General features: G+C 36.9%; 1 protein-coding gene and 1 long non-coding RNA gene across 4 annotated transcripts; both read right to left on the bottom strand.

Annotated features, from left to right (window-relative positions):
- Nucleotides 1-13,649: 13,649 nt before the first annotated feature.
- Nucleotides 13,650-67,699, bottom strand: CHIC1 (cysteine rich hydrophobic domain 1). Of its 3 annotated transcripts, XM_003135187.6 has the most exons (6): nt 67,211-67,699; nt 55,852-55,906; nt 47,170-47,325; nt 21,652-21,708; nt 21,332-21,391; nt 13,650-19,797 (listed from the first exon to the last, which is right to left on the bottom strand). In XM_003135187.6, exons 1-6 carry the CDS (start codon nt 67,501-67,503, stop codon nt 19,747-19,749), a joined length of 672 nt encoding a protein of 223 aa, XP_003135235.2. In that variant the 5' UTR covers nt 67,504-67,699; the 3' UTR covers nt 13,650-19,746. The 3 variants fall into 3 exon arrangements, 2 of the variants coding, with proteins under 2 accessions (XP_003135235.2, XP_084864587.1); XR_014835644.1 differs by lacking the exons at nt 13,650-19,797; nt 21,332-21,391; nt 21,652-21,708 and adding an exon at nt 43,998-45,428 and having other exon boundaries at nt 46,238-47,325; XM_085008461.1 differs by lacking the exons at nt 13,650-19,797; nt 21,332-21,391; nt 21,652-21,708; nt 47,170-47,325 and adding an exon at nt 50,757-50,892.
- LOC146394654 (uncharacterized) lies at nt 25,631-30,386 on the bottom strand. The gene is made up of 2 exons (XR_014835660.1): nt 30,357-30,386; nt 25,631-26,980 (listed from the first exon to the last, which is right to left on the bottom strand). It is a non-coding gene; the product is annotated as an uncharacterized LOC146394654 (long non-coding RNA).
- Nucleotides 67,700-72,089: the final 4,390 nt, after the last annotated feature.

Here is a 72,089-nt window from a genome sequence, read left to right as displayed (position 1 = left end):
GAATCATTTTATGAACATGTACACCTGTGAAAATGCACAGAAATTTCCCAGTATCCTTTTTTAAATTTTTAATTAATTAATTTTTTTTTTTGCTTTTTATGGCCGCTCCTGTGGCATATGGAAGTTCCCAGGCTAGAGGTCGAATCATAGCTACAGCTGCTGGCCTACACCACAGTCATAGGAACGCTAGTTGGGTTCGTTAACTGCTGAGCCACGAAGGGAACTCCCCAGTCTCCTTTTTTTCCCTTAAGTGTTCCTTGTTTCTACTATGTATTAGCCCAGGCTGGAAAAAATGGTAAATCAACACTGACATGAGCCTATCTGATCTGAATTTCTGTTGCGTCAGTATTAGAGCCTTAAGAGACTGAAACAAGTCTGATATTTGCTTGCAATGATGTTAGGTAAGTAGAGATAGGTAAGGTAGAGCAAAGCAGCTGACAGGCCAGTTCAAAGCCTGTTTGAAGATTAGGAGTTGCCTAACTTTTTGACCCTGGAAAAGTTGCTTTATGACTCTAAGCTTCAGTTTCCCTGTTTATAGAATGGGAGAGAGGGACTAGAGGATCTCTAAGGTCCCTTCTAGTTCAACTATTCTATTGTAAAGAGAAACCAGGATATTTGTGCCTTGTAAAAGCCAGAACTTTGGAATAGGAAAGATGACAAGGATGGACAATTCAGAACAGGTGCACCAAAGTGACATCAACATTAGTAGGAAGATTATAGTTCTGGTGTGTAATCTTGGGTAAACCACTTTCCCTTCCAGGACTGATTTCCTTATTTTTAAAGTGGAGTGCATGATTTACCTAGCAATTTTGTGTGCCTGTGTGGTGTGCATGTGCACTAACAAGAGAGAGAGAAAGAAACAGAGAAGGAGAGAGAGAGAAAAAAGAAGAAAAGCTGTGAAAGTGTTAAAAAGCCCTTTAGATATGTAAAGGGGTGCTTAGATATGTAAAATCTTGGTTAAACCAGTTTCATAACAGGAAAGGAGTGACAGTAAATGGGATTACAAAACATTTTCGAAGTGCATTATATATCCATTATTTATAAATTATATAAATAATTTATAGAGTTGCCTTCATGGACTAACACACTCCATAGCTGAGAGTCCTTCTCATTTCCAGGAAATATGTATGTTTTGATTGGTCCATGCTGACTCAATTGCTTATAAACCTGCCTTAATGCTTAGTTAATATTCCCAGTCCTGTACTAGGGAACCCTTCAGGGAGATAGAAGAATCTAAAACTTTTTTTCCCTCTCGATGACATCATGTTGAAACTGTGGGAGCAAGACTACAATATTTCTATTTTCCATATCAAAAATTGGGATTTGTGGTCTGACAAGTACACATGTATCTATGGAGACATCTGAACAACATTTAAAATCTGTAGCGTAATTAAAAAATCAAGATACTTGGGGGAGAAGTGAGATAGGGATGGGGATTAAGAGACAAATAACTATGTATAAAATAAATAAGTGACAAGGATATATTGTACAGCACAGGGAAATATAGCCATTATTTTTTAATAACTACAAATGTAATATAATATTTAATCACTATGTTTTATAACTGAAATGAATATAATAGTGTAAATCAACTCTGCTTCAATAAAAAAATCTGTGTACCATTATCGGATATACATTTACCAATACTTACTTCTTTTTTCATTTTACTTTTTAATTTACCTGAATTTTTCTTTGTGATAGAAGACATATAGGAATCATATATAATTTCCCCCAAATGTTTAATTTTCTCATTATCCTTATTATGTCTTTCTCATGTACTATTGGTTAAAATGTTATCTATATTCTATAAAAAATACAGAAAAAAGATGTTTTGTTTGGTTATAATAGGGAATACAGACACATGCAAAAACAGCAAATATTATACACAATTGCTAAGTAAGTGTCAAAGGAGTAAGACAGAGTGCTGCAGGGAAGATTTCTTTGATATGGGTGGTCAAGAAAATGTTCATAGAAGAGGCAAGATGTATAAATTTGTGTAAAGATTGCATTCTAAATATGAATACAGTGATTGTCAGAATTGCAAATTGTTCCATATTGGAGGGAATCCACAATTGAGTAGCTGTTAATGTCACAACTTAAAAGGTTTCTTGTGTAGCCTAAGTAATGAACCCAAGTCTATATAGCTCAAAGTTCTAATCTGACTCCTGTTACCCTAAGCAGCAAATTAACCTTCTTTGGGCCTTTTTACCCACCTTAGGATGAATACATCAGTTGTGGCTATTAGATGGAATGAAAGCAAACCCCCAGATAATGAAGAAGATATGGAAATGCCAGAAATATATCAAATTACAGATATTGACACCATATATAGATGTATCCAAATACTAGATTCTATAGTATCAGACTGTAGTCTGCTAAGGTCAGGTAAGGTTCATCATTCAATTTGGTTTCTGGCTGAGTCTCCAAGGAGTTATCTCTGTGTTCACAGAGATGTGTTTTCTTCTAAGGAATTGACATCTGCTCAGAGGATGGCTTAAGATGCCAGGTTCAATCAGGAGAGAGCCAGGATATTTTTCCACTTCATACAATAGTGAATTTATTCATGATAAATAACAAACAGTTTTCATATAAACAACTCATAAAGATATATAGGGTGGTCTTACAATGTATACATGATAAAATAATATTGGGATAAATTTTAGAACTCCAAAAACCATTACAGAACCTTGAACCTCTTATTTGACAGCAGAAAAACTGAAATCCAGATTGCCTAAAATCTCACAGTTAGTAAATGGAAAAGGCAGGACTAGAATCCTGGCCTTAAAAAATATACCTTGTCCAGGAGTTCCCTTGTGGTGCAGTGGGTTAAGAATCTGGCATTGTTGGGAGTTCCCATCGTGGCTCAGTGGTTAATGAATCCGATTAGGAACCATGAGGTTGCAGGTTCGATCCTTGGCCTTGCTCAGTGGGTTGCCAGGAGCTGTGGCGTAGGTCGCAGACGCGGCTTGGATCCTGTGTTGCTGTGGTTCTGGCTTAGGCCAGCGGCTACAGCTCCAATTCGACCCCTATGCCACGGGAGCGGCCCAAGAAAAGGCAAAAAGACCTGGCATTGTTACTGCAGAGGCTTGGGTCACTGCTGTGGTGCAGATTCAATCCCTGGCCCAGGAACTTCCACAGGCTGTGGGCATGGCCACAAAAACAAAACAAAAACTAACAAAAAACCCCCAAGCTTGTCCAATATTCCCTCCATCATACTGTGCTGTTACCCACAAATCACATAAGAATGTCTAACATTTATTGAGTTTTTGCTTTATGTCAAACTCTGGGTTAAGTATTTTATATGTATTGTCTTACTAAATCCTCACATAAACACTAAGAATCTGGTACTATTAATATAGTGATATTAATAAGGAAACTGAGGCTTTTAATTCAAGTCTATCTAGCACTGAAAACCATTATCTTCATAATTAAGCTACACTGTCTACAAGTAGTAAACTGTACTTAGAAGAATATTCGGCATCACTAGAAATAAATGCAAGCTGAATCAATCATTAGATAAATTTCACTTCTCTTAAGTTTGAAATAATAATAAAGCAGCTCAATGCTGGATAGACTGCTAAGAATCAGGAATATTTATGCATTACTGATAGTTATATAATTAATTTGTCAGTGTACATCTTTATAGAGAGCAATTTGGCATTATGCATCAAGAGTTATACAAATGTCAACCTGCCCTTTAACCTAGCAATCCCACTTCTGGGACATATCTCAAGGAAATACTCAAGAATAAGTTTAAAGATATTTGAACAATACCATTGATATTTCTATTAGTGGAAAACTGGGAATTGCCCAAAACCCCCAATAGGGAAATATTTAAATCCTACAATCATAGAATGCTGATACTAGAAGCTTTGAGGTCATTTTATTCAAACACCATTTCTTTGCTATTCAATCTTACTTTTTTCTTTTCTTTTTAGGGCCACACCCGCGGCATATGGAGGTTCCCAGGCTAGGGGTTGAATTGTAGCTACAGCTGCCAGCTTACACCACAGCCATAGCAACTCAGGATCCAAGATGCGCCTTCGACCTATAACATAGCTCATGGCAGCCAGATCCTTAACCCACTGAGCAAGGCCAGGGGTCAAACCCGCATCCTCATGGATACTAGTTGGGTTTGTTAACCACTGAGCCATGACGGGAACTCCCCCAATCTTATTTTTCGGATGAAGCAACTGAACTGAAATTCTGATATCAACTGGAATGAGTATTCTGCAGGCATCAAACAAGATAAAGACCATGAAATATGGGAAAAGATACAGAAAAAAACACTGTACTCATAGCTGCCTATGAAAATGTAATGAAAAGGGTAAGACAAAGCTAAATTTTTAGGCCCACTCCTTGTCAGCTATCTGATAACACTAAATTATTGAAGTTTGCACCATGCTGCCTGATTCAGAGATCTTTATCTAGAGATGGAGGGAGAGAAAGGAGGTGGTCTTGTTCTTGATAATGCAAAGATAATCCAAAGAAAATAGAATAAGTAACACTGCAGTGGGAGTCGGGTAATCTTAGTTTCAGTTCTGACTCTGCCATTAAAAGCAAGTCTCTGCCCCCACCCTGGGACTCTGCCATCTCATTTGTATTGGAGTACATGTCCTCAAAATCTTTCCCCACATCTAAAACTTTGTCATTCTATAATATATTTCCCAGAAGCTTAATATTTTAATGTAAATTTGTGTTGTTTAGAACATGATGTCATGAGGGCAAACCAATTACGTTTAGATCCTACACACCCCCTCGTTCTTTTATCGCATACTACCCCCTAAACCCTGGCCAGCAGTCCCACAGATATGTGTTACTAGTCAGAAGGAGGCCTGAACAAAAGAATGTTTAGTCTACGTTCTCAACTAGTATAAAAAAATACCAAGGTAATGCTACCCGAATATGGGGAAAATAATGCTTGATCTACTTAAAGCTAGTATGTCAGTTTGTTGAAACTCAGTTGAAAGGATTTAAAAGGAAGAAAGGAAGCAGGGCCCCTTTGAGAGCCTTTGTTTGGAGGGAAAGCAAATGGAAAGATAAATTAATTAGTAATTTTTAATACAATGGGCCATTAAGGTGTCATACAAATTTTAAACATCCCAAGGGGAGAAGCAAGAGGCTGATACCTTCAGGCTTCACTAGTTATGGCTATCCTAAGGGGGGAGGATCCTTTCTTTTTTAGCTGTGCCTTGGTAGCCAGCATGTGTGGATATGTCCTGGACAACATTAATACTCTCCTTTACCTACAGTTTTGAAAGCTCTTCCACATCCATGATCTCATTTGATCCTCACAATAGTCCTGTGAGGCAAGAATTATTACATTTTCCCCATTTCATAAGCACATCAATGACTTCGACTGCTCTCAAAGCTAGTAAAATGTAGAGCTGTAATTTGAATCCAAATAATCTGGTCCCAAATTTAGTGCTCTTTCCACAATACCACTTTTACTCTACCTCAAGTACAAAATGTCACAGCAGTCTCAAGGGCCACCTATTATTTCTTTCTCTTTTTCTACTCACTGTTTCATGATCTCCTTTAATCCTTATATTTAGGACTGCTTTCTGTTCTCAACAGACTAACAAGTGGAAAAGATCCATTGCATAACTACAAAACAAATTTCTAAAGTAGATTGTGTGTGTGTTTTAGGCTTAATTGCTGGCATTTCTGGAGTAATTATTCATTTTTACAAATTATAAATCATTTCTCCAAGAGAGAACATTGCCCAAGTCATGAAATCTCTTTATAAGCCATGTCCCATTGCCAATCTTTTCTATTAAACAACTAGACAATATGAACATAAATAGTCTCTGTTAGTGATTACTTATCTGAGGAGGAAATGGAGGATAGTCTTTGGGTGACAATGTCACTGATTTATTCAGACCCATCAGCACACATCCTTCTAGTTGCTCTATTCTTTATGGTAAGACTAGACACCCATTTCTCTCTTTATTATGACTTCTAAAGCCAGCGTGGTCCTGTTATGAGTGATTAAACTATTTTCCTTAATCTTTGCTATGGCATTCTGGTATCTTTTAACCATTCCTCCCAATTGAGACTTAATTTTGCCTTGGTGCCTGGAATATGTCAGCACTCATTAGTCTTAGAGGCCAAGGCAATACTAACTTGATTCTGATGAACTCAGTGGGGTGGCCAGTAGAATTCCCATTCTCCTTTACCAGCAGAGATTTATTTGTTGACTGTTTTCATCATTTTGAGCAAAACAAAAGTTGAGACTGAGATGAATAAAAGCCAAAGCTGGAACTATCTTGTGGCACACGGGGTTAAGGATCCAGTGTTGTCACTGCAGAGGCTTGGGTCACAGCTGTGGCATGGGTTAGATCCCTGGCCCAGGAACTTCTGCATGCTGCAGGCATGGCCAGAAAAAAAAAAAGCCAGAGTTTAGACAGAAATAAAAGCAAAGCACAAAAACAAATAAAATTAAAGATTTTTATAAAACAATGTTACAATTTATTACTCAGTAAGCTCTTATAGATTATCATAGTGATATTAAAAATATCATGGAAAATGGGGCTCAGAGTATAGGTGGGTTTCCCTTCAAATATGGATGTTAAGAGCATCCAGTTGAAAGATTCATTTATTTTAATTTTCCCCTCCAGCTGGAGTAAAAAGCATCCCTGAAAATTTCTCCAACACCCAAAAGTACCAAGCCCTTGTTTGTAATTCACCACTCTTTCTATTTGGCCCCTACTGTGTACATCCTGTCTTAGTTCACCGAAAATGCACTAACAATGAGAGATTTCTTTTTCAAAAGCATTTGGAGGTTTCCTTTGATTTACCTCTGCCTATCATTCTGATCATCATATGTGCTACTCTGAACATCTGCATTGCTGCCCACTTTTCATTTGCGAAACCCCTTGTCAAACAGTATTTCAAGATGCTTTCTCAGACAAGAGAAATAAAAGCCGGATTTCCAGCTATCTCAGAGTTCTGCTTGTTGATTGGCTTCACTATTGCCCTCTACTTCCCACCAAATAATTCATTTCCAGTCCAAACTGCTTAAAATATTAAAATCATACACCAAAAGTAGAATGCAAAGCTGATCTCAGGAATAATACGTTTGCTGTTTCCTCTAATCTACTGTATTGTGTGTATAAATAAAATGTAGGAGTGTGTATACTCATAAGCAGTGTATGGTGTCAGAATAACACAGTGGTTAAGAACATAGGCTTTGGAGAAGCAAAACAGTGTAGGAATAATGTAATAATGTTTAATGCTGTACTTAGCACATAGTAAGTGCTTACTAAATACTGATTGAATAAGTGAAAGAATGAATTAATGAACCTTTGAATGTAGCTCCCAGAATGTAGAGATCACATACTGGTGTAGACATGGCATAGGCCATGACCACAACAGGTGTACAAGGAATGCCAAAAGAACCTGAGGAATGCTCCTAAGTATAAAGAACAAAGACCCAGTACTGAATTGTCAACATGCTTAATATAAGCAGTATAGACAATCCTGATGAAAGAATTGGATTAACTTACGTATCAGAAGGCATAGACTGTGAAGTTACTCTTCACTAGAAACAGAAATATTGTGACTTGGTATCTTCTCAGTCCTTTCACGTTACTTCACATAATCCTAACAATGCTATTAGGTGTAATTATTCCTGTTACACCAAGAGTTAAACTACTTTCTAAAGACTATCTAGATACAATGGCAGGCAGGGAGTATGATGAAAGGTCTACAATAAATATAATGTAAATCCAATGCTTCTTTCTCTGGCTCATAGCTGCCTTCCTATAATTGGCAAAGATGTAAGAGGCAGCCATTTTAGGGGAATGAGAACCCTATAGGAACACAGAATATGGCAAATAACATGAGGAAGGGTGTCTTTCAAAAAGCCAAATTTAAAAAGCTAATAAGGGAAGCAATAGGCAAACATGGCCACTGAATTGTGTGGTTGATGTTTGAGAGGGAATTAGGCATCTTGCTTTCCCATCTGACTCCTGAAAAAAGGGAGTGGGGATAATTCCAGACTGACACAAATCGAGCTATCAGAGCTCTGAAGATCATAGAATTTGAGGGCTTGTGGCTTCCTTCAAGGGCTCAGGCCACTGACTTTTAGGGACAGGTCTGCAAGGCTGAGGATGGTGTTCCACATACCCTCAATTGGAGGATCAAGGATCCTCTGTTCTATTCTTAGCTGCTGGGGACACCAGTTTGATCCTTCCAATTTTTGACTTAGTTCTGGTTGCATTATCTAAATATTCTGAATTTAAACCATTTTTGAAATGTCTTTCTAAATTTTCTTTTAAAATTAATGTCATTTTGGTTCAACATAGTGTGAGAAAAAACAATCTGTAGTCCTATCTAAATAACAAAACATAGGACAGATTTTATAGATTCCTACCTAGAGTTCTTATCATGGTGGTGTCACCTTGGGCAATTTTACTCTTGAGAGATAACAGGGCAGGTACTGCTTTGGGTGGATGACCAAACCTTTGTTGAAAGTTAAGTAAAGATCAGTTGTAAGATTGATCCTCCCTGCTTGTGGCTGTGCTTCACTAGATGGGGTCTTTTTTTTTTTTTTTTTGCTTTTTAGGGCCGCACCTGAGCATATGGAGGTTCCCAGGTTAGGGGTCTATTTGGAGCTGTAGCCACAGGCCTATGCCACAGCCACAGCAAGGTGGGATCTGAGCTGTGTCTGTGACCTACACCAGAGCTCATGGCAACGTCAGATCCTTAGCCCACTGAGCAAGGCCAGGGATTGAAATTGAACCCGCAACCTCATGGTTCCTAGTCGGATTCATTTCCGCTGCACCACGATGGAACTCCTAGTTGGGGTCTTTGATGCCATTATTCTTTTTGGAAGCCTGACCAGTTTTATTAACACCATCAACTCATTATCATACACAGGCCTTCAAAGGCAAAATAATTCGAAATATACTTATGTTGTAAAATCATCTCATGGACACTCAAACGTCAGAGTTGAATGAGGCTTTAGAGATCCTCTAGTTCAGAGAATCTTTAAATCTTGTGCCCATTATCACCAGATAACATCAGTGAATGAAGTATGTGTCAACTCGTAATTGAGTAGGGCCCTGCGGGGCTCCTGGGCACAAAAGCCTTTCTGTGTCCAATTTCTTGATTTTAGGAAATGGACTCCATGGACTTCCTTGAGTTATAAGGGGCAGGTCAGACAGTTGCTGATCAGGGAAGGGAGGGGATGCAGAGACCAGGGAGGAACAGTCAAGAAACAACAGCACAGGAATTCCTGTCCTGGCACAGTGGTTAATGAGTCCGACTAGGAACCATGAGGTTGTGGGTTCGATCCCTGGCCTTGCTCAGTGGATTAAGGATCCGGCGTTGCTGTGAGCTGTGGTGTAGGTCGCAGAGGCAGCTCGGATCCCGTGTTGCTGTGGCTCTGGCGTAGGCTGGAGGCTACAGCTCCGATTCAACCCCTAGCCTGGGAACCTCCATATGCCATGAGAGCGGCCCAAGAAATGGCAAAAAGACAAAAAAACAAACAAACAACAAAACAAAACACAAAAACAAAAAAACAGCAGCACGGCCTTGGGGTTCCCCCTCCTGGTTCCCCCTCAAGGGATACACATAATGATGTGGGTATCTTATACACCTAAGAGAAAAGTTATATCCCTTATGCTTCTTTTAGAAACAAATACCTTAAAATTGAACAGCTTAGAGTTCTTTCTTGTGCTTCTCCCTTGTTTGATTGCACCCTAAACACAATCAATTGTAAGCTAAAGATTAGTCATCTCGAGCACAATTGCCTGTGGGTTAAATATCATTTGCACATGATGTTTTTCAGGAACTTTCCTAGTTTGTTCTAATCTCTGATCAATATGCCCTTTTCCCAAGTACTGTTATTCTAGACAATAATCCAGGAGACCACCGCCAGGATCACTCTGAGATCTCCTGACATCAGCTTCAATGACTAAGATTCCCCCAAAGAAAGAAGAATGCATGTTTGCCCCAATCGTGATTCTCATCTGAATCCCTGTTTTTCTCCTTTTAGGTGATAAACTCCCTGGAATTCTTCCCCAGAAGAGGGCACAGTCTTTAAAAGGCATTAGCCTGCTGTGGCCTCCTTTGCCTGGCAAAGCAATACAAGCTATTTTTTTCTCCTTCACCCAAAACTCTGTCTCCGTGTTTCTATTCAGCATTGATGGACAGAGGCTGAGTTTCGGCAACAGGCTGAAAAAATGCACAACCTAAAAGTTGAGTAATTATATTTTATTTGGTGGACAAAACCAAAGACTTAAGCCTGGAAGACAGCCTCCCAGATAGATCTGAGGTGCTGCTCTGAAGAGGTAAGGGGAGAGCAAGGATATACCTGAGTTTTGTAACAAAAACCAGGTAGTTGGAACACCAAAGGATTATAGTTAAAGAAAACTAGACAATTCAAGTTAATGAATTTAGCACTTTATGTATGGGTAGATGCAACAGTCAAGGCTCATTGAAATTACTCCTTTGATATGCATCTTAACTATCTGCAGCAACTATCTAGCTTTTCTTCATCCTGAATCCCCTCAGGGTGCACAGTTGGGGGTGTCTGCTGGCTTAATGGCTACAACATCTTTTGTTTACTGATATGACAGGCAATATTTTTCATTCACACAGGTCATTTGTAAGAACACTTCCATCCACAAAAAAAGGCACTTTCTCCATTCTCTCACCTGACCAAATCTAAAAAAAAATACATGTAGCTATCATGATCTGTATTTTTCCCTCAATTTTGAAAGAGATACGGCTTGAAGAAATATTTTGCTTTCTTTTAAACTGTATCATGACAAAAAAACCCGAGTTTCAGGTAGACAAGAGGGAATAGTAATGACCATGGAGAAAACAGAAAATAAATGCTCCAATATCACACCAGTCAGAATGGCCATCATCAAAAGGCCTACAAATAATAAATGCTGGAGAGGGTGTGGAGAAAAGTAAACCCTCCTACACTATTGGTGGGAATGTAAATTGGTACAGCTACTATGAAGAGTATGGAGTTTCCTTAAAAAACTAAATATAGAACTACCATATGATTCAGCAATCCCACTCCTGGGCATCTATCCAGAAAAAAACATAATTTGAAAAGATACATGCACCCCAAAGTTCATAGTAGCACTATTTACAATAGTCAAGACTTGTAAGCAACCTATGTGTTCATGCACAGAGGAATGGATAAAGAAGATGTGGCACATATGTACAACAGAATATTATCATAAAAAATAATGAAATAATGCAGAAACATGGATGGACCTAGGGATAATCACACTAAGTGAAGTCAGAGAAAAACAGATATCATTATATCACTCATTTGTGGAATCTTAAAAACTTATATAAATGATCTTATTTACAAAACACAGACTCATAGAAATAGAAAACAAACTTATGGTTACCAGAGTGGAAAGGGGGAGGGAAATATAAATTGGGAATTTGAGATTAACAGATATATACTATTATATATAAAATAAACAACAAGGTCCTACAGTATAGCACAGGAAACTATATTCCATATCTTGTAATAACCTATAATGAGAAATAATCTGAAAAATAATATATAACTGAATCACCTTGCTGTACAATAGAAACACAGCATGGTGAATCAACTATACTTCAATAAAAAAAAAGAAAAATGGGAGTTGCCATTGTGGCTCAGTGGTAATGAACCCAACTAGCAACTATGAGGATGGAAGTTTGAACCCTGGCCTCACTCAGCGGGTTAAGTATCATTGTGGTGAGCTGTAGTGTAGGTTGCAGACATGGCTCAGATCCCGTGTTGCTGTTACTATGGCTGTGGCTGTGACGTAGACCCCTAGCCTGGGAACTTTCATATGCCACAGGTATGGCATTGAAAAGCCAAAAAAATAAAAATAAAAACAAAACCAAAATTGTTAGTATTACATTGTGTGAATGTACTGAAATTTAGTTATCTGGTTCCTCTTAATAGCAATATTTTCCATTTTCTGTTATTATAATGAGTAATGCTGATGTCGGCATTCTTATTACACATTTGCACAAATGTTCCTCACACACATTTGTTGTCATTTGTCTTGGCTTGAGGTATGTGTAAATATCTATTTTGCTTCAATTTAATGTGGTCAAGTTTATCACTCATTCCCCCCCCCCAAAAAAAAACTCTGTCAGAAGGGAACAGATTGCTACTCAGCTCTTGCTGATTGTTCATATGTGGAATTTCTCATGAGAAGCTAGAAATCTGGATTTCTATATGAAATCTCTTAAGTGCTGGCAACTAATTCAAAATGTGTGAAAAAAAATTCTGCAGATCAAAAAGACATGTGTGCTTGAGGACTGCTTATAGCTGAGTTTGTAACCTTGATCTAACTCAACCTCCTACTTTGGGGATGATGGATGAAACCAGCCTTAGGGTGTCCTGATTTTTGCTAGAAGTCACTCAGGTGAGTGAACAGGGATTAGATGTATGGTAATTAAAACTGGAGAATTCTCGGTCCCGCAGAGAATTCCTACATTCAGATAAGCAAAGCATCCCATAGAGTGTTAAATATTATTTAATGGCAGATTTAAAGGCATGTGGCTTCTGCCCTCAATAATATAAAATGCAATGTAAAATATTCCCTATATAGCACATCCTACTTCACATCCAAGAAGTCATCAATGAGAAGTATAGACTTTTATTCATGCATAGTAAAGTTTCAAAAAAGAATTTAAAAAACAAAACATTAAACATCTCTATAGGTTTAAGTGTCATCTCTGCTTTAACATTTTGAAATCTGGTCTTTTTGAAGTATTCAGTACAATTACCAAAGGTACTGGGAAACATTAAGCAGGTTCTTGTTTTGTTGCTAAATTTGCAGAAGTTTGAGATAATTAAAAAAAAAAAAATCTAGTACTGGAGTTTCCCTCAGGGCACAGCGGAAACAAATCTGACTAGGAACCATGAGGTTTCAGGTTCAATCCCTGGCCTCGCTCAGTGGGTTAAGGATCCGGTGTTGCCATGAGCTATGGTGTAGGTCGGCAGCAACAGCTCCAGTTAGATCCCTAGGCTGGGAACCTCCATATGCTGTGGGTGTGGCCCTAAAAAGCAAAAAAAATTTTTTAAAAATTAAAAAAAATCTAATAATATTGCATGTTAATTCCCTTGAGTAATAACACAAGTAAAATGTTAACACACTTGAGTGTCTTATATAATCTGCTAATAAAAGTCAAAACTTTTGCCAAGTATCTTAACATTTCTTTTTTATTTTATTTTTTTTTTATTTTCCCACTGTACAGCAAGGGGGTCAAGTTATCCTTACATGTATACATTACATTTTTTTCCCCACCCTTTGTTCTATTGCAACATGAGTATCTAGACATAGTTCTCAGTGATCTTAACATTTCTTGCACTAAAACATTATGCTTAGTAAGCTGGAACTCCACTTGCACTTTAATTTTTATAGTTCACAAGTAGGCATTCAGGGTGACTGCAGAGCTGTTTAGAATCAAATTCCTACCTAGCCAAATGCCAAACAGAGCACAACAAAGGCCACCAACTCCAACATATAGCATGAATTACTTATAGGGTTGGATGTAACACTAGCAAATATGGGAAAGGACAATAAGCAAAATAAAAATTTTAATAGGAATCCTTTATAATTACGAAAGCAGGGAAGGGAAGAAAGGAAGATCCACCAAAGAACACACAATTCATTAACACAGATTTGCACTTTATTGTAATTTTGCATCCTGAGATAATAAAATTTAATATCTGACAAGTGAACAACGACAGAAGCAGCAGTGAAGGTTTCAGAGAGGCAGGTATCCTTCATTTTGGCACAGCTGTATATAGGTTGAGTTCTTCCAGGGAGTCGCTCCCAAAATCAAGGGAGAAAAATGAATTCATTCCACAGGCTATACAATACAAGATGCATTGAAAGTTCTTGGCTTAAATGGACATATTCACTTTTATCCTTCTGGTAAAAGTGTCCCAGCAGGAATCCTCTGTCAAAAGGGCAGAGATCCTAGGCTTTTCAAATAGCTGTTTTGATCAATGCCCACCTTCTCACTAGCAGGATTTTCTATTTTTGCAGCTGAGACTCATATATTTGTACGTGGTTAGTCTAAGGATGGCAAACTAACTTGTAGATTATATAATTTCAAACATTTGGTAACGTGCTTAAAAGTCCAAGCATTAAAAGAATTTTATACTTTTTGCTTACTATAAAAATGAAAAATTTAAAAAATTAAGCAAAGAGAAGCAAACAAAACAAGGAGTAAAAGGAATATTTGAGAAATTATTGCCTTGACTTATCATTTTGACTTTATACACAGAACTACTTTGAGACTCAGACATTGATATTTACTCCAATCCTACAACATGACATTATAACACTTTCCATATTTACAGTCCTGTGTTTGTGTGTATGTATGATTTACACACACACACCCAGATAAATTAGCTCAGTTATATCATCCGGAAAGAGAATAAAAACAAATTGTAACCTGAAGTTATATAGCCCAATCTAGCCAAAATACATACACATAATCTAGCATTTCATTATTTAGGGACTAGTGTAAGCAACCCGTGGGAGTCAAATAATCTTGGTTCCTTTGTAAAAGTGGCTCCCAACATTTTTATCATAAGGATTCCTTTACCATTCTTTCCCTATATTTTCAAGTATTAAATTGCATGTAACAATAGGCTTTATTAAAAAAAATTAATCAAAAGCATTACTGCCATTCACAGTTTCTGATTACTGTGTGATAACCAGTGTTAGAATTGAAGAAATATAAGCATAATGTGAAAATTCAATGTCTTAAGTTGGCTTGTGAAGTAGGAATATTATGGGTAAATGTATAATTTCTAGTATACTTTCTAAAATGCTGAAAAAGGTTCAAGGATGACCCTACTGCTATTTTCATCTGCCCCAAGTTGAGAACCATTGGTTTATATCCACCTGCTTTTCCTCTCTAAATCAAGTATTAACATAACAGTTACTCATGTTAACACATAGGGGATCAATAACAAAAATTACTACCAAAAAACAGATTAACTGCAATACTCATTCTGTAGGGTTTGACTAAGAAAACATAATAACATAGATCTAAAGGACTCTATTTAAAATTATGAAATTATGATATACAATATATCCTTCAGTGTATATACCTTCAAAAGCACATTAATATATGAAAAAAAAATCCTCAATTCCCCTGTGAGGTAGGTCCATATTATTGTCCCCACTTCCACAATGAGGACATGAGGTACAGAGGAATTAAGCAGCAGAGCTAAGAATTAAACCAGAAGCGACTTGGGTTTGAATTCTATTAACACTTTCTTTTCCATATAGTATCAATCAATTTGTTCCAATAGATCTTTTTGAGGATATGGAACCAAATAAGACATTGAAGCAGATTTTGGATAGGAAATGAAACTTTTTCACATCAATGTCAAAGTGAGTCCTAATATATCTCCATTGTTGTCACACCTATAATTCTTGCCCAGGTACCAACTGCATATAGTCAGATTCCACACAGGTGAAGCACACAGACCTCACTCAGTCCTCAGTTCCTAGGGGAAACTACAATCATTCTTAACACCACGGAGGGGCTGAGGTCAAGTAGGCATCAGATTCTTTGAGTCTGTGTGATACCAACACACATGGGCTAAAAGCCAGTTGGTAAATCAAACATCTACTGTGTGCAAGGCACTGTGAGAGTTTCCACCAAGGGTAGTAGATTTGAGAAAAATCAACTCTGACCATCTGTAAAAATTTCCTAAGGATTCCTAGAATCACAGAATATCAGGTGACCTCTAATTTTCTGTCCAGCTCTAGTTTCAACCCCGTGATTTTACAGATGAAGAGAATGGCATGTAATGTAAGTGACTTGCCTGGAGCATATTATATCATTTCCTCATTAGAAAATGGAACATAGTCTCAGGTTGCCATCATAGAAATGAAAAGTTTGGCTCAGAATCAGGAAAGAAAAACTGGGGGCAATATATATACACATATATTTATATTTAGTCCACATATTGTATCAAGTATTATTAAAATCTATTCATTTTCTGTGGAAAATTGCCCAATAGTTCACCCTTTAAAGAAACTGAAACAATTTGACAACTGTTTCAAAATGGATTTTTTAAAGCAGAATTTTATAGTTATAGGAGGACTAAACTTTGAGCATCTTGTTATCGAATTAGCAAAAAGTATTTGCACTATGTGAAACTGCTCCAATTAAATGGGCATTTATAATTTCTATATCCTCTCAGGTCAATACAGTCAATTCTAATGAAATATTGTTAGGAGACTTTATGTTCAAGTAGTGAAGTTTGATTTTTTTTAAGTGGCAATTTCTTTGTAAACAAAATTAAAATGCTAATGAATTTTTAAAGCTCTCATACACCTAAAAAAAATCCTATTTGTTTGAAGCCTTACAAATGTTATGGAACTTCGCTCAAATTATGAAAAAATAAGAATAAAGTTCATTAAAAAATGGTAGCATGCTAAATATTAACATAGTTTAATGAACTGATCAAACATTAGTGTTTATAGGTCATAATAATATGAATATGTGCATTAAATACTTGAGTAGGTTTTAGTAGAGCTTCAATCAAAGAGCATTGTTCTTCCAGAACCATGTTAAATTACATATTTGCTAGCATTAGAATTATACTAGTTTTATAAGGGACTGATAGTCCAGTTCTGTAATACTTTGTCACTACTATATCTCATGATTGAGGGAAACCAAAGAAACAGACTCTAAATAATAAATAGAAGAAATATAGTACACTAGTGAGATATTCTCATACTTAGCTGAAGACGATGGTTTAAAATGTAATGATTTACCAATTCATTTGTTCTGCTTCCTTCAACATAAAATGTTATTTTTATTTAAAGAAGACAAGGCACTTCATCTACTTCTAACATCGGACTACAATGGTCTCTTTCCTAAATTAACATAGGGGGTAGAAGAGAACAAAGAATAGCTGAAAAAGATTAGAGCCTATTTAATTTTATAGACAATTTATGAGGGTGGAGATGCATAAAGGAAAGTCAGAGAAGGAACGGTTTTAACTTGTAACCTCAAAGCTTTGTAAAATTTATATACTTTGGCAGAAATGTTATTTTTCTCTGGAAATGTCCACAGCAGGTTTCATAAAGGAGTATTATGTAACAAATAAATTCAAAATTAGTTTCTTCAATCTAAAAACAACTATCACCAAAATAATTTATTAACTTGACAGAAATGTCCAAGTTTGTTCTATCCTGAGGATGTGAGAAAAAAAGGTCAATAAGGGAGGAGTTAATGTCCACAGTGTACTCTGTCATTTCAGCATTCACTGCTGCCAATACCATTGAAAAGAAAGCCCCCTAAAGCACTCCAAAATACCAAACTGCTAATCAGCCCTCTCCAAAGGAAGAGCTTGAAAAAGCAATCATAAAGAAAAAAAGAAAACTGGGTATTTTCTGAGTAGTTCAAGAAAATAAGATAAACCAATCAGCATAATGAACAATAAAATAATAACTTTAAGAGCTATTAGAGTGGGTTTTAAATTAATTTACACAGGCTGGTAAGTGATTTTTATGATAAATACTACTGTAACTTGAGTCATATGCTCCATCACCTCCAGATGCACTCAATTCCTGTCTCAATATCTGTTTTAAGGAAACAATTCACCACTTCCTGTTCTTTGAGCCAAACAAATGTGATTTTACATGGCAAAAAAAAAAAAAAAAGTTACTATGACTATCATATGGCCAAATTCTGTTTTCAAAAAAAAAAAAAAGATTTTAAGAGTTGACACTTTAATGGTGATAATTAGAAATTTTGTATTATGCTGGAAATCAATTTTGGTATTAAACTGTCACAGTTTCAAGTATAGACCTGAAGATACTAGCTGGAACATAAACCACAGATACACTTTTTCCCTGACCTTAGCTATAAAACAAGACATTTGGTATGCATTTTCAGAGTTTTCCACTTTGTCTATAAAAATACACCTTCAATTTTGATGGCGAGAGACAAATGTTATTTGCAGGCACACACAACATACTAAAAGTTAGAGATTCTGAGTGGCATGGGGCTAGTGGGATTCTACAGAGGGAGATGGAAAAGTATTTGCACAAACAATTATAGTCACATGTCAAACAGTGTCTCTATTTTTCCCTCTTCTTTTACTGGTCCAGGACTGTGGGTTTCAAATTAGGCATAAATTTTAAAAGTGGTTTTAAAAGGCTTGACCTTGTATGAAGAAATGATTGTTCTCTTCATTGTAATGAATGTTTGCCTAAAAAAGTTTACTAAAAACAATGAGTAGGATGATAAATAAAATACTATACAGTCCCAGATACTTTTATTTTTAGCACTAGGAATTACAAAATAATGCCTATATACAGGCATAAATTTGCAGCTGAATTGACACAATGTAAAGCTTTTCATTATGTTAAAAATTCAAATTCTAGAAGAATTAGAGTGTGGTGCTGCCACACATAATGTGAAGAAAAATAGAGAAATATTCACATAACAACAAAAAGGCTACTTGTGAAGCTAATTTATAAACTAAAATACTTTTGTCTAAATACTTCTCTTTCCTCACGTATCCACGTTTACAAAAGATCCTCAAAAAGAGGATTAGGAGTATTTTATCAATTATGAATCAGCCACTATATATTCTTTAGGTACAGCTTTTCAATTAGCGCTCTTTCTCAAAGAAGATTATCATAACTCCAGAAAGGAGTTAGCAGTGGCTTTCAAGGGGGTCTAGACACATCCTGAGACATCTGAAATCTTGAAAAACTCCTTAAAGGTCATAATTCTGTGTATTTGCAAATGAGGGAAAGGATACAAAAAAGGAAATAAATGAGGAGAGTGAAGCTGTGAAATGTGTCAGATATCAAATGAATTCTTTGGGGCATGAGAAGGGAGGAAAAATGGGATTTATTGAATTAAATGGAGAAAAAATAAGGTTCTTGGTTTCAGGTGCAATGTAGACTATAATCTCAGGCAATGATTTCATTTTGATCCACTTATTACAAAGGGCAACCCTGCCCACACCTGAAATTTTTAACATACTTGTTATGGCTTTGCCATAAAATAGCATGTTAATAGTCTATACATTCAAACGGATGCTTGCAAACTTCATTCATATTAAAATCTATGCAAAATTGTTGGCAATACATTGAGTAACATTACATTCTGTAAACCATGGCATATCACATTTTACATTATGCAGAGACAATATTTACAAGTCTTTAGGAGTCTAAATATTTTATCCACTAACATAAGTGATAATTTAGCAAAGTGCAGGACAAAACCAGTGCTATTAATTACATGTCCTTTAAAAGCAGGTAAGAGTAAAACCATTTCTAAAAGCTACCAAAAGCTTATTTACGTATGTCCAGTAAGAGATTATAGAGCATTAAGTAGCTTAGAAAAATGATGCATATTTAGAAACAGTGAGTATGAAAATTATAAGGCAGCATGCTCAGAACATGTTTTTCTTTTTTAAACACCAGCACTGATGTTTTATTTTTAGTGGCAACTATATATATATACACATATATGTATGTGTGTGTATTTATTTAAAAATCGACAGTGCAAAACACAAGCCTCATTTAACAACAACAAAAAGATGTGCAAAATTTCTTCTTAAAACAACACAAATGAAAATGTGAGGAGAATATTCTACCATTATAAAGAATAAATTTAACACAGCAAAGGAGACCATCTTCATTCCAAAATCATCTACAAGGCACTAAGGGTAGGAAATGACAGAATACAGAAGTGACTGAATAAAATTCCTCAGTCAGGTCGGAATATGGGATATTTTGGTAAGAATTCTATTAGTATCACCTGTAAAATAAAAACAAGAATATATTGACAAAATAATTTTCATTTAAGTTATATATAACCCACAGTCTATAATCATTTTTCATAGGGCTATATTTTGGCCTTGTACTATAAAGCAACTGAGATACGTAAAAGTTATAAAAAGAATTTACAAGTTATCATTAGATTGGAAATTAAACTGGAAAACATAATTACTTAACATAGCTAACAGTTTTTATCACTTGATTTATAATAACTATTTGTGTAGGTGCAGAAAAGCAAACCCTATTACATTTTAATGTCCTTTCCCACCTTCCCTCCACTCTCCCCCTTTTTTTAGCAGTGGAAGGGATTAAATTTGTGTTATACAGATTAGAAAAAATACCTTTATGTATATTACATTCATATATTTTTCAATTGAAGGAGAGATGATATCGGTTGAGTGTTACTATTTTTTAGAAGTTTTTAGTAAAAAATACTAGTGTCCAAATAGATTGATTAAAGCATTTTCATTTAAAGAAGGTTTAGAAATATAATAATAAAAACTGAAGATATTTATAAATTTATAATAGTTTATATAAGGTTTTATCTATAGGCAATTTTAGATTTGTGGTCATTTGTACATTTCCCCCCCCCCAAACTATTCAAAGTGGAGAAAGATATATAATAATTCTTATTTATAAAATGAAAATGAAATGTTTATTATTAAATATATACTACATGTCAGCATCTTTAAGCCTGGATAAATTTCAAATTCTTTTAAATGTTGGAGTTCCCATCATGGCTCAGTGGTTAACGAATCCGACTAGGAACCATGAGGTTGCGAGTTCAATCCCTGGTCTCACTCAGTGGGTTAAAGATCCAGCATTGCCATGAGCTGTGGTGTAGGTCGCAGACATGGCTTGGATCCTGCATTGCTGTGACTCTGGCGTAGGCTGGCAACTACAGCTCCTATTACACCCCTAGCTTAGGAACCTCCATATGCCATGGGAGCAGCCCTAGAAAAGGCAAAAAGACAAAAAAAAAAAATCTTTTAAATGTTAATGATATTGAATTTGTCACACTGGCTCTATGTTAATTTATACTTTATGATTAAGACTATATAGCTTTCAGTAAAAAAAAATTAGAATCTATAGTTTCCTTACTGAAAGTTAAATATTAGCTAAGAAAAAGCTAAGAATATGAATCCAGAATTCAGAAGCCAATTCCTAGTTTATGCAAGTTTTTGACAAGATTACATTTAGATATATTTTGTTCAGCAGTAGCTGTTGCCCATCACCATATGGAATGGTAAGAAGAAGATTAAGGTTATGCAATGTTTTCATCTTATCATGCTAGTTAAGCTTTTTCTAAGTTCTAAACAATTGTTAGCTTTTAAGATATTTTATATTGGCTTCTTTATATTTTAAATCTAAAGATGGTGGATCTATGTTTCAAATGACAAAAGTTCAAGATGATGAGAAAAAAGATAGAAAAAAGAGCTAACAGTAAATATAGGAAAATGTAACATTTAGGATGGAATCCCCACCCAAAAAAGAATTAGGAACTGCATACTTACATACTCCATCATATTGCTAGTTTCACATTTCCTTTTAGTCAACTTCCAGTGCAAAGCAAGCTAAGAAAATAAAGTTTGTTAAGAATTTTGATATCAATTACTACTAATACTAATTATTACCTACATATTTTAATAAATCATTGAACAACAATCCAGGAATAAGATACAAAACATAGCATTTAAAAATATTTTGTAGAGTATATATTAAAAGTTGAGTATTAGTTCTTTAATTCATTCTTTGTGGCCTGAAAAATTCCCATTTTCTCAATTCAATAATGCAAATATATGGATGGGACACTTATTTGCTTAAACTTTCTTACCTTGTGATATAATCTATTATTTTCCCATTCTAACAGCTTCTGAATTGATCTTCTGGTCTAAGAGAAAGAACCAAGACTTTGTTACAAGATGAATTGAAGAGCTTTGTAACCTATGTATATCTATATTCTTCTGCTTACTTGTAAGTTACCATTATTTTCTTCTCATGTTTTTCTTTTCAAAATGAAATATGTACAAATTACTCTGTGTTGTAAGTCCATTCACTGGGTCAAATTATAAAAACATTACCAGTACAGATAGTAGTTCATTTATGAACCTAATTCTAGATTTTCATATACCTTTTCAAGGGTTACTTTTTAAATATACATGTAATATGCCAAACTAATCTGATTACTCATTGAAAATTTTCCTATCATAGCTCTTACACAACACCTAGCAAACAGCAGTCAGTCAAAGTCTACAGGTTGAATAAAGCAAGCCAACATATACCAGAATTTCCACTAAAAAGAACATGTTAAAAACAGCCAGTTGGAAAATTTGTATTCAGAAAAAAAAAATAAAATTAGAGAAGCAGCCCTGTAGTAATCAGGGGGAGAGGTGAGTTTCTCCATTCGGAGTGCATATATTTTGCCAGGAAGAAAAGTTTGCAAATTCTTTGAAAACATTGAAATTAAAGATTGTTAGGCATTTTTGATTTTTTAATGTAATTTTTATTTTATATTGGAATATAGTTGATTTCCAATGTCATGTTACTTTCAGGTGTACAGTAAAGTGATTCAGTTATATATATATATATATATATATATATATATATATATAAATTCTTTTTCAGATTCCTTTCTCATATAGCTTATCTGTCTTTGTCTGATTTACTTCACTTAGGATGATAATCACCAGTTCCATCCATGTTGCTGCAAATAGCATTATTTTATTCCTTTTTATAGGATATTGAATAGAGTTCCCTGTACTATACAGTAGGCCCTTGTTGGCTATCTACTTTATATATGTTGATGCTAAATGCCCCTGCCCACCTTTCTCTGTTGGTAAAAATACGTTTGATTTTGAAGGCTATAAGTCTGTTTCTTTTTTTTAAGTTCATTTGTATCATTTTTTAAGATTTTACATATAAGTGATATTATATGATATCTGTCTTTGTCTGATTTACTTCACTTAGGATGATAATCACCAGTTCCATCCATGTTGCTGCAAATAGCATTATTTTATTCCTTTTTATGGCTCTGTAATATTCCACTGTATATATGTACCATTTCTTCTTTATCTGCTCTTGTCAATGGACATCGGGGTTGTTTCTATGCCTTGGCTATGGAATGAACATTGGGATGCATGTATCTTTTCAAAATTATGGCTTTCTCTGGATAGAAGCCCAGAAATGGGATTGCTGGATCATATGGTAGTTCTGTTTTTAGTTTCTTGAGGAACTCTCATACTGTTCTCCATAGTAGGTGCACCAATTTACATTCCCATCAACAGTTATTCAGTGACACATAACAGTGTAGGAGTGTTCCCTTTTCTCCACACCTCTCCAGCATTTATTGTTTGTAAACTTGTGTGAGCTGATACCTTACTATAGTTTTGATTTGCATTTCTCTAATAATTAGCAATGTTGAGCATCTTTTCCTAAGTTTTTGGTCATCTGTATGTCTTCTTTGGAGAAATGTCTATTTAGATTTTCTGCCCATTTTTTCCCTTATGTTGTTTGTTTTTTGAATATTGAGCTGTGAGCTTCTTTTATATTTTGGAGATTAATCCCTTGTTGGTTGCTTCAGTTGCAAATATTTTCTCCCATCTTATGGGTTGTCTTCTCATTCAGTTTATGGTTTCCTTTGCTGTGCAAAAGCTTCTAATTATAATTAGGTGCCCTTTACTTTTTATTTTTTTTATTTTTTTTTATTTTCCCACTGTACTTTTTATTTTATTTTCATAACCCTAGGAGGTAGATCCAAAGAGATATTGCTGCGATTTATGCCAAAAAGTGTTCTGCCTATTTTCCTCTAAGAGTTTTATAGTATCTGGTCTTATATTTAGGTCTTTAATCCATGTTGAGTTTATTTTTGTGTATGGTGCTACAGAATATTCTAATGTCATTCTTTTATATGCAACTATTCAGTTTTCCCAGAACTACTTATTGAAGAGACTGTCTTTTCTCTATTGTATATTCTTGCCTCCTTGGTCATAGATTAATTGACCATAGTTGCATGGGTTAATTTCTGGGCTTTCTATCCTGTTCCATTGATCTATGGTTCTGTTTTTGTGTATCATACTGTTTTGATGGCTGTAGCTTTGTAGTATAGTCTGAAGTCATGGAACCTGATTCCTCTAGCTCTGTTTTTCTTTCTCAGGATTACTTTGACTACTTGTGGTCTTTTGTGTTTCCATACAAATTAAAAATTTTTTTGTTCTAGTTCTATGAAGAATGCTATTGGTAATTTGATAGGGGTTGTATTGAATCTGTAGATTGCCTTGAGTAGTATGGTTATTTTGACAATATTGATTCTTCCAATCCAAGAACATGTGTATCTTTCCATCTGTTTTTTCATCTTCAGTTTCTTTCAACAGTGTCTTACTGTTTTCAGAGTATAGTTCTTTTGCCTCCTTAGGTATGTTTATTCCTAGGTATTTTATTCTTTCTTTTTTTCTTTTTTGGTTGCCCTGGGCATATGGAATTCCCAGGCCAGGGATCAGATCTGAGCCACAGTTGCAACCTACACTGAAGCTGCAGCTATGCTGGATCCTTTAATCTACTGTGCTGGGCTGGGGATCAAACATGCATCCTGGCACTGCATAGATGCTGCCGAACCCATTGTGCCACAGCAGGAACTCTGGATTTCATTCTTTTTGATGCAACAGTAAATGGAATTGTTTTCTTAATTTCTACTTCTGATCTTTCATTGTTAGTATATAGAAATGCAACCTCCATGGAGTTCTGCCATGGTGCAGTGTGTTGAGAATCTGACTGCAGCTGCTCAGGGTGCTGTGGAGATGTGGGTTCGATCCCTGACCTCGGTGTGGCCGTAAAATTTTTAGAAAAAAGTAGAAATTCAAGAGACTTCTGTGTATTAATTTTGTATCCTATAACTTTACCAAAGTCATTGATAAGGTCCAGTAGTTTTCTAGTAGCATCTTTAGGATTTTTTATGTGTAGTATAATGTCATCTGGAAACAGTGACAATTTTACTGAATTGTTCATCTCTGTTCTTCAAATCTTCTAGCTCTTTGTTAAACAGTTCTTGTATCTTCTTGGTCTATGCCTCCATTCTTTTTCTGAGATCTTGGATCACCTTTACTATCATTACTCTGAATTCTTTTTCAGGTAGACTATTTCTACTTCACTTAGTTGCTCTTCTGGGGTTTTATCTTGTTCCTTCATCTGAAACATATTTCTCTGCCATCTCATTTTGTCTAACTTTTTGTGTTTATGGTCTCTGTTCCATAGACTGCAGGATCACAGTTCTTCTTGCTTCTGATGTCTACCCCCTGGTGGTTGAGGTTGGTCCAGGCTTCCTGGTGGGAGGGACTGCTATCTGCCCACTGGTGAAGAGTGCTGGATCTTGTCCCTTTGAGGGGCAGGACCATGTCAAGGGGTGTGTTTAAAGGTGGCTGTGCGTTTAGGGAGATTTTAGGTAGCCTTTCTGCTGATGAGTGAAGCCAGATCTTGGTGCTAAAATGGCAGTGTCCTTGCCCCAGAGTGAGCCATAACCAACCCCCGCCTTCCCAGGGGGCCCTCCAAGACTCACAGGTAGTTCTGGTCCAGGATCCTATGGAGTCACTGCTTTGTCCTGGGTCCCAGTGCATGTGAAATCTTATGTGTGCTCTCCAAGAGTGGAATCTCTGTTTTCCCCAGTTCTGTGGTGCTCCTGTACTGGAGCTCTGCTGGCTTTCAAAGCCAAATGCTCTGGGGGCTCCTCCTCCTGATGCCAGACCCCCAGACTGGGGAACCTTACATGGGGCTCATAACTCTCACTCCTGTGAGAGAACTTCTGTGATATAATTATTTTCCTGTTTGTAGGTCACCCATCTGGCAGGTAAGGGATTTGATTATATCATAAAAGCACCCTTTTCCTATCTCATTGTGGCTTCTTTGTCTTTGGATGTAGAATATTTTTTTTTTGTAGGTTTCAGTCTTTTTTGTCAATGGTTGTTCAGTAGCTAGGTGTGACTTTGGTGTTTTTCTGAGAGGGGGTGAGCGTCAAGTGCTTCTACTCCACCATCTTGTCTCCTCTCCTTGCATTTTTGATTCTCAATGGAACAGTTTTGCAAAGTTTCTGATAAAAAGACTATTGTGTATTATTAAATTTTAAAACTACTCATTAAAATTACCAAAAAGTACCAACATAAGAAACTATTCTACCTGTTCAACCACTTAAGTTAAAAATCAATGACAACTGTATTCAGTTCATCTACAGTGAGCCAGATCAGCAACAATGCCAGCTAGAATATACTGTTGGGCTGCTGTACTTGATAGAATCTCTCTAAACAAAATCAGATGGGTAACAAATGAAGAAATTGAATTAGTAATTCCACAAAGAAAACCCCAGGCCCAGATTGCTTCAATGATGAATTCTACCAAACAGTTAAAGAAGAAATATAAACACAAAACTATCCACAAAATACTAGCAACCTGAATCTAGCAACTCATAAAAATGATTAGATCATGATCAAGTGGAATTTATCCCAGGAATACAAAATGATGTAATACATAAAATTAATAGAATAAAGGACAAAATCCATGTGATTATCTTCATAGATCTAGATTAAGCACTGGAGAAAATACAATTCTCATTCATGATGAAAATTCAAAACAAAACAAAATAAAACAAAAAAAACCACCTAGGAATAAAAGGGAACTTCTTCAACCTAATAAAGAGCACCTTGAAAAACCAACAGCTAACATCACAATAAATAGAGAGACATATAATGCTTTCCTCCTAAGATTAGGAACAAGATAAGGATGTCTCCTCTTACTACTTTTATTTACCACTGTACTATATGTTACAGCCAGGGAAATTAGACAAAAATAATAAATAAAAGGCAACTAGATTGGAAGAGGAAGAGTAAAACCATCTTTATTTGCACACAACCCTGCAAATCTCCTATATGGATAAAACCCTAAGGAATCCACTAAAAGACTGCTAGAAATAATAAATCAGTTCAGCAAATTTGCAGGAAACAAGATTGTGACAGGTAGAATTCTAGCCCCCATGATTTTCAACTCCTGGAGTTACAGCTGTGAATATGTTACATTATGTTGGAAAAGGGACACTGCAGATATAATTAAAGTTACTAATCATCTGGCTTTAAAATAGTGAGATTATGGAGTTCCCGTTGTGGCTCAGTGGTTAACAAATCCGACTAGGAACCATGAGGTTGCGGGTTTGATCCCTGGCCTTGCTCAGTGGGTTAAGGATCCGGCATTGCCATGAGCTGTGGTGTAGGCTGCAGATGCAGCTTGGATCCCGCATTGCTGTGGCTCTGGCGTAGGCCGGCAGCTATAGCTCCTATTAGACCCCTAGCCTGGGAACCTCCACATGCTGCAGGAGCGGCCCCAGAAAAGGCAAAAAGACAAAAAAATAAATAAATAAATATAAAATAGAAATAGTGAGATTATTCTAAATTATTTTGGCACACCCACTGCAATCCAATAAGCCTTTGAAACAGAATTTTTTCCTGGCTGATGGAAGAATAGTTGGGGGGTTTGAAACAAAAGAAGGACTCGAACCATCACTGATGGCTCTAAGATGGAAAGATCACATAGAAAGTATAAGGAGGAAATGATTGCTGCTGAAACTTGAGCTTGGGAAAATGAACTTCGGAGCAAATTCTTGCCCAGAATCTCCAGAAAGGGAGGCAGCCCTGCTAGCACCTTGATTTTGGCCTTAAGAGATCCTAATAAAAGAACCCAACTGAGCCGCACTGTGCCTAGACTTCTGAATGTGAAATAATAAAAAAAATGTTGTTTTAAGGCATTAAATTTGTGGAAATTTTTTACACTAGACAGAAAAGTAATTCAAAGTTCAACATATAAGGGAGTTCCCATCGTGACGCAGCAGAAACAAATCCAACTAGGGACCATGAGGTTTCAGGTTTGATCCCTGGCCTTGCTCAGTGGGTTAAGGATCTGGAGTTGCTGTAAGCTGTGGCGTAGTTCGCAGATGCATGTGGCTTGGATCTGGTGTTGCTGTGGCTCTGGTGTAGGCTGGCAGCTTGCAGCTGATTTGACCCTTAGCCTGGGAACCTCCATATGCTGCGAGTGCGGCCCTAAAAGGACAAAAGACAAAAAAAAAAAAAAAAAAAAAGTTCAACATATAAAAATCAATTTTATTTACTAGTAATGAATGGTCTGAAATGAAAGTAAAAGATCGATTCCATTCACAAAAGATTTAAGAGTAAAATATTAGCATAAATTTAAAAAAGAAGTATATAAGAAGTGTAAACTGAAAACTAAAAAAACCTGCTAAAATAAATTAAACAAGAGGTAAATAAATGGAAAATATCCCATATTCATGAATTAGAAGACTCATGTAATAGCATTTACAACATATGGTGCTAGGAAAATTGGATATCCGAAAGAAAAATGGTAAATTTGGACTTGTATATCACACAATGCATAAAAAATTAACTCAAAATGGATCAAAGACCTAATCATAAGTGAAACTTTAATAATTTTTTGGCTGTGCCTGTGGCATGCAGAAGTTCCTGGGCCAGATATTGAACCCATGTCACATCAGTGACAATGCTGGATCCTTAGCCAGTAGGCCACCAGGGATTCCACGTAAAAGTTTAAAACAACTAGAAGAACACAAAGGAGTATAGATAGGAGTACATCTTTGTGATCCTGAGTTAGGCAAAGACCTCTTAAACATGATGCAAAAGATACAAGCAAGAAAATTCTAAGTGATGAATTTGACTTAATCAAATTAAAAGTTTTTGTGTGTCAAAGATACAATCAAGGTAGTAACAGCCCACCCATAATGGGCATAAGAGGACCTTAGAAAAATCTCTTCCCTGGAGAGATAACTATTGTGCTGATCAGTATTAGCAAGTACAATCATTCAAATGTTCCAGTGATTGATCAAAGAGTCTACAGCAGATTGAGAAACATTTACTCTTTAAAGTCTATGGATATAAACTTGGTATTGGAGCTAGATACTACACCTATATCCATAGCTCTGCCTTATGGAAGAACTGTTTAGCAAGCTTGGGAGCTGAGTAGTTCCCATATCTCCTAGATACCTGTATGGGAACAGCTATTCTGGGTAGTTTTGGCAGATGGTGAAAATAGGCAGATCCTATTTGCACAGCTCTCTGTTGCAGAAGCCCTATATCAAGTGGATGGTGGTAGCAGGGCAGCACCCATTTCCCTACCTATGACTTCTGCAAAATAGGTAGACCTCCTTTCTGGCACACTTCTGTGTTGTGGGAGAGCTGTTATAGATGGTTTGACAATTGAGTGGCAGTTTCCATCTTCCCAGCTTCCTAGGGCAGACAAATTCTGGGTAGATTCAACAGATGGGGAATGTTAGCAGACCCCACCCTCTCTGCCTTTAGTTTAAAAAAAATCCACAACTAACATCATACTAAATGTGAAAGATTGAAAGCTTTTCCTTTAAGACAGAAAAAGGACAATGATCCCCATGCTTGCCACTTCTATTCAAGATATTGTTGGAAATTCTAGACAGAGCGATTAAGCAAAAAAAGAAATAAAAGGCATCCCAATCAAAAAGGAAGAAGCGATATTATCTCTCTTTGCAGATGACATTATCTTATGTGTAGAAAACTTCAAAGAATCAACAAAAAATCTGTTAGAGCTAACAAATTCAAGAACATTTCAGAATATGAAATCAACATGCAAAAATTCAGTTGCATTTCTATATAATAATAGTAAACAATCCAAAAAAATAAGAAAACAATTACATTTACAATGGTATCAAAAACAATAAAATACTTAATAAATTTAAGCAGGGGAACAAAAGACTTATACACATAAAACTACAAAATGTCACTAAAAGAAATTAAAGACCTAAATAAATGCAAAGAATCCTGTGTGCATAAATAGAAGATTTAATATTGCTAAGATGACACTACTATCCAAAATGATCTGAAGAGTCAATGCAATCTTTATCAGAATCCCAGTGATTTTTTTTCTATAGAAATAGAAAAATCCATCTTAAAATTCATATGGAATCCCAAGAGACCCCTATTGAAAAAAATCTTGAAAATGAGAAAGAAATATGGAGAACTCACACCTCCTGATTTCAAAACTTACTACAAAGCAACAGTAACCAAAAAAGAATATGGTACTGGCATAAATAAAGTCATATAGACAAATGGAACAGAATAGAGAGTGCAGAAATAAACCCTCAAATATATATGGTCAATAGATTTTTTTTTTTAACTATTTCTTGGGCCGCTCCTGCAGCATATGGAGGTTCCCAGGCTAGGGGTCCATTCGGAGCTGTAGCCACCGGCCTACACCAGAGCTGCAGCAACGTGGGATCTGAGCCGCATCTGCAACCTACACCACAGCTCACGGCAACGCCAGATCATTAACCCACTGAGCAAGGGCAGGGATCGAACCCGCAACCTCATGGTTCCTAGTCGGATTCGTGTAACCACTGAGCAAGGGCAGGGACCAAACCCGCAACCTCATGGTTTCTAGTCGGATTCGTTAACCACTGCGCCACGACGGGAACTCCTAGATTTTTGACAAGAGTGCCAACCAATCAACGGGGGAAAAGGACTTTTCAATAAATGCTTCAAGGAAAACTGGATATCCATGTGCAAAAGAATTAAGTTGGATCCTAAATTTACACCATATGCAAAAAATTAACTCAAAATGGATCAAAGAACTAAATATAGGGAACAACAACTATAAAAGTCTTAGAAGAAAACATAGGAGACAACCTTTATAACACTGGATTTTGCAATTATTTCTTAGGACACTGAAAAAAACAGGCAAAAAGGGGAAAGAGTTTAATTGAACTTCATCAAAATGAACAACTTTTATGCATCAAATGACACTGTCAAGAGAGTGAGAAGAAGACAGTCTATAGGATGGGAGAACATATTTGCAAATCACCCATCTGATAAGGAATTAATAACCAGGATATTTAAAAATGCCAATTCAACAACAAATAAACAACCTAGTTGAAAAATGAGCAAAATATATAATATACAGATGGCCAATAAGCAAATGTAAAAATGCTCAACATCACTAGTCATTAGCGAAATACAAATCAAAACCACAATGAGATACCACTTTATACTCATTAGGGTGGCTAATGAAATGGAGAATAATGAGTGTTGCTGAGGATCTGGAAAAATTGGAAACCTTGTGCATAATTTACCAGATCAGAAATGCAGGAGAGAAAAACTCTCTGGGAACCAGTACTAGGAGAGCAGTACCTGAACTTTAATTGATAAATTGTTGGAAGCTCAGTGGGGACAAGTTCAAAATTCCAAAGGGGCCCAGTCTTGGCAGAGACTCCTATGCTTTTATGACTTTTGTTACCAGGAGCCCTATTGAGTTCTCAAAGTGACTGCAGAAAAATCCCCTTATCCTTTCAGCAGGAGAAAGGAAGAACAGCCACTTTTAAATATGCTCAGAATATTCTGTTCTTCTTAACAAAGACTGCTCTCAAGAGCCTTAACCTACTGGGACATTAACAGAACCTAACCAACCTTAGGGAAATATCCAACTCTGGCACCCTCTAGCTTTCCTGTCCTACCTAAAGGGGAAAGAAGACAAAACAAAGTTGAGAAGCACTTGTGTAGGGAGCCCAGGAGCACAGACATACTAAAAAATTTAAACCTAATCATAATATAGAACGCTTCCAGTCCCTCGACACCTTACCACTACATCAATAAGGCTTCTATATTATAATACAAGGAATACAACTGAAAGAACTGTGCATCTCAGATGATATCTAAGAAGTCTTAGGGAAATCCAAAGAAAATAGGCCAGACAAAAAAAAAAGGACACCATGGAATGTTTAGCCTTCAACTTCCAACTGCTATAGCAAACAGTAAATACAACCAAACAAAAATAAAACCTCACTTTAAAGGCCTATTTACTTCAGTTTCTTTCACTTAGTACATTATGTGTAGTTTTCAAACAAAAATTAGAAGTCATACTAAAAGACAAAATAGTTTGAAAATACAGAGCAAGCATCAGAACCAGACTCAGAAATGGCAGAGATGCTGAAATGATCAGACTGGGAATATAAATCAACTAAGATAAATATACTACATGCTCTAATAAAAAAAAGTATATAACATGAAAAAACAGATGAATAACGTTAGCAGAGAAATGGAAGCTGTAAGAAAAAAAATCAAAAGGAAATGGTAGAAAGCCAAAATATCATAGTAGAAATGGAGAATGCCTTTGATGGGCTCATTGACAACTGGACATGGCTGAGGAAAGCATCAATGAAGACTGAAGATATATCAGTAGAAACTTCCAAAACTAAAAGAAAAAAAAAAAAGAATATCCAAGAACTATGGAACAATTACAAAAAGGGCAATAAACCCATAATAGAAATAACAGATGGTTAAGATAGAAAGGAGCAGAGAAAATAATGACAATAGAAGCAATATAATTATAAAGCAATAATGACAATAGAATTTCTCCAAATTAAACTCATATGTTGAAAAAGCTCAGAGAATACAATGCTGCCTAAATACACCCAAAGCTACACCTAGTAATTGCATATTCAAACTGCAGAAAATCAAGTAAAAACCTTTAAAGAAGCCAGAGGGGAACAATACCTTACATATTAAGCAGCAAGCATAAGAATTACATCAGATATCATTTTAGAAACTATAAAACCCAAGAAAAGAGTGGAATGAAATATTTAAAGTCTTAAAGGAAAAGTACTACCAACCTGGAATATTGTCTCTATTCAGAAAAATTGTCCTTCAAAGAAAAAGACTTCCTCAGAAAAAAAAATTGAGGGAATTGTCACTGTACACCTGCCTTGCAAGAAATGTTAAAATAAGTTCTTTAGAGATAAGGAAAATGCTACAGTTAAGAAATTTGGATCTACATAAAGAAATAGTGTTAGAGAAGGAATAAATGAAGGTAAAATAAAATCTTTTATTTCTTCTATTCTTAATTGATCTAACAGGTAACAGTTTGTTAATAATGTTTTCAATGATTATAGCTTATGGATAAGTAAAATGAATGGCTACAATGTTATAAGAGATGGGAGGGAAGGATTGGGAATAAGATAATTGTTTCATCTGGGAAGTGGTATTGTGTTATATGAAAGTGGACCTGGATTGGTTGAATATGTATATATATTGCAAACTCACTTTAGTGGGAAACCACTAAAAAAGATTAAAAAGTAGGATTATTGATATACAGAGGGAGGATAAAAAATGGCATCATACAAAAATAATTAAAATCAGAGAAGGCAGAAAAAGACTAAAAGACAAAAGTAGGAACAAAGAACAAGAGTAACGGGAATTCCTGTCATGGCTCAATGGAAACGCATCTGACTAGCATCCATGAGGATGGAGGTTCAATCCCTGGTTCATTCAGTGGGTTAACGATCTAGCATTGCTATGAGCTGTGGTGTAGGTCGCAGATTTGGCTCAGATCCTGTGGTGCTGTGGTTGTGGTGCAGGCTAGTGGCTCTAGCTCCGATTCACCCCTAGCCTAGGAACCTCCATATGCTGTGGGTGGGGCCCTAAAAAGACAAAAAAAAAAAAAAAAGAACAAGAGTAATAAATAGAAAACAGTAACGAACATGGTAAATATTAATCCAATTATGTCAATAACCACTTTAAATATCAAAAGTTTAAATACATCAATTAAAAGGCAGAGATTGTCACAGTGGATCAAAAAATAATACTCAACTATGTACTGTCTACAAGAAACCCACTTTAAATATAGACATATAGAGATTAAAAGTAAAAGGATGGAGAAAGATATACCATAGTAACATTAATCAAAGAGAGCTGGAGTTACTTTAGTAATTCTAGACAAAGCAAATGTCAGAATAAGGAAGATTATCAGACATAAAGACAAAGGGTCATTTTTCCAAGACATAACAATTCTTAACATGTATATGCCTAACAAAAGAGCATCAAACTATGTGGGGCAAAACTGACAGAGCTGTAAGGGAAAATAGAGGAGTCAATTATTTATAGTTGAAGACTTCAACAAGTGTTTATCAGAAATGGACAGACCAAGCAGGCAGAAGGTAGGTAAGGACATAGCTGAACTTAACAGCACCACTGATCTACTGGATATAACTGACCTCTATAGACTACTTCATCTAATAACAGCCAGTGACAGATTATTTTCAAGCTGATATGGAACATACACTAAGACAGACTACATTCTGGGTCATAAAACGCATCTTAACTAATTTCAAAGAACAGAAATCATACAATGTATGTTCTCAGAACTTAACGGAATTACACAAGAAATCAACAACAGAAAGATAGGTGGAAAAATCCCAAAACACTTGGAGATTAAGCAGCATGCTTCTAAACACAGAGATCAAGAAGAAATCTCAAGAGAAATTTATAAATATTTTGAACTACATATAAATGAAAAACAAAACATCAAGATTTGTGGGATGCAGTAAAAGCAGTAGCACTGATATCCAGACAAAATTTTTCTTAAAAAAGACACATGCACCTGCATGTTCCTCACAGCTCTATTCACAACAGACATGGAAACAACCCAAATATCTATCGACAGATGATTGGACTAGGAAGATGTGGTGTATATATACACAATAGAATACTACTCGGCCATAAAAAAGAACGACATAATACCATTTGCAGTGACATGGATGGAACTAGAGACTCTCATACTGAGTGAAGTAAGTCATAAAGAGAAAGACAAATACCATATGATATCACATATCTAGAATCTAATACATGGCACAAACAAACCTTTCCACAGAAAAGAAAATTATGGACTTGGAGAATAGACTTGTGGTTGCCTAGGGGAAGGGGAGGGAGTTGGATGAATTGGGAGCTTGGGGTTAATGGATGTAAACTATTGCTTTTGGAATGGATTAGTCATGAGCTCCTGCTGTGTAGCATTGAGAACTATGTCTAGTCACCTATGATACAGCATGATAATGGGAGAAAAAAGAATGTATACATGTATGTTTAATTGGGTCACCATGATGTACAGTAGAAAAAAAATTGCATTGGAGAAATAACAATTAAAAAAAAGCAGTAACACTGAATGTATGGAGTAGAAAAGAAGAAATACCTTAAGTCAATCATATGTGCTTGCACCTTAGGGGCAAAAAGAACAAATTAAATCTAAAGTAAGAAAAAAAGAATAAAAATTAGGAGATGGGATTAAGATGGTGTAATAGAAGGACTGGAGCTCAACTTCTCTCCTAAAAACAAAATTTACAACCAAATACTGAGCAATCTTCAACCAAATGGACTGGAAATTTTCAAAAAGATATCCTACTCCAGAAGACAAAGAGGAGGCCACATCAAGAGGTAGGAGGGGTGATTATGCAATATAAGCAACCCCATACCACTCGGGTGGGAAGCCCCACAGACTGGAAAGTAACCGTTTCACAGAGACTCACCTAAAGGAGTGAGAGTTCTGAGCCTCACATCAAACTCCCACGTGTGGGGATCTGGCACTGGGAGAAAGAGCCCCCAGAGCATCTGGCATTGAAGGCCAGTGGGGCTTGTGCACAGGAGCTCCACGGGACTGGGGGAAATGGAGACCCCATTCTTCAAAGGTGCACACAGACTTTCACGTGCACTGGGCCCCAGGGCAAATCAGTCTCCATAGGAATCTGGGTCAAACCTGACTGCAGTTCTTGGAGGACCTCCTGCAAAACAGGGGGTGAATGTGGCTTGTTGTGGGGGAAGGACATTGGAAGCAAAGCTCTTTGGAATATTCATCAGCATGGTGGCCATTTTGGGAAAATCTGGCCCCACCTGTCAGTCAGCACTGAGAAGCCCCAGGCCAAACAACAATCCAGGTGGGATCACAGCCCTGCCCATCAGTAAACAAGCTACCTAAAGACCCCCCAGGTACACCTCTAATCTCATCCAGAGACAAAGCCCCACCCACCAGAGGGATAGGAATCAGCTCCACCTACCAGTGGGCAGGCATCAGCCCCTCCCAGCAGGAAGCCTATAGCAAGCCCCCATACCAACTTCAGCCACAAGGGGGGCAGACACCAGGAGTAAGAGAGGCTACAACTCTATTACCTGTAAAAAGGTCACCACACCAAAAACCTATAAAAATGAAAAGACAGAGGACTATAACTCAGATGAGGGAGAAAGGAAAAACCCCAGAAAAACAGCTACATGATCAGGAGATTCTCAGCCTCCAGGAAAAAGACTTTAGACCGTTGGTGCTGAAGATGATTGGAAATAAACTGGAGGCAAAGATGGATAATTTACAGGAAACACTGAGCAAAGAGATACAAGATATAAAACTTAAACAAGAAGAGATGCAAAATACAATAACTGAAATGAAAAATTCATTAGAAGCAGCCAACCAGCAGAATACAGGAGGCAGAAGAATGAATAAGTGAGGTGGAGGACAGATTAGTGGAAATTACGGATGTGGAATAGAAACGAGAAAAAAGATTGAAAACAAATGAAGAGAGTCTCAGAGAACTCTGGGACAACGTTAAATGCACCAACATCCGTATTATGGGGTGCCAGAATGAGAAGAGAGAGAGAAGGGGACAGAAAAAATACTCAAAGAGATAATAGCCGAAAACTTCTCTAACATGGGAAAGGAACCACTCACTCAAGTCCAGGAAGTGCAACAAATACCATATAAAATAAACCCAAAGAGGTGCACCCTGACACACATATTAATCAAACTGACCAAAATTAAAGACAAAGAGATAATATTGAAAGCAGCTAGGGAAAAGAAACAAATAACATACAAGGGAACCCCAATGAGGTTACTGGCAGATTTTTCGGCAGAAACTCTGCAGGCCAGAAAGGAGTGGCATGATATACTTAGTGTGATGAAAGGAAAAAACCTCCAACCAAGATTACTCTACCCAGCAAGGCTCTCATTCAGATTTGAAGGAGAAATCAAAAGCTTCACAGAGAAGCAAAAGTATGAGAATTCACTACACTAAAACACCTTTACAACAAATACTTAAGGAATTTTTCTAGACAGAAAAGAAAAGGCCGCAACCAGAAACAAAAAACCACAAAAGACAAGGGTCACCAGTAAAGGTATATGTACAGTAAAGATATGAAATTAACCATGCACAGTTATGCCACCAAAATCAGAAATTGTGAGAAGAGTAGGGTACAAATGCAGGACACTGGAGATGCACTTGCCATTAAGAGACCAACAACTTAAAACAATATTGTGTGTGTATATATATATACACACACATACATATTCTTATATTAAAACTTCAGAATAATTGCAAACCAAAAATCTAACTGATACACAAACAATAAGAAAAGTCAACTCAAATACAACACTAAAGATAGTCATCAAACCACAAGAGGAGAGAACAAGAGAAGAAGGGAAGAAAAAGAGCAAGAAAAACAAATCCAAAGCAATTAATAAAATGGCAATAAGAACATACATATCAATAATTACCTTAAATGTCAATGGACTAAATGCCCCAACCAAAAGATATAGACTGACTGAATGGTTACAAAAACAAGACTCATATATACACTGTCTTCAAGAGACCCACTTCACTTCTAGGGACACAAACAAATTGAAAATGATAAGTTGGAAGAAAATATTTCAAGCAAACGGGGATCAAAAGAAAGCTGGAGTAGCAATACTCATATCAGACAAAATAGACTTTAAAATGAAGATTTTAAGGGACAAGGAAGGACACTACATAATGATCAAAGGATCAATCCAAGAAGAAGATATAACAATATTAAATATGTGTGCACCCAACATAGGTTCACCACAATACATAAGGCAACTGCTAACAACCTGAAAAAGACAAATCGACAATTACACAATATTAGTGGGGGACCCAAACACCCCACGTACAGCAACAGACAGATCATCCAGACAGAAAATCAATAAGGAAACACAGGCCCTGAATGAAGCATTAGACCAAATTAACTTAATAGATATTTATAGGACATCCCATCTAAAAGCAACAGAATACACATTCTTCTCAAGTGCACATGGAACATTCTCTAAGATTGATCACATCCTGGGCTACAAATCCAACCTCAGTAACTTTAAGAAAATTGAAATCATATCAAGCATCTTTTCTGACCACAACGCTATATGACTGGAAATCAACGAAAAAAAACCTGCAAAAAACACAAACACGTGGAGACAAAACACCACGCTACTAAACAACCAATGGATCACTGAAGAAATCAGAGGAAATTAAAAAATACCTAGAAGCAAATGACAACAAAGATGTGACACTCCAAAACCTACGGGATGCAGCAAAAGCCATTCTAAGAGGAAAGTTTATAGCAACACAAGCCCACCTCAGGAAACAAGAAAAAGCTCAAATAAACAAGCTAACTTTATATCTAAAGCAGCTCGAGAGAGAAGAACAGACAAGACCTAAAGTTAGTAGAAGGAAAGAAATCATAAAGATCAGAGCAGAAATCAATGAAATAGAAATGAAGAAAACCATAGAAAAGTTCAATGAAACAAAAAGCTGTTTCCTTGAAAAGATCAACAAAATTGATAAACTCTTAGCCAGACTTATCAAGAAAAAGAGAAAGGACTCAAATCAATAAAATTAGAAATGAAAAAGGAGAAGTAACAACAGACATCACAGCAATACAAAGGATCCTAAGAGACTACTATATGCAACTATCTGCCAATAAAACGGAAAACCTAGAAGAAATGGACAAATTCTTAAAAAAGTACAATCTTCCAAGAGTAAACCAAGATGAAATAGAAAAGATGAATGGACCAATCATAGTACTAAAATTGAAACTGTGATTTAAAAACTTCCAACAAACAAAAGTCCAGGACCAGATGGCTTTACAGGCGAATTCTGTCAAACATTTAGAGAAGACCTAACACCTATCCTTCTGAAACTATTTCAAAAAATTGCAGAGGAAGGGATACTCCCAAACTCATTCATTCTATGAGGCCACCATCATCCTCATACCAAAACCAGACAAAGATACTACAGAAAAAGAAAAACTACAGGCCAATTTCACTGATGAACATAGATGCAAAAATCCTCAACAAAATATTAGCAAACCGCATCCAACAATACATTAAAAGGACTGTACATCATGATCAAGTGGGATTTATCCCAGGGATGCAAGGGTTCTTCGATATCTGCAAATCCATCAGTGTTATACACATTAACAAGCTGAAGAATAAAAAGCATATGATCCTCTCAATAGATGCAGAAAAAGCCTTTGACAAAATCCAACACTCATTTCTGATCAAAACCCTTCAGAAAGTGGGCATAGAGGGAACCTACCTCAACATTATAAAGGCCATATATGACAAACCCACAGCTAACGACATTCTCAATGGTGAAAAGCTGAAAGAATTCCCGCTGAGATCAGGAAGAAGACAAGGATTTCCGCTCTCACCACTACTATTCAACATAGTTTTGGAAGTCCTAGCCATGGCAATCAGAGAAGTAAAGGAAATAAAAGGAATCCAAATTGGAAAGGAAGAAGTAAAACTATCACTATTTGCAGATGACATGATAATATACCTAGAGAATCCTAAAGACTGCCAGAAAACTGTTAGAGCTCATCCATGAATTTGGCGAAGTTGCAGGATACAAAATTAATACACAGAAATCAATGGCATTTCTATATACTAACAATGAAAGATCAGAAAGAGAAATTAGGGAAGCAATCCCGTTTACCATCACATCCAAAAGAATAAAATACCTAGGAGTAAATCTACCTAGAGAGACAAAAGACCTGTACTCTGAAAACTCTAAGACACTGATGAAAGAAATCAAAGATGACACAGATAGATGGAAAAATCAGTAAAAAAAACTCTAAGACACTGATGAAGAAATCAAAGATGACACAAATAGATGGAAAAATCAATAAAACTCCTGAATCAATAAGCAATTATAGGGAGTTTCCTTCATGGCTCAGTGGTTAACAAACTCAACTAGGCTCCATGAGGATACCGATTTGATCCCTGGCCTCGCTCAGTGCGTTAAGGATCTGGTAGTGCCACGAGCCATGGTATAGTTTGCAGACATGGCTCAGATACTGTGTTGCTGGGCTGTGGCATAGAGTGGCAGCTGTAGCTCCGATTTGACCACTAGGCTAGGAACTTCCATAGGCTGCAGGTGCAGCCCTAAAAAGCAAAAAAAAAAAAAAAAAAAAAAAAAAAAAAGTCGATTATAGAAGGATTGCAGGATACAACATAAGGTTAATATAACAAAGTATATTGGTAATATGATGGATACATGTCATCATACACTTGTCAAAACTCAAAGAATGTACAAGAAGAGTGAACTAATATAAACTATGGACTTCAGTTAATAATGTGTCCATACTGGCTCATCTTTTTTTTTTGGCTTTTTAGGGTCACACCTGTGGCATATTGAAACCCCCAGGCTAGGGGGTGAATTGGAGCTGTAGCTGCTAGTGTATACCACAGCCACAGCAACATGGAATCTGAGCCATGTCTGCAACCTACACCACAGTTCATGGCAATCCCAGATCCTTTACCCAGTAAGTGAGGCCAGGGATCAAAACCCACATCCTCATGGATCCTAGTCCATTCATTACTGCTGAGCCACGATGGGAACTCTGGTTTATCTATTTTAACAACTGTACTTCAATAGAGCAAGACATTAATAATAGGGAAAATTGGGAGTTGAGTGAGAAGGTATTAGGAACTCCTGATTTTTTCTCAGTTTTTTTTCTGTAAACCTAAAATTGTCCAAATATAGCTTATTAATTAAAACCTTACATAGAAAAAGTAAAGATGAAATGAAGATATTCTTAGATAAAAACTGAGAGAATCCACTGCCTACAGACCTACCATATAAGATATACTATGGAAGTTCTTCAGGCTGAAACCAAGACACAGATATTAATTTGAGTCCATACATGGAAAAAGGAAAACTCTAAGAACCTCAATGAATTCTACATAGGCTAAATTCAAAGAAACCCATACTTTGGAAGTCAAAAACAAAAAGAAAAATCTTGAAAGTAGCAATAGAGAAGCAACTCATTATGTACTGAGATCCTCAATAAGATTAACAGCCAATTTTACATCAGAAATCATGAGGACCAGAAGCAGTGGGATGACATATTCAAAGTGCTGAAAGAAAAAACTTATCATCCAAGAATTCTATCCTTGGTAAAACTATCTTTTTTAAAAAAGGAGAAATTAAGACATTACCAGATAAGCACTTACAGAGTTTACTGCTATTAGAATTGCCTGTAAGAAATGCTAAGGAGTCCTTCAAGCTGAAATGAAAGAACACTGGACAGTAACTCAAGCTATATGATGAAATAAAGAACATTAATAAAAGTAACTGCATAACTAAATATAAAAGCCAATATTGCTGTGTTTTTGTCTTGGAACTTCTATTTTCTTTCTATATAATTTAAAAGGCAAATGTATAAAAAGTTAAGTATAAATCTACGTTAATGGACACATAATACATAAGATGTAATTTGTGATTATAATATGGGGAGGTATGTAGACAAACACAAGCAGAATTTATATACTAAATTAAATTGGTATTAATTTCAAACTAGTGTGTTACAAGTTTAAGATATTAATTGTAATTCCCCAGGTTAACACCTAAGAAAATAACTAAAAATATATTAAAAAAGGAAATGAAAAGGCATGTGGTATACTACGAAAGTGAATTAAATATAGAATAATGAAGTAATGCAGTAAAAAAGGTATAATATATGGAAAACAAAAGACAAAATGGCAGAAATCCTTCCTTATCTGTTATTGACTGAATTATGTTCCCCCTAAATTTATATATTCAAGTGTCACAACCACTAGCACTTGAGAATGTGATTATATTTGGATGGTTTTTACAGTGGTAATAAGCTAATCCAATATGACTGGTGTCCTTATACGAAGAGATTAGGACACAAACATTGAAGGCCAGGTGACAAACCAGGGAGAAAACGGCCATCTACAAGCCAAGGAGAGAAGCCTCAGAAAAAAAAAATCATCTCTCTCAATACCTTGACCTCAGACTAATAGCTTCCAGAACTGTGAGAAAATACCTTTCTGCTGTCTAAACTACCAAGTCTGTGGTACTTTGTTAAGGCAGCCCTGGAAAACTAATACATTATTAGTAATAATCACTTTACATACAAGCAGATTAAACCCTCAATAGGAAGAGATATGAAGAATGGATTTACAAATATGATCCAGGAGTCTAACCGAGACTCAGTTTAGATTCAAAGACGACAAATAGGTTGAAAGAGAGAGGCTAAAAAAAGATTTTCCAGGTAAATAGTAACAACAACAAAAAAAGAGCTGGGGAAGTAAAAGAGCTATGGTAGATATAATAACAGATAAAATAGATTTTTTTAAAAAATAGATTTTTTTTTTTTTTTTTTTTTTTTTTTTTTTGTCTTTTGTCTTTTTGTTTGTTGTTGTTGTTGTTGTTGTTGCTGCTATTTCTTGGGCCGCTCCCGCGGCATATGGAGGTTCCCAGGCTAGGGGTTGAATCGGAGCTGTAGCCACCGGCCTACGCCAGAGCCACAGCAACGCGGGATCCGAGCCGCATCTGCGACCTACACCACAGCTCACGGCAACGCCGGATCGTTAACCCACTGAGCAAGGGCAGGGACCGAACCCGCGACCTCATGGTTCCTAGTCGGATTCGTTAACAACTGCGCCACGGCGGGAACTCCTAAAAAATAGATTTTAAGTAAAAAAAAGTTACAAGAGAAAATGATGGACAGTATACGTCTTAATAATCTCCGGCTACTATGACAAAAGACCATATTCTAGGTGGCTTAAACAATAGTTCTGTAGTATAGAAAGCCTTAGATTAAAGTGCCAGCATGGTTGATTGGATTCTGGTGGGAGCCCTCTTCTTGGCTTATAGACAGCTTCCTTGCCGTATCTTCACATGGTAGAGAGATAGAGAGCAAACTCTCTGGCCTTTTCTTATAAGGGCACAATTCCACCATGGGGACCCCACCCTCATGACTTCATCTAAATCTAGTTATTTCCCAAAGGCCAAAATACTATCAGATTAGGGGGGAGGGCTTTTGAGGGAACACAAACATTAATTCCATGAAATATATCTTTATAAAAACATAAATCTCTCTGGAAGAAATAACAATTATAAACATACACATCACTAACAACCGACCTGCAAAGTACGTGAAGTAAAAATTGACAAAAGTAAAGGGGGGAAACAGTTCCACAATAATAGAGATTTTACTATCACACTTGTAATAATGGAGAGGACTATGCAGATCAATAAAGAAATGTAGGACTTGAACAACACTGTCAACCAATTAAATTAACAGACATACACAGAACCCTCCATTCCACAATAATATAACACAAATTTCTTCTCAAATGTACATGGAGTATTCTCCAGAATAGGCCATATGTTATGCCACCAAACAAGCCTCAATAAATTTACAAAGATTAAAGCCATACAAAGTATCTTTTCTAATAACAATAGAAAGAAACCAGAAGTCCTAAGGAAAACATTATGTTTGTGTTGCAAGACTGAGATAATAGTTCCTTCTCTGGGAACACCCCTCTCAATTTAACAAATATTATAATAAAAAAAGGTAAAGGTTAAAAGCAATTTCAAATTCAAGGATGGTGGCATGACTAGGCTTGAAAATTGTAATATCACAGTTGTTTCAGTGGTAAATATAAGAATGGGTAAATGAAAACCTTCATTTCATACATCATGCAGCCACAGGATCCTGCCATAGTCAAGAGAGACTAGGAGCAGCTCAGGGCATTCTGGTCTGTATTTTTTTTCTTTCAACTAATTTGCTAGAAAAAATGTCCATGAAGAGTACTGGCAAACAAAACAAAAAAACAGTTCACAAGGCAGACTGTTTATACAGAAGTTCTTGGAAATATTTTTTTTTTTTTTTTTTTTTGTCTTTTGTCTTTTTGTTGTTGTTGTTGTTGCTATTTCTTGGGCCGCTCCCACGGCATATGGAGGTTCCCAGGCTAGGGGTCGAATCGGAGCTGTAGCCACCGGCCTACGCCAGAGCCACAGCAACGCAGGATCCGAGCCGCGTCTGCAACCTACACCACAGCTCACGGCAACGCCAGATCGTTAACCCACTGAGCAAGGGCAGGGACCGAACCCGCAACCTCATGGTTCCTAGTCGGATTCGTTAACCACTGCGCCACGACGGAAATTCCGGAAATATTTTATAATCATTCATTTATATAGCAAACTTGTGACACAGGGCAGAGTAAATATTATTTGCATTTTATTTTGTGGATAAACACAGATATGACTTCCATGAAGCCAGATACACCATTAGAAATGCCTAGAGGAGGATGGCAAAATATAGGCCAAATCTAGCCTGCTATTTTCCTAAGTAAAGTTTTATTGGAACATAGCAACGCTCATTCATTTACATATGATTATTATTTTGGGGGGCAACACTCATGACATGTGGAAGGCCAAGGATTGAACCCGCACCACAGCAGCAACCCAAGCCACTGCAGAGACAATGTCAGATACTTAACCCACTGTGTTACAAGGGAATACCTCACATATTATTTCTTGCTGCTTTTACAGTAAAACAGCAGAGTTGAGTAGATGGAACAGAGACCTTTGGCCCACAAAGTCTAAAATATTTACGATTTGGCCCTTTAAGAAAAAGTTCACCAACCCCTGCTAGAAAATTATAACTTGGTAGGATGTCTTCATACTATTTAGTTTCATGTTTCTTGTCTCAGGAATAGGAAATCTGACCTAAGAAACATGATGTAGTCAAGACAATACAGTGTTACAAAAGACAAAAACAAACCAAAACAAAAATTATCTTTTTGGTTGTGCCATTTATTTTGTGACACTGGCAAAAATTCACCTCTCTGAAAATGTTTTTTTTTTACCTGTAAAATAAGGAATTTGGGTGATATGGAAGCTAATTACATTTCCAATTAAACTATTGTAATCTATACGGCTTAGTTTACAGATTACAAAGCAGTAGTGAAGACATAAAAATACGGTGGTATTTTATTTTTTATTTCTCCATGTGGACCCAAAAAAAAAAAGGCAGTACAACACTTTAAATCTCTTCATCATCACAGCCACCTTAAAAGTAACATTATCTAGATTTTATAGGTGATGAAATTGAAGCTCCAGAAAGGAGAGGAAACCAGCATGTGCTTAGTGTTTCACTGACTAGTGTGTCAACAACCTAGTATGTACAAAAATCAAGGGCCATGACTATAAACATTACAAAGTATAAGGCAGGTAATTGTAAATGCTGGGTAGTTCTACGGGGAACCAGAGACTATGTGTTCTATTTTAAAGGAAGCAGCTACCACTCAGCGAGGGCCAATTGCTGAAATACAGGCATGTGGGTCCAATATTGCCAGATCTTTAGATTTTTACAAGAGACACTGGTTAGTTCAAATTTTAACTATTCTAATTTTTCAATGCTGGCAACTGATTTAAATCTTTAAAAAACAGAGTGGGCTAGATTTAGCCCATAGGACAATAGTTTGCGAATCTGTACTAAATAAACTTTTATTTTATTTTATTTTATTTTTTTGCCATTTCTTGGGCCACTCCTGCAGCATATGGAGGTTCCCAGGCTAGGGGTCCAATCGGAGCTGTTGCCACCGGCCTACGCCACAGCCACAGCAACGCGGGGATCCGAGTCACGTCTGCAACCTACACCACAGCTCACAGCAACGCTGGATCTTTAACCCACTGAGCAAGGCCAGGGATCGAACCCGAAACCTCATGGTTCCTAGTCGGATTCGTTAACCACTGAGCCACGACGGGAACTCCTAAATAAACTTTTAAAAATTGACAGATCAGTGAGCTAAGAATGCACTGATACATCAATTCAAAATGAATTCTTAATTAAGCAAAGTAATGGAGGATAGGGAGAAACCACAGCATTAGTATTAATTTCATGGCAAAATCACTTGGTTGAAAAAACTGCTTCTATTTCAGGCCCTGTGGCAAAGGTAATAAATTAATAAATACGAAAGATGTAAACAGGTCATCAGAAAAAAAGATCTAGGATAACATTAAAACCAAAATGTCTGTTCTTAAGTAATTGAAATTGGCTATATCTGATGAAAACTCCCATAGTTAATTCACATTGAGGCTTTAAAAATAATGGAAATAGGTAGGAATTATTGATTCGTAGCTTTTCAAAGCCAGATAGGACACTGCCAATGTATTTATCCTATAGAAAACCATCTCAGAATACTGTATACGCTTTGCCAAACAATAAACTAAGCTCTATTTAAAATAAATCTTTGACCTACTGGTAGTGACCACGGGAATTAATAAAATATCTAATTTTCCCATTCAAAAAGTCATGGGGGAGTTCCCATTGTGGCTCAGTGGAAACGAACCCAACTAATATTCATGAGGATGCAAGTTGGATCCCTGGCCCCCGCTTAGTGGGTTAAGGATCCGCTTAGTGGGTTAAGGATCCGGCATTGCTGTGAGCTGTGGTGTACGTTGCAGATGTGGCTCGGATCCTGCATTGCTGTGGTTGTGGTGTAGGCCAGCAACTGTAGCTCTAATTAGACCCCTAGACTGGAAACTTGCATATGCTGCAGGTGTGGCCCTAAAAAGCAAAAAGTCAGAGGGGTGGAAGCATTTTTAAAATTATTTTTTGAAGTGGATTAACTGCTTTTTAAAGGAGGGCAGGAGGAAGATGGAGAAAATATAGTGAGTACTTGGGAATATTTTTTGGTTTATAAGAGACAACTACCCTTCTAATTATACTCCTACAAGGTACTGTGATTTTTGAATACAGTTCAGTAGGCTACTTATTATTTAGAAGTGTAAATGAAATCATCAATGTAGTACAGGGAAAGAACTATAGGTAAAATGAATTAATTGCCTCATTGGCTTCAATTTAAAAGTTTAAAGATATATTCCCATGGGGGGAAAAACATTCTAAAGATCAAAATAAAATTTTAAAGAAGATGAGATTAAGACTGTAGTCTCAAATCTATGACATAACCAGTAATGTCATGTCAGAAACTTTTAACATGTGGAAAACCAAACAGGATTTCCCCCACCAACTTTGCAGGTTACTCTTACTTCTATCTTCAGGTCAGAAGAAGCTCTCCCATATACCTGTGGTTTGGAAAAACTTTAAATCATAGCTTCAGGTTTTGTGAAAAGAATTAAGTAGCCCAGTTACATTTATATTTGCTTAAGTACTCCACTTACTTTGCACTTATTTGAAATAATGATGGGAACCTATATTAAGTGATAAAGTGTTGATAAAGGTTGGACAAAGGACTTCACCTTCCTGGCCCTGAGTTCCTTTCTCTGTAGAATGAGGACAGTATTGTTATGAGAATTAAATAAATCATGTAAAGCACTTGGCACACAGCAAGTGCTCAATAAATGTTTAACTCATTATTATTACACAATAAAATAGTTACTCACTCTTTTGTTGAGACAAATAACAGGCCACAGGCTGCAACCCAGGGTGCAACAGCAGCAGAGACAACCACACAGCAGCCATTTCACATTGACTGGGAGAGCCTTTTTCAAACATGCATTCACGCGGCCAATGCTGGTCTTAAATTCTTCCGGGGCCACCTACAACGAGGGTGCAATCTTTAACAGTTTGTGGGGGCAGCTTTCTACTATCTATCTCTAACCTAAAGATAATGTTTGTCTTATTACAAATACTTTAAGGACTTACACATTTCTAAATATATTTCCTCCTTATCTTCCCCTATAAATATGTATTACATACTCCTTCTCAGATGCCATTAGAAAGCAAAACGATATAATTTCATGTTTACAGAATTTATACTGATGTTAGAAAACAATCTTCTGAAATTACCAACAGTACAATGGCAACAATAAAATCAGTGGTAAAGGATAACTGTCAAGCAGTTTTCTTACCAAATATTCTCCTCATTAAGGCAACATTATAGTTTCCACTCACTCTGAATAAAGGTTAAGACTAGAAGCATAATATAACAATAAAACCCCTAAATCCCACTGGAGAAAACAGAATTAAAATTAGGGTTTGGCAATACTCCCAGATTACGTTTAAAATGGCAGGATTACTTTAAAATGGCAATTCTCAAACCTTATCTCCTTGGCAAATTTGCAACATAACAATTTTAACACTTGCCATTGTTTCTAGGGAAAAGTTAGGCTAACAAAAGACAGAAGAGTGATTACATTTTAAAAAACGGTCTTAATATTTAGCATAAAATGGACTCCTGACTAGTAAATTTTGGAAGTTGAAGAGATACTTATATATACAAATTAAATATTTTTAATGACTACCTCCACTCCTGGAAGTGGCGGCTCATGCCTCTCAGTAAACAATGACAGAGTCGGTTCAAAGACAAGAGCATGACAGACATAATTAGATTTATACCAAAAATTCTGCTTGAAGGTTATATAATTCAAAGGTATACTAAAAATAGTTTGCTTTCAGTAAAATCACATTTCTGCATCACAGAAATGATTCTCTTTCATTCATTTAGAAAGATGTAACACTAAAATATATGTGGAAAAAATTTCACCATCTGGCTTGTGCAAGAAAAAATTATGAAATTGTTAGGAAAAATAAGCTGCCATACAATAAAAACTCTATTAGCATGTTTGGAGTCAAAAGTACAGAACTTTATAACTTTAAAAAAAAAAACTACTAGAAGAATATATTACATTTTTGTCTTTTAATAGACGTCTCCGGATCAATATCACAATACATACCTATTAGACGTTAGAAAGATACATGACCACAGAATTCAATATCATCATGATTAAAACATTAAGTAATTATATTAGCTTTATTAGGATTGTTCATGCCACCCAATAATGTCAATCGCTCAATCTATAAATTTGATTTTCTTCCTAATACATTAACAAGTTGTGAAATTGCAAGGCTCAAAATTCTATTTACAGGAGGAAAGTAATTTCATTCTCCAATCTGACCTACCGACACTCACTGAGTAAAAAGTATTCCAATTAAATGACTAAATTTCTAGAGTATATATGAAAATAAAGTCAGAGAACCATGCCTTATAACTGAAAGTCGAACACACCAACAGGCTAAGCACATTAGGACAATAAATCAAGATCTAGATTCTAGTTTCTTATTAGTTCTAAAAAAATCTTAGGTATATTCATTTAACTTTTGTGGGTTTTAGTTCCCAATCTGTAAAATGAGAAAAATAAATTTCCTATTACATACCTCACAGGGAATGGAAATTATATCTTAGAAAGAACCCTCAGACTAAACTGCTTTGAGAAAGGAAGTCAGTGAATCACATCTCCGACTAGATTTGAAGAAAAGCAAAGCTCTCTTTAGGATAGAGTTTCACCTGAATGCAAAAGGTTTGGATCAGGTACTCCACAGCTTTGCTACACATTCTATTATAAACAAAAAGGATAATCAGCCACATTTTTTTTTTTTTTTTTGGTCTTTTGTCTTTTTGTTGTTGTTGTTGTTGCTATTTCTTGGGCCGCTCCCGCGGCATATGGAGGTTCCCAGGCTAGGGGTTGAATCAGAGCTGTAGCCACCGGCCTATGCCAGAGCCACAGCAACGCGGGATCCGAGCCGCGTCTGCAACCTACACCACAGCTCACGGCAACGCCGGATCGTTAACCCACTGAGCAAGGGGCAGGGACCGAACCCGCAACCTCATGGTTCCTAGTCGGATTCGTTAACCACTGCGCCACGACGGGAACTCCTCAGCCACATTTTGAATGCAAATTTAATGCTTTTCAGTTTTTTAAAGAAAAGTTGTTCTTTTTAAAATCAAGGTACCAAGGGAGTTCCTGTTGTGGCATAGTGGAAACGAATCCGACTAGAATTCCTGAGGATGCTGGCCTCCCTCAGTGGGCAGGGGGAATTGTCCTGGTGTAGGTTGCAGACGTGGCTCGAATCCCAAGTTGCTGTGGCTGTGGTACAGGTCGGCAGCTGTAGCTCCAATTTGACCCCTAGCCTGGGAATTTTCATATGCCGTGGGCGTGGCCCTAAAAAGCAAATAATAATAATAATAATAACGATAATCATAATAAAAGTAAAATAAAAACAAGGTACCAAGTCAATTTTTGGTACCAATTTTTACTATCTTAAAATTCACCTAACAGTGATGTTCAACTTTTTTTTCCTAGTGAACCACCAAGCAACCAAATGGAAGTTAAAATAAGGAACATATATTTATATATTTAGCTCTAATCTGTAACATAACATTATCAATTTTCTTTAAATTATGCATCCAGAAACATTAACACATTTTAAAAATATGGAAAATTTTGATATAAACTCATAAAATTATTAAATCTCTCCATTTTTAAATTTAAGTTTTGTAATTAGAATTAAAATTTGTATTTGAAAAATAAGATTTTTATTTAGAGCTTTTATTTAAAAGTATGTAAGCAGAGATGAAAAAAAAAAGAGTGAGGCTAAAGCCAAAAATGAATAATACAAAAAGTTAAACTTGATTTTTGTTTGAAACACTGTGAATGAAATAAATTATATGACAAGGAATAAAATTTTTTTTTCTTCTTTTTCTTTTTAGGCCGCCCTGCGGCATATGGAGCTCCCGGGCTAGGGATCAAGCTGACCAAACTGAGGCTGTGGCAACACCAGATCCTTAACCCACTGTGCCAGGTGGGGGATTGAACCCAAGAACAAGAAACTCAGTGCTCCCAAGATGCTGCTGATCTCCTTATGCCACAGCGGGAGCCCCAAAGTATACAAAATTTGTTTTAAGATTTGTCTTTTATGATACAAGCTTCTGGAAATGAATTAACAAAAACATTTCTAAAATGTGGCAATTTTCCTTCTTCCCCACCAGTACTTTTGTTGCTGGAATTTGGTCTCTGTCTGGTGGCGCCAAACTGAAATGCAGAGACATAGTTTTGAGTAAAGGAGAAGAAAATAGCTTTATTGCTTTGTCAGGCAAAGGAGGGTCGCAGCAGACTAATGCCCTAAAGACTGTGCCCCTCATTAGAAAAAATTTCGAGGAGTTTTATAGTGAAAAGGAGAAAAACAGGTTTTCAGATAGGAATCAGGTTTGGGGCAAACATGCATTCTTCTTTCTTTGGGGGAATCTTAGTCATCAAAGCTGGAGTCATGAGATCTCGGTATGATCATGATGGTGGTCTTCTGGGTTATTGCCTAGAATAACAGTACTTGGAAAAAGGGTACATTGATCAGAGATTAGAACAAACTAGGAAAATTCCTGAAAAACACCATGTGCTAATAATCTTTAACCCACAGGCAACTGTGCTCAGGGTTCCTAATCTTTAGCATACAGGTGTTTGTGTTTAGGGTGCAATTAAGCCAGGAAGGACAAGGAAGGACTCTAAGCTATTCAGTTTTAAAGTATTCATTTCTAAAAGAAGCATAAGGAATATAACTTTTCTCTTAGGTATATAAGATGCCTATATAATATATTATGTGTCTTCCTTGAGAGGGCACCAGGATCCTGCCTGAAGGCTGTACTATTGCTTCTTCAGTCTTCTCTTGTCTTTGCATACACTTCCTTCCCTGATCAGCAACTGTCTGAACCTGTCCCTAGGAACTCAGGGAAGGTCATGGTGGCTGAAAGAGGCCCATTTCCTAAGAACAAGAAATGGGGGACACAGAAAGGCTTTTGCACCCAGGAGCCCCACAGTGCCATGCTCGGTTTCACGTTCCACTTTTAATACATAATATTCCCAATTTGTACTTTCTTACCATGGACAAATTTAAAACTAAAACATTCAAGTTACTGAAAATGAAAATTCAAATTTTTTGAAGTCATAACAGAAACAGTGAAAGGAAAACTTTTACTAGAATTTCAAACATAAACTAAAATCTGCATTTTGACTTTAAAAGGAAGCCAGAATTGCCTTTGAAAAAAAAAATCTGTATTTTGAATGACAGTAAAAGTCATAAAACAGAGACAAAGGCACAGGAAATAATAAATGGTTAACTCCCAATTTTAAACAATGTGAAATAAATGTTTAGTTGTGTGGAATCAGAGTTACTAACATTTTACTCATTTACTTCCATATACTTGAGTATCTCTAGTAATGAAGGTTAGTTAGATGGAAGCCCTTTACTTTGTAGCTGAACAGCAGGTTGTAAAGAAACATTTAATTCCTTTTGACTTTCTTGGAAAGAAAAAAGAAAGCCACATCATAAAGGTGGGGGAAAGGGTCATAATATTTTATAACAGGATGCAAGAGATTCTGCAAACAGAAAAAAATTTAAGCAAAACCCAGCAGGAGTGATTTGCCTCTTTCAATCATGGGGAACGCAACCCAATCAATCACTTGTCATACTGCATCACAATAGTAAAGGTGGATTTTATGGTTCCCAACACTGCACAATAATCTCCTTGTAACACCATTTAATTCCATCAAGCTGAAGGCTGGAAGCTTTTCTTTCTTTTCTAAAGTTCTATCAAGTTCTTTCATTTTCTGGTCACCAGAATCTGTATACCCCTGTCAGATATGTCCTATAATGATAGGATACTTATCTTTAGTGAAATGGGGAAATAATCTTTCCTGCACCTAATATAAATTATCTTTTTATTTATATTAAAAGCATTAACACATAAGAAGCACAAATACTGAGCCACAGAACTTATCAAAATGGCTTTTTAGGTTTTCAGAATTCACTATGCAATTTTGCTTAGTTTAGGTATAAAAGCTATTTAGAGTTCCATTCATGCTGGAAGACTGATTTCATAAAGTGCAGATTTATTTTTTTACTTTAGCTACTGGATTTATTCACTTAAAAATATTTTTACACTGCTGCTAAATTTGGAATTTAAGCCCTTTTCTTTTTTTTTTTTTTCTGTAACACATAAATTCTTTTTGTCTCTTCCCCAGTTATCAGATAAGCATTTTGATAACCCAAAATAACCTACACAAATGAAACAGTGCCTATTGGAGAAAAATTATCTCATTAAAGAGAAAATAAAGTCATCAGGTGACTTTTAAAAATCAGACTTTTAGGGAGTTCCCATTGTGGCGAAGTGGTTAACGAATCCGACTAGGAACCATGAGGTTTTGGGTTCGATCCCTGGCCTTGCTCAGTGGGTTAAGGATCTGGCGTTGCCGTGAGCTGTGGTGTAGGTCGCAGACGTGGCTTGGATCCCGGGTTGCTGTGGCTCTGGTGTAGGCTGGTGGCTACAGCTCTGATTAGACCCCTAGCCTGGGAACCTCCATATGCCAAAGGAGCGGCCCTAGAGAAGGCAAAAAGACAAAAAAAAAAAAAAATCAAGACTTTTAGGAATTATCCTGCAGCACAGTAGGGTTAAGGATCTGGCACTGCCAAAGCTGTGGTGAGGGTTTGAGCCCTGGCCCAGAACTTTCACATCCCACATGTGCAGCCAAAAAAAAAAAAGGTCAGACTTTCAGAATTCCATTTAGGGTTTTTAAAATAAATCACCAAACCCAAACTCGGAAAAACATCACTGTATCATTTTTGCCTCATTCAATATATTAGAAAATTTTTACATTTAAATAATGTACACTAGAATAAATATCCAATCATTATGATATATACTACAAAAACAATCACCTGAAAAAAAAAGGATGTCTTTAAGAACAGTTCATATCCAGATCACTTAGGCTGTGTGAATGCATACCAAAGGCAGCTTAATATTCCTATTTCTCTGGTTTAAAAATCTGTACTATCTTTCATGCTGGTGGATTTCTAGTTTTAGAAGGCTTGGAAAGAAATGAAGAGGTGTAAAGAAATATTCTGAAGATTCCTCGAGCACATAAAACTGGCCAATTTCAAAAATGGGTAATTGTTACATCTGGGAACTCTGTTCTGTCATGTGTTTTGATTACTCATTTTCTAGAATTTCTTCTTTTTTAAGTTTTATTGAAGTACAGTTAATTTACAAGGCTGTGATAATTTCTGCTGTACAACAAAGTCATACATATACACATATCCATTCTCTCTGATTCTTTCTAGAATTTCTTGGACTTGTAATTCAAACTTTTTTTTAAAAAGCTGAACCAATAATAAAACTGGATATTAACTGCCCAGACAACACATGTGGCAGCATCAAGGGAAATGTAAATAACAAGTTTTCCATTGGGGATATTTAAATTCACATTCTCTCTCTCTCTCTCTTTTTTTTTTTTTTTTGTCTTTTTAGGGCCACACCTGTGGCATGTGGAGGTTCCCAGGGCTAGGGGTCAAATTGGAGCTACGGCTGCCAGCCTATGCCACAGCACACAGCAATGCCAGATCCAAGCCACGTCTGTGACTTACACCACAGCTCATGGCAATGCTGGATCCTTAACCCACTAAGCAAGGCCAGGGATCAAACCCATGTCCTCACGGATCTTTGTAGGGTTCATTAACCACTGAGCCATGACGGGAACTCCAAATTCACATTCTCTTTAATTTTAATATTGAATTAGCCATCTTTCCACAAACAAATTATTATTCAAGAGATTTTTCCATAGCTACTTTTTCCCCTTGGAGAAAACATTTCTGATTAATTCATATAAAACAAATCTAAATCTGAATTGCTACTTCAATTGGTGAATTATTCTAAATGATCAAGATAGGGAAGTAGAACATACTAGAGAGTGAGGTTAAAATCTCAAACAAAAGGGCTCTTGGTATCCTAAAAAGATAAATGGTCACATATTTTCTAATGTTCACTTAGCCAGGGACTATCTCTATTTGCTTATTACTATGTGGAATGATTTGACATTATACATCAGGAGAGATAGAAAAGGTCAACAGTCAAGAGAATAAATTATTGGTGGGACCAGGAATAAACTATTACTCAGATAAACAAGGAAAAAGTAGCAAAAGCAATTAAAAATTGAAAGCTGGAGTTCCCGTAGTGGCGCAGTGGTTAACGAATCCGACTAGGAACCATGAGGTTTCAGGTTCGGTCCCTGCCCTTGCTCAGTGGGTTAACGATCCGGCATTGCCGTGAGCTGTGGTGTAGGTTGCAGACGCAGCTCGGATCCCGCGTTGCTGTGGCTCTGGCGTAGACTGGTGGCTACAGCTCCGATTCGACCCCTAGCCTGGGAACCTCCATATGCCGCGGGAGTGGCCCAAGAAAAGGCAAAAAGACTAAATAAATAAATAAAAATTGAAAGCTGGTGAGTAAATGAGAAAAACCAGGGTGAAACTGTGATATACTGATGAAGACTTGTCAATAGCAACCACAAACTTACATTGAGAAGCTAGTAAGTACCTGACAATATACTAGGAGTTTTACAAATTCTTTTTGCCTTAGTCAAAGCCTTTCCCTTTGGGCTTAGAAGTTAGCTTTACTGTTGGATTTTCTGGTTTCGAATCCTAGATGTCTTTGAATACTGAGCATAAATGCTAGAAGATAATACTGAGTGTAGAGGAACCAGGGAACAAAAAAGGTAATAATGTATAGCAGTGAGTGCAATTTTCGAAACTCAAACTGTCTAAAAGGTAGAAAAATGTCCAACCAAAAATTTGAATCTTTTTTTTTTTTTTTGGTCTTTTTATCTTTTCTAGGGCCGCACCCGCAGCACATGGAGGTTCCCAAGCTAGGGGGCCAATCAGGGCTGTAGCTGCTGGCCTATGCCAGAGCCCAGCAACGCCAGATTCCAGCCGCATTCGCAACCTACACCACAGCTCACGGCAACGCTGGATCCTTAACCCACTGAGCAAGGCCAGGGATGGAACCCACATCCTCGTGGTTCCTACTCGGATTTGTTAACCACTGAGCCACGATAGGGAACTCCAAAAAATTTGATTCTTTTGACATGTAACAAATCATATCCCAGGACACTTTAAAATTCATAGAGTGTTAAAAAGTTGAACAATGATAATTTTGTTAATGTTAACTCTAAAATATTGGAAATTATTGGCCTAAATCAAAACAATTATAGCTACCAGTGCTGAGAAAAAAAAAAGGCAAAACTAGAAAAACTGAACAGATAAGTAAATAACGGACAATGAACAAAATAACTGGTCAGTCTAGTAGTCATGGAGACAGCTTTCAGTCACTAATGACACAGCCTCCAATTACCCTGCCCTCTTATTGTTAGACTTCATTACAGTAAGTCAAAGCATTTGTCATAACACTAAGGCATAAAACAATGCTTTTAGAATTGAAAATTTCAATGCAAATTGTCACTTACCTTCCCTGTTAGAACTGAGGGAAATTCAGTATCAAACTTGTTGCTCAAGCCAAACCTTAAAAACAAAGACAGAACAAAATATATTCTACCCAGCATATTTAACTTTTCCTTAAAAAAAAAAAAAGGTACAAAGCCATGCATTTTTTTGATGTTGTGACTAAAAAGTGTCCTAAAAATAATTTGATATTCATAGAAAATAAATCTTTGACTATTAGTCCAAGTTAATAGTAAAAGAAACTTAAGGGGCCAGTGTTAAAGTAGGAGTCTAACCAGATCCATGATATGAGATTAAAAAATAACGGATTAGATAAACAATGATATAGAGCTGGAAATAACACAACTTTTGACTGAAATGTTTCTTTTAAAACTTTAATTGGTAACTATTGGAACTGGCTGATGAGTTGTGTGTGGGAATGGATTATACTTTCTACTTCAGTAGATATATGAACATTTTCCAAATAAATACTAATACAATCTTTGGAACAATAGAGCTTGACAACTTATGATTAGTTACTATTTAGATACTCAAAGGTTGATCCTTATGAATGGCTTTTATGTATAATCCTCAACTAATTTTGAGAAAACAGATCCTAGCCTCAAGAGCTCTGACTCTCTCCAAGTATGCTCCTTGAAATTTGTACTAAGTCAAAATAATTTTTTATAAGGCTTTCTTCACTTACATGTAGATAACAAAGGTTACTTCTTGCATGTTAAGATAATATATCAGAGTGATTACAATTTTATGTCAGTGTAAGCAAAAAGAAAAAAACTCTAACACTGATAAGAACTCCTTGTGAGGTTGGCAATAATATTAACAGTTACCAGTAACTATCTGCTTACCATGGTTTAGACACTATGCTAGGTAAATATATTACCTTTAAAGTTTACAATCCTACAAGAGGTACTGTTACCCCTATTTTACAGAGAAGGAAACTGACACTCAGGTTTTTTTTTTTTTTTTAAGTAATTAATTAAGTGACTTGCCCAAAATCTAGTGAGGGGGGAACTGAAATTCAAACGCTAATCCCTAAATTCTTTCTGTCCTATATTAAGCTCCTTGAGAACAGAAACTATGGGTTATTTACTTTGCTATTTTCTACTATGCTTAGTAATATAATAGGATCTAGTAGGTGCTTAATAAAAGTTGGTTGAATAATAAGGTACTGTATGTACTGTTTGTGATTACTGATAATGGCACTTGGGTCTTAGGGTCACTTTAAAGACATTAAGAATCTAATATCTTATTCTGTGAGAATATCATATTCTTGTATAATTTGTGCTGATGGCTCCTTTTCGAGGACACAAGCCAGCCTTAAACATACTCTATACTTAGCAGTTATCAGCAAGGTACATATCTGTGCAAAAATATATTTTATCTTGTTAAATTTTTTGTTTTTCTTTTGTTTTTTTCAGGGCCACACCTGCGGCATATGGAAGTTCCCGGGCTAGGGGTCAAATCAGAGCTGCAGCTGCTGTCCTATGTCACAGCCGCCATGGCAACACTGGATCTGAGCCACATCTGCGACCTATGCCATAGCTTGGGGCAACATCGGATCCTTAACCCACTGAGGGAGGCCAGGGATCAAATTCACATCCTCATGGACACTGTTGGGTTCTTAACCCACTGAGCCCCAATGGGAACTCCATGTTAAAATGTATTTTAAAACAAATTCTAGATTTAAAATAATTGAGAAAAGTAGCAATTATAAAAAGAGCTTAAGTTCATTACTTCTCCAGGTGTCAGTATAACATGTAATGACAATATTCTCATAATAACATTCCTTTTAAGTCTATACTTAGAGGAGTATAGCCAAATGTAAAAATAAGATGGTAGTCTTATACATGAATTTTTATGTAAACTTTCATGTACTATTAGAGAAATTGATGCTCTAGTATTAAATATATATATATTTGTAATAACATGACAAATATTTAATAAAGCAAAAATATATTTCATTTAAATCATATTTATATAAATAGTGACTCTATCACTAGTCAAAACAATGTAATTGAATTCATTACTCCACAGAGTTAATGCTTATTGCATAACAAAGAAACGGATACAGCTTTCATTTTTAGAAAGTAGAAGACATGGTACATTTGAAAGTAGATCTCGATTTCCATATCCTTTTAGATGCAAAAATGTTAATATGTTTCTACCTCCATTAGAGACTGCTGTCATTATAGCTTTTCCCAGTTAACATTCTTTTATTACATATCAAATACATAGAGGATACAGATGTATTCCTCAAAACATATGGAATATTTCCATTATTTAAACAATTTTTAGCTTTTTATTTTCTTCTTGCATTTATCAGCAGACAAATGAACTTTCTTTGCCAGTGCTTCCATCTCCTTAATATCCTTTCCTTTCTTAAATTTTGAAATTTGTCATTTGATACTGTTACTTTACTGAAAATAATCCCTTATTCAGTTTATTGATTCAGAAACAAGTTCATTTTATTTATTGCCAAATTCAATGCCCTCTTCTCACAACTTTCCCTGACTTTGCAGCCTGTGATGCTGCTGACCACTCCCTTCCTAACACTCTCTCATCTTTTACTCTTTGCTAACACCTCTACCTTTTCCCAAAATTTAGTTTTTAGTCATCCACTTCTCTTTCTAAAGGAATTATAACGGTTCATATATTTTTAATAGCTTTGAGAATCACTTCAATGCTGATGACCATCAAATTTATATCTCTAGTTCTGTATTTTCCAACATGCTCTAGTCCCTCATATCTAATTGCATTCCCATTTGGATATCTTACTACAAAATAATACATCTGGGAATTACCTGGTGGCCTAAGAGTTAAGGATCTGGTGTTGTCACTGCTGTGGTTAGGGTCACTGTTATGGTGTGTGTTGGACCCCTGACCTGGGAACTTCTGCATGTTGTAGTCATGGCCAAAAAAATAAAAATAATAATACACCTCAAGTGAAACACTTCTAAATTTAAATGATACCCTTTATTGGAAACCGGCTTCCCCCTTTCAAATTCCTCATCTCTGTCAATGGCACACTGACTCTCTTTAACCTAGACCCTGGTATCATTTCTGCACCTTCCCTCTCCTATTTTTCATACTTTACTTATATCCAGGTAGTTCCAAGTCCTGTTATTTGTTCCTCTGAAGTCATTCTCATAACGTTTCCTTCTTTTCTATTGTCATTGCCATGTCTTGTCATGCCACTGCTCTTGTCTTTGCTCATGTGGTGCCTCTTGCTTCCTCTCCCTAGTTTAAATCCAATGCAGCCCTCAAGGCCCAAGTCAGGTTCCAACCCCCACTGCAAGTCTTCATGGATTTCCCTTTCTCTGAACCCTAACAGCAAATTTTAATCTATACTCTACAATTCAAAAGTTAATAAACTATTTTCTTTTATTCTTTGCTGATCCATACCAATTTCTTTTTTATTATTATTATTTTTTTAAAAAACCCTTTTTCTTTCCAGGGCCACGCCTGAGGCATACGTAAGTGCCCAGGCTAGGGGTGGAATCGGAGCTGCAGCTGCCAGCCTATGCCACAGCCAGGGTAACGCAGGATCCGAGCCGTGTCTGTGACTTACACCACAGCTCATGGCAACACCGGATCCTTAACCCACTGGGCAAGGCCGGGGATCGAACCTGCAACCTCATGGATGCTAGTCAGATTTGTTTCCACTGAGCCACAACGGGAACTCCCCACTCCCAATTTCTTAAAAGTGATTTTCCTGTTAGGTTTGTAAAACAAGGCCAGTACTTTTTTCTTTTTCTTTTCTGTATTCTTTACAGTGCCTAGTCTAGTGCTCAAGTTCTCAAGAAATGCTTGCTAAAGTTCCCATTACAAATTTTTTTCTCTAATAAAAGGGATCATCTTCTCTAAAATACAAAAAGCATATTAGAAATGGTAAGGAAAGTGTCATTTTACTTCTTAAAATACTCCACTATGGCCCCCATTTATCTACTTTTAAAGGTATAGATAGGCAAAGAAGGCCCAATGTATTCTCACAATTTTGGCTAAAAGGCAATTCTGTTCTTGCCTACCAATGATTTCTTAACTTCTCCATTAGATACTCAGCACTTAAAAAGAATACTTAAATAACCTTAGGCACAACATTTTACTTAGTAGCTACCAGGAAAATGTCGAAATGGCCACTGCTAAATAAACACCTCAGCTGTTTCATAAGCAAACCATTAAGTCAAGAACTGAGAGTCTACAGAGATTAGACAAACTCATCTACTCACTAGTGATCAGTGATAGACATGAGTCAAGATGTGGGGTTCTTCAGCATTAGACAAAGGTACCTGAGAACTACTCACACTGTCATTTTATCAACTTCTTTAAATATAGAGTCTATTACATATTTGAAGCTGACTCAGTGGGTGGTTTTATTTTTTAATTTTTTTTTTTTTTGCTTTTTAGGGCCGAACCCGCAGCATATGGAGGTTTCCAGGCTAGGGGTCAAGTTCTGGAGGCAGGACCGGAGCCTCGTCTGTGACCTACACCACAGCTCATGGCAATGCCGGATCCTTAACCCACTGAGCGAGGCCAGGGATTGAACCTACAGCCTCATGGATGCTAGTCAGATTCGCTAACCACTGAGCCATGACAGAAACTCCCAGTGGGTAGTTCTTAATGATTGTATTTTATCCGTCAAATGTCTCCAATATTTCAAAATTTAATTTCTTAGACAATTCTTTGGAGTAAAGGAAACTGAGGCAAAGAAGGATGAGTCCTCTTACTCTTTCCTCTTCTCTCCCCTCCCTACATCCCTCACTGATTTTAATTGTTTTGAAAATGGCTATCCATCAGCCTTTAAAAATCTTGCACAAATTAAAATTCATGTGTTCAGGTTTTTTAATAGGTCAAAGTATAGCAAAATTCTGCCAACAAGAAACACGATTTCACTAGAAAACTATGCACTTACAGTAACACTGATTCTGAAGCATGTGAATTCTGTTTACTATACCAAGGAAAAGGAAAGCCTATGCCATACAATTAAGAGATTTTTAAAAATTATAGTTAAGGAAGTTCCCATTTGGGCTCAGAGGTAATGAGCCCAACTAATATCCATGAGGATGTGGATTCAAGCCCTGGTTTCACTCAGTGGGTTAAGGATCTGGCGGCGTTGCTATGAGCTGTGGTGTAGGCCATAGATGCGGCTTGGATTCCTGCGTGGGCTGTGGCGTAGGCCGGCAGCTGTAGCTCCGATTCAACCCTTAGCCTGGGAACTTCCATATGCTGCAGCTGTGGCCCCAAAAAGCAAAAACAAAAAAAACAAAAAAAACAAAAAACAGATATATACACACACACACATATCATTTCTTTAATCTTCCATATGGATGTCTTGCCACTCTGTAAAATGAGAAGTTACCATAGCTTCAGTATTCTCCAAGCTTACAATCTTATAAAATATTTACCTTATACAAACACAGATTAACAATGCTTCACTGTAATTTCTCAAAGACAGCTGTTTACAGAAAAGGCATTCCATTCACTGATTTGAGAAACATCAATATTTGTATTGCTCTGTTTTTGCAGAAATGCACTGTTTGGCAAATTTGGCCATCTTTTTCAATTGTATGTGTAATAACTTCAGCTCTTTTAGGTTATTTATTTTTTTTTTTAGGGTAGCACCTGTGGCATACGGAAGTTCCCAGGCTAGGGGTCAAATCAGAGCTGCAACTGCTGGCCTACACGACAGCCACAGCAATGACAGATCTGAGCGGCATCTGTGACCTATGCCACAGCTTGTGGCAACCCAGGATCCTTAACCCACTGAGTGAGGCCAAGGATTGAACTTGCGTCCTCATGGATACTAGTCAGGTTCTTTACCCATGGAGCCACAATGGGAACTCACTCTTTTAGATTAATTTAAATGAGAATTTTATATATCCCTGAGACCTGGTAACTTCTCCTCTCTACCGACTTCTTTACTACTGAACTGTCAAGGATAAATGTCTATATATTTTAAGTAATATAGTGTGGTAATAGCTATAAATAGGAAAAAAAATCTCATGAGATATAACTTTTCTTGTATTTCAATACACTGGACCCAAATATTTATCCCAAAAATATCAAGAAGAAAAATGATACTAAGTTATATCCCTCAGATGTACAGTATTTCAGAAACACTTAATACTTCCGAGAGACATTTCATTATTGGTTTCCAAAATCTCAAATCTGTAGGAGTTAATTTAGCTACATATATACATATGTATATATATGTTTTAATTTAGAAAAGATCCCCAAATATCCATTTATGATCACCATCATCTCAGGTTTGGAATGATAATTATAGTGGTTAGGTCATTCTATTTCTCAAAAATTATAATTGAATGATAAAATATTAAAGGATTAGTATCCTGTTAAAGAAACTAGAAAGCCAATATGTTAAGATGATAAAAGTAGACAGGGGTATTCTGACACATAGGGACTTGCTCAACAAACTTTTCAGAGATAAGGCCATACCATATACCCCCATCTGGTGGTATTACTGTATTTATCTATACATATCTCTGCTCAGAAACACAAGTACTCTCCAGAGCATGATTCAACTACCTGGTATTTGTTGAAGCTCTATAACACAGCATATGCTATGACAGGCATATTGAGTTTTATTAAGGTGAACCAGTGTTCATTCAACTCACTTTTATTGACTGTCTACTTCAGGGTAGACACTGTGTTAGGCACTGAGGATTCAGAGGGAACCAGAGATTGTTCCTCCCATTTCAGCTTAAAATTTAGTGGGGACAGAGAAGACTTGCAGGAGGTGGTGACATATGGGGTGAGGGTGGTGGATACTGGAATTCTAGATGGAGGCCCCAGCTTGAGCAGAGGCAAAGAGATAAGAAACAGCATTCAGGAGTTCCCATTGTGGTTCATGGGTTAAGGACCTGACCTACATGGGGATGCAGGTTTGATCCCTGAACTTGTTCAGTGGGTTAAGGATCTGGCCATGTGTTGTGGTGTAGGTCACAGACATGGCTTGGATCTGGGAACTTCCATATGCTGTGAGCGTGGACCTAGAAAGAAAAAAAAAAGAGAGAAACAGCATGCAATGAACAGAAAAATACAAGCAATAAGTGGGAATGTCAGGAGATTAGGCTGATGGATAGGCAGGGTCCGGTTCTATATTCCACGCTGGACCTGATCCTATAGGTATGGGGGAAACCTCAGAAGTCTTAAACAGGAAAGTGGTATCTCCACCTAACAGCAGTTGAGGGGTGGATGTGGAAGGGTCAAGGATAAAGGCAAGATGACCAGTAAGGTGGTGAAAGGGGCCTGAACCAGGAAAGTAGTGGTAGGGAGGAAAAGAAGAAATTTTTAGGTCATATATTGTTAATACTTGCTGATTGCTTAACTGAATGATTGAGAAAGTATGAGTGAGAAAGAGGAACCAAGGATGACTAATAGAATAAAGGGAGGTACATGTAGCTGAGATGGAAAACTCAGAAATAGGAGGAATTTTTTTTGAGGGGTTGGGATGGAGGTGTGAGGGGATGTGGAGAGGATGAGTTCTGTTTTGAATATGTTGAATTTCTGATGTTAGTGAGCCATCAGGTGAGGATGCCTAGATAAGAGTCTGAGCAGAGTTTGGTACAAAGACATATATTTGGGAGACATCAGGTAATTGAAGCCATGAGAGCTAAGATGAGACTATCTAGATAGAGTAGGAAATGAAAAGAATGAGAAGAATGGCTGAGAAGAAAACCTTGAAGATGACTGGTTTTCAAGGGGTAAGAAAGGAAGAGAAACCCATGAATGAGACAGTTAAGGAATAACCAGAAAAATATACGAAGAACGAGGGAGAGTGAAGTGGTCAAGGTTTGTTTGGATGGCAAAATATATATATATATTTTTTAAATCAGAATTTGAATACCTTTAGGCAAAACATGTAACTTCCTGTTCAACTGAGGCCTATCATTATCATACCACTTTCTATGACCTTTCTACTCCAGAGTCACAAACACACAGGCCTTCAGAGACAGGACAGGTCATAGAAAATGGAAAGAAGGAGTCATTATAAGTCTCATATGCAGCAAAGAGGACCAGAAGATAGGGAATTGAAGATGCCCACTCTAATTTAGCAGCAGGGGGTCATGGTGAGCTTAATGAGGCCAGTTTGCCTGTGGTTGTGGTGGCAGAATCAAGATTACAGAGGGGTGAACAGGAAACAGATATGGTGAATGAAGCTACCCTTAAGAAATTTGGAAAGAGAAGAGAGACTAGACTAATTGGGAATTAGGTCCAGAAAGGCTTTTATTTTGTTTTTAAAGAACCAGAGAGATTCGGAATGTGTTTATAGGCTGAGCCAGTAGAAAGGCCAAGGGAGGTAATACTATAGAGACAGGGGCTGCCTGGGAGGAGGCTGGAAGAGAAGAGTCTGGAAGGCATAAGTGGATGGGTGAGCTCTGAACAAGTAGAGGGACTCCTTGACCACTGAGGGTAAAGGAAGAGAGCACAGGAATCCAAACCTAATTAAGATCCAATGCAGGTTTTTCAGCAGGAAAGTGACATGATTAAACTGTGTTTTAAGAAAATTATTTTGGCACAAGCATGCAGGATGGACTGGAGTGGGGAGAGGTGGCAGACTGTGGCCATAATTCAAGCAGAAGATGATGACAACCCAAACTAGAGAGGTGTCAAGAGAAATAGAGAAAATGAATAATCTAATAGACCTTTTGAAAGGTATGATGACATAATTCTGGGACAATTGCATAGGACAATTCAAGAAGGAAGAGTTAAAATGACTCAAGGATTTGAAATATTACCCTGGAAAATTGGAGCAGTAGTATCAGAGGTGACAGATCTCCAATTTTAAACTTTGAAAAGAAACAATGTCCTGTAAAGAAGGGATGATTGCACAGAGAATGAAATGTATAAAGGGTGAGAAAGAACAATAAATATTTCATTCAGATATGGCAATTAACACTGCTATGCCAAAAAAAAATTAAATAGAGGCTGATAGTTTAGACGTCTCAGAATTAGATTAACTATGTCCTAAGGATCTTACTTTACCTGTTGTAAGGAAGGTTTTACTATCATAGAATAGTTTCTCGGATCCCGGTAAAACTTTCTCCTAAACATTTAATCTTTTTTTTTTCCCCCAAATCTCAGACATTTAACATCAAATGTGCTTTCTACGTCAGAGAATGTGTACAATACAACTAAATAATTTTCCAAGCCATATAGACTGGTTAGCAATTCAAGTACTTGTTTGCTGCTTCTCATGTTTTGGCTTCAATTAATACCAACAGTTACTATGAGCACCACTATTTCACACTCCTCATTCCAGAATTTTTAAGCTGGGAGGGACATTACACCTATTACAAAGGCCTGGGCATGGCAAGTGTCAGTGCTTTGCTTTTAATTGAAAATAGGTTGGTAAGTACTTCACCATGGTTGGGGAAGCAGATTGGAAACTCAAATAAGTCTCAGGGAACTTACATTCTGTTGCTTGCAATTTAGAAAACAGTGAGGGGGAGGAGTGTTGGAATATAAAATTATGGACTGGAGGAAGTTCCCGTCGTGGCTCAGTGGTTAACGAATCTGACTAGGAACCATGAGGTGGCCGGTTCGACCCCTGGCCTTGCTCAGTGGGTTAAGGATCCGGCGTTGCCATGAGCTGTGGTGTAGGTTGCAGACGCGGCTCGGATCCCGCGTTGCTGTGGCTCTGGCATAGGCCGGCGGCTACAGCTCTGATAGACCCCTAGCCTGGGAACCTCCATATGCCACAGGAGCGGCCCTAGAAAAGGCAAAAAGACCAAAAAAAAAAAAAAAAAAGTAAAAAAAAAATTATGGACTGGAATAAAAACCCTTACTGTTCAGTCATGTGAAATAATCTGCATGAAATAGTAATCTGCACCTTTGGTGCTAGAATCATAATTAATTTGGGTAATAAGTTGTCTCCCTAGTGATGAAAGGAATGGAAGGAAAACAGCACAGTAAGCTGGCATCTAAACACTGTAAGCTATCTGCAAAATTCTTGGACCAGGAAAAATTGTGTTAAAATTGCCTAACCAAAAGGCAGGTCTAAAAATCTCCCCAAACTCTTCCATGATTTCAAAATCTTTCTTAATACAATTCATGCAAAAATCACAAAAATATATTACAATCAAAATACTCAACATGTTAAAATGAAAAGCTCACATGACGGGGGAGGTGGTGCATCATATATGATTTCAGGTAATATGAACTCGATTTAAAGTCAGAGGGGCTAGGTGAGCCATTTTTCAAAATTAGAGGCAGTATGACTTGATAGGAAAAAAGTCTTATTTTGAAAACTTAGTAAATAATAGCATAATTAAGAGGATGAACATGACACGATACCTAAACTTCCAAGTATTTACAGTCCAAGCACATAAAAACAAGAAAGCATTCTTCATAGCCAGAGAACCATTAAATTTTTCTTTTGCATTGAAAATACTATCCTATGAGGTCCTTCCCCCTTTTATTTTCTCAAATATTGATCCAAGATATCAAATTAAAAAACTGCGTAAGTTTTCAAAAAATCATTCTCCTGGGGGACTAATTTTCATATACATATTTAACGTTTGCATATTTAATATTTGGGTATGCAATATCTCCTGAAGGTATCAAATTATTTCAGAGCCGAAATGCTTTAGAAACCTTCTACCTCAAACCCCTCATTTTATCGATGGAGAAATCAAGGCCCAGAAATGGTAAGTAACCTGACCAAGGTCACAGGACCAGTAAGAAGCAAAGCTGGGACTAACATCCAAGAGCACTCACTCTTAATCCATTGCTCTTTCTACGTTTCATAGCTGCCTCTCAATCGGAACCTCTAATTGTGTGATATTTAAGGAATGTCAGAGCGAGGAGTGATCAAGACACGAAAAGGATTATTGTATTTATTTACATAAGGGATTAGATAGAAAGAACGGATGGATGAATATGTGGGTGGGTGGATTGATGTTCTATAATGTTATTCACAGTATGTATCATGTTTGTTTTGAAGAGTCCAAGCCTAGATCTCGTCACTTGTTACAGCAGTCACCGTATTCCCCTAGACACCAATCTTAGCAGCAAAGAATACGCTGGTACATCTTGCAGTTTAAAAACTATTCATCGGCAGCATACACAGAAGCAATGAGACTTAGCCCTACTCCAATCTCTCTGGTTCCCAACCCCTAACTTCCCTATCCTATACTCACTCTTTACCTGGCGTTGGTGCATCACATTTGCATTCTCCTCACTTCCTTTACACGGATCTCCCTCGGTTTCTCCATTTAGACCAGGTGTCCTTTCTTAACAGTGCGCCTAAGTCAGCCCTCCCCCACTCCACAGGCCCCCAGATCACCTTACTTCTCTGTCGCCAAATCTCAGCCTTTTCAAAACCCATGGCCCCCTCTCGCTTACACAGTGATGTGGCCGGCGCCCCGCACCAATACAGGGTCGGGGGCATATCTCCGCAGATGCTCCTCGCTCACTACCCGCGGCGGGGGCGGCGTCTCCTCCACCTCCTCCTCTTCTTCTTCCTCCTCCTCCTCTTCTTCTTCCTCCTCCTCTTCATCTTCCTCGTCATCGTCAGGCCCCGAAACCGAGGACGACGACGACGGCGACGACGACGACGTTGCCGCTTCTTCTTCCTCCTCCTCCTCCAGTTCCGAGATGGTGTCGAACTCCGCCATGTTGGGCAGCAGGATGCTCATCACGTGACCCCTTGATCGCCGCCACCCTCACGAAGACTCTGAACCTGCGGAGGTGCTGGAAGAGGAGGGGGAACAAAAAGCGGAGAAAGAGGAGGTGGGTAGGGACAAGATTTGAGGAGCTGCGCCTGCGTGATGGGGTAGATGGAGTGGGGGGAGGTGTTGGAGGCGGGGGCAAGAAGGAGAAGGGAGCAAAATCGGTGTACGCTTGCGCGGCTGCAGGGGAAGGGGGCGTTAGAGGTGAACTCCAGGGAATTATCGAGGTCCGGTCTGCGGTTACCGTTCTTAATACTGCTGTTTGGGCTTCTGCTGCTTGTATCCGGGGACGTATCTTGTGGTTTCATTTCCTATTAATTAATAGTGGGAATTATGACCCCCTTCCCTCCAGGGCAGGGAAAGTATATTCTATAAAAGTGAGGTTAGAACTTTGCCCCATGTATCTCAAGGTGTATACCAGTGCTGTAGGTTTGTTCAGCATTAAATTTTAAAAGACTTTTGCAGCGGAATTTTGCTACACCCTGGGAGGCATTTTTATTAACATTTTACTGAAGAGGAAACTTTCTATTTACTGCTTTTATGTAATACTTATGGAGGACTTAACTGTCAGGGGCTGTGCTAAGCATATCTCATTTAATACTTCACGACCCCATGAGATATGCACCACAATGATCTTATTTTACAGATGGGAAACCTAGATGCAGAGAGGATAAGTAACTTGTCGGAAGTCATGGAGTTATTATATGGCAATCCTGGCTTTAAACTTGCGGGGAGGGAGGGTGTCTCGTTTGATTCCAGAAGACCAGTTTTCTTAACCAAAGGGCTGTACTGCCTGAAGTTGTTTGAAAGGGCTTTGTACAGTGGTGCGTTTTGGGCTTTTTCTTGAAAGGTACTTGAATTTTGGAGTGTTTTTTTTGGGAGGGGGTGATGAGGGGAACGGAGGGGTTGGGGAGAGCTTTCCAATCTAAGGAAACATTCATTAACATCATCCATTTTCCAGATACTGGCTAGACTCTTTCACATTCAATATCTCAGTTAACCTTTAATCCTATGACGTAAGCATCATCATTGTCTCTTTTATAGATGGCAAAACAGTCTCAGGAAGTTTAAGAATTTATTAAGGTCTATGGTGACCTTTTGTCCAGGATTTTCCATTTCAACTATTCTGTCTTCTCCACTCCCGCTACAATGTATAGAGACCATATATTTTTGAGTTTCCGGATGTCTCATACTATTTTATACTTGGCAACAGCACAAAAATTCATGCCATAATTTAGGGGTCATTAAGATAATAAAGTCACACAACTGCTAAGTAGTAAAACCAATACTGTAATTCAGGTATTCTAAAATCAACTGACTGCTCTTTCCGCTATGCTACAGCTGCATCCCAATTAGTTGGTGAGACTTAGGAAACAAATATTGCCACACTTTAATTTAGAGTAAGCATTGTGTTAGCAGTATAGCAGTAAAAGCAAAGCATTTAGGATGTGTGAGGGAGGAAGAAATTAGTTCTATGAGAGGCACTGATCAAACTATCATCATTATCAAGGATTTTGTGTTATTAATAACACAATGGAAGATAATTATAAATATTTTAATAAGAAATAAAAATAAGTAATAAAAATAATGGAAAAAAGTTATTGTGCTCAAAAGCTTGATTATTTAGGAACTTTAAAAATAAGTTGCAACACTATCAGTGAGCAACAAAAACTAGTTTTTTATAGTAGAGGGAACTTTACTAGCCAGAAATTATAATTAAAGATGGAACCTTAAAGTATTTTATAATAGCCTTCTGGCAAGACTGTATGTATATCTGTTTTCTTGGGCATTAATTAATAATGTGTCATATGTCACTTATCAGAGCAAAATACTTTAGACTTAAGATCAATCAATATTCTGCACCACTTCTTTCAAAAAGCAAAAAAGCCATAGGCAATACTAAAACTTTTTCCAGATATATTTTCCATAAAGTTCCACTAAATCAATCTCTAGAAGGAAGCATTTTGCTAATTACTGTTCAGATGATAGTGTCTCTTTTTCACCACTCAGGATTAGACTAGGTAGGAATATTTGAAGGGGAAGGAGTATAAGGGGTGGATTTGTGATAAGTGCAACTGAAGTATTGGAACTATGGTAAAAGTGAAGAAATTACGGCTGTGGGAGATGAGAGGGAAGGAGGGGGAGGGTGAAATTCCACAGTCAAAATGGAAAAAGGCACCTGACACTAAGTCAGATGTCAAAAGGACAAAGCAGTTAAGAGAGAAGTGTTATGATTGGAGAAACTCACAGGTATAGTCAAATCTGCTCATCTGTTTTCCTGCATGTACAGTGGGCTGAAAAGGCACACATGATTCCGAAGTTAATTTATTTTGCTGAACTACAGGAGAATTTGGAATTGGGCAGGCTGAGAAAAATACATCTTGTCAGCAAATGCAAGAAAAAACATGAATTTTTCAAAGTTGAAGTATGGTTAATTTACAAGGCTGTGATAATTTCTGCTGTACAACAGTGACCCAGTCATACATATACACATATCCATTCTCTCTCAGATTCTTTTCCCACATAGATTACCACAGAATACTTTTAAATGATACTTTAGCAACCATCAAGGTTAATAAAGCTAGGAGTGGATGGAGAAGAAAGTGGTCCATGTTTCTGTCTGATGAACTAAGCAGGGCATGGGGGTAATTCTCCCATTTGTGTGGGGACCTGAGGCAAGAGGTCACAGGTTTAACCATCTAAGGAGGTTTTAGCCTTAAAACAGCTGAAAAGAATTGCAACTTTTATTTTTTTTTTTTTGTCTTTTTTTTTGCTATTTCTTTGGGCCGCTCCCGCGGCATATGGAGGTTCCCAGGCTAGGGGTCGAATCGGAGCTGTAGCCACTGGCCTACACCAGAGCCACAGCAACGCGGGGATCCGAGCCGCGTCTGCAACCTATACTACAGCTCACGGCAACGCCGGATCGTTAACCCACTGAGCAGGGGTTCCTAGTCGGATTCGTTAACCACTTCGCCACGACGGGAACTCCTCCAGAATTGCAACTTTTAAAAGACAGTTTCCTTCCTTCTTGCTTCCCTCCCTCACTCCTTCCTTCCTGCTTCCCTCCCTCCCTCCCTCCTTCCTTCCTTTTTCTCTCTCTCTCTTTCGCTCTTTTGATATCTATTTAAGCATATGATTCAGTGATTTTAGTGATTTTACAGAGTTGTGCAGCTATCACCACAAACTAATTTTAGAACATTTCTGTGACATTCAGAAGAAATCACTGTCCCATTTTCAGTCATTTCCCACTCTTTACCCCAGCCCCAGGCAGTAATTAATCTAATTTCTGCCTCTATAAATTTTTTTTCTGTACATTTCAAATAAATTGGAGCATACAATATGTACTTCCTTGTGTCTAGCTTCTTTTGATTAGCATAATGTTCTCGAGGTTCAACCATGTTGTCTTGTATGAATACTTCATTCCTTTTCATCGATGAATATTATTCCATTGTCAGGATATATCACATTTTGTTTATCTAGTCATTAACTGATGACATTTAGGTTGCTTCCACTTTTTGGATATGATGAAAATGCTGCTATGAAAATTTACGTACAAGTCCTTGTGTGAACAAACTATATTTTGACTTCTCTAGGATAGATAGCTGTGAGTGGGATTGCTGGGTCATATGGTAAGACTGTGTTGAATTTAGGAGATCTGCCAAACTGTTTTCCAAAGTTGCTCAATTAGTTTACGTTCCTGCCAGCAATGTATGAAGATTCCATTTCTCCACATCCTTTCCAACATTTGTTATTGTCTATCTTTTTGATTTAAGCTATTCTTGTAGGTTTAAGTGCTATTACATTGTAATTTTACTTTGCATTTCCCTAATAACTAATGATGTTGAGCATCTTTTCATGTGCTTGTTGTCCATTTGTATGCCTTCTTTGATAAAATGTCTATTCAAATCTTTTGCTCCACTTTAAAAAGTCAAACCTTATTTTAAGATAATTGGAGATTCATATATAGTTGTAAAAAATAATACAGAGAAGTCCTCTTTAATCCTTTACTCAGTATCCCTGAGTGGTAACATCTTCCATAACTATAATATACTATCACAACTATGAAACTGACATTGATACAATCCACCCATCTTACTTAGATTTCCAGTCATACATGCATTCATTTGTGTGTGTTTATATTTAGTTCTATACAGTTTTATCACAGGTGTAGTTTTGTCTGACCAACACTATAAGTCAAGATACAGAACAGTTACATCATCACAAAGGTCCCTCTTGTTATCCTTTTATAACCACCACCCCCTTCCTCATAACCATTAAACTATTTACCACCTATAATTGTTGTAATTTCAAGAATATTATGTAAATTGTATCACACAGTGTGTAACTTTCAGGGATCGGCCTTTTTTACTCAGTATACTTCTGAGAATCATCTAGGTTATTGAGTGTATCAATGGTTCATTCCTTTTTATTGCTGTGTAATATTCAACAGTACAGATGTACTGCAGTTTGCTTAGCTATTCACTTCCTGAAAGACATTGGAGTTTTCCCCCAGAGTTTGGCTGTTTTGAGCAAAATTACTATGAACATTTGTG

The sequence above is a fragment of the Sus scrofa genome, chromosome X (genome assembly GCF_054392235.1).
Source record: "Sus scrofa isolate SSC_HxYL_T2T_F1_AM1 chromosome X, Sscrofa_HxYL_maternal_Yorkshire_Landrace_v2.0, whole genome shotgun sequence".
Taxonomy (NCBI): domain Eukaryota; kingdom Metazoa; phylum Chordata; class Mammalia; order Artiodactyla; family Suidae; genus Sus; species Sus scrofa.
Note: the sequence above shows the minus strand (reverse complement) of the source record. Positions and strands in the feature narration are given on the sequence as shown.

What these genes read in the sequence shown, in the direction of transcription:
- CHIC1 (XM_003135187.6), bottom strand. Translation starts at nt 67,503, where the DNA reads ATGAGCATCCTGCTGCCCAACATGGCGGAGTTCGACACCATCTCGGAA. An exon ending in TTATTTGTCTCAACAAAAGA is followed by an intron (nt 21,709 to 47,169) that starts GTGAGTAACTAT and finishes TCTTTCTCTTAG; the next exon opens with ACCAGAAGATCAATTCAGAA. An exon ending in CTAGCAATATGATGGAGTAT is followed by an intron (nt 19,798 to 21,331) that starts GTAAGTATGCAG and finishes TTTATTTTACAG; the next exon opens with GTGATACTAATAGAATTCTT.